At 41.8% G+C, this 72,089-nt stretch overlaps 3 protein-coding genes and 1 non-coding gene across 7 annotated transcripts; 3 read left to right on the top strand and 1 right to left on the bottom strand.

Moving 5' to 3' along the window:
* Positions 1-11,311: 11,311 nt before the first annotated feature.
* Positions 11,312-13,973, top strand: LOC110490515 (normal mucosa of esophagus-specific gene 1 protein). The gene is made up of 5 exons (XM_036944901.1): positions 11,312-11,460; positions 11,598-11,656; positions 11,923-12,011; positions 12,384-12,444; positions 13,388-13,973. The coding sequence occupies exons 1-5, from the start codon at positions 11,352-11,354 to the stop codon at positions 13,454-13,456; spliced, it is 387 nt and encodes a 128-aa protein (XP_036800796.1). The 5' UTR covers positions 11,312-11,351; the 3' UTR covers positions 13,457-13,973.
* Positions 13,974-19,127: 5,154 nt separating this feature from the next.
* Positions 19,128-21,498, top strand: LOC110490514 (normal mucosa of esophagus-specific gene 1 protein). The gene is made up of 5 exons (XM_036944900.1): positions 19,128-19,276; positions 19,418-19,476; positions 19,743-19,831; positions 20,204-20,264; positions 20,996-21,498. Exons 1-5 carry the CDS (start codon positions 19,168-19,170, stop codon positions 21,062-21,064), a joined length of 387 nt encoding a protein of 128 aa, XP_036800795.1. The 5' UTR covers positions 19,128-19,167; the 3' UTR covers positions 21,065-21,498.
* A 9,588-nt stretch (positions 21,499-31,086) lies between these two features.
* Positions 31,087-70,363, top strand: LOC100653449 (anoctamin-4). Of its 4 annotated transcripts, XM_021563939.2 has the most exons (30): positions 31,091-31,372; positions 31,474-31,549; positions 32,755-32,835; positions 37,582-37,818; positions 47,647-47,841; positions 48,109-48,245; positions 48,570-48,722; positions 49,592-49,692; positions 50,069-50,113; positions 50,223-50,354; positions 50,739-50,845; positions 51,189-51,244; positions 51,620-51,741; positions 51,997-52,131; positions 52,433-52,529; positions 53,151-53,211; positions 58,363-58,445; positions 59,676-59,816; positions 60,100-60,264; positions 62,993-63,029; positions 63,223-63,334; positions 63,441-63,498; positions 64,017-64,114; positions 64,215-64,357; positions 67,969-68,121; positions 68,438-68,585; positions 68,730-68,849; positions 68,948-69,056; positions 69,158-69,361; positions 69,707-70,363. In XM_021563939.2, the coding sequence occupies exons 1-29, from the start codon at positions 31,325-31,327 to the stop codon at positions 69,347-69,349; spliced, it is 3,342 nt and encodes a 1,113-aa protein (XP_021419614.2). In that variant the 5' UTR covers positions 31,091-31,324; the 3' UTR covers positions 69,350-69,361; positions 69,707-70,363. The 4 variants fall into 4 exon arrangements, 3 of the variants coding, with proteins under 3 accessions (XP_021419613.2, XP_021419614.2, XP_021419615.2); XM_021563938.2 differs by having other exon boundaries at positions 31,090-31,549; XR_002468710.2 differs by lacking the exon at positions 69,707-70,363 and having other exon boundaries at positions 31,087-31,549; positions 64,215-64,424; positions 69,158-69,363.
* On the bottom strand, positions 52,925-52,998 carry trnas-uga. Its single transcript has one exon. It is a non-coding gene; the product is annotated as a tRNA-Ser (tRNA).
* Positions 70,364-72,089: the final 1,726 nt, after the last annotated feature.

The raw sequence follows: 72,089 nt of genomic DNA, 5'->3' as shown, positions 1-72,089 counted from the left end.
GACAACATGACAGTACATGACACATGTAGCCTCATTTTGACCAGCTAATAACCTAACCACCAACCAAGCAACATTATGGACCAAACTTTCATATCCTGTGCTGCAGGATTATTTTGCTGTGACAGTTTAGGTCAAAGTTTAGGTCAAATTAATATCCTACCTAGGCCTACCTAACTTAACAATGAAAAACCCATATTAAGGAACCAGTGTCACGCCCTGACCTTAGTTATCCTTGTTTTCTTTATTATTTTGGTTAGGTCAGGGTGTGATGAGGGTGGTATGTGTGTTTTTGTCTTGTCTATGGTTTTTTGCACCTTTCAAACACAGGAAATAGATAGCTGAAAAAGACACATCCTCAGGTGGGTGGGGCATTCGCATTGCTACATTTCTACATCTAAATTCAAGTAGGTTCCAACTAGTTTCTCATAAATCAAATAAAACAACGTGAGAGATATTCTATAGTGCAACTTGATGTGCAACATTTAGCCTTTTACTCACAGTTCCAGATTTGGTTCGTGGAAGACATTGAATGTATTCCAAGCACAGGAGGCTGGTGAGCGGTGGAAGTCTCATAATAATGTCTGGAATGGAGTGAATGGAGTGTTATCAAACACATGGAAATGATGTGTTTGATACCACTCAATTAATTCTGTTCCAGCCATTACTATGACCCTGTCCTCCCCAATTGTGGTTCCACCAGCCACCTTTGATTCTGAGTGATAATGATGGTGAAGGTGAACAAAACAAATGGCACAAAAGTGATCCATTAAGAATGGTAAATCAAATTATACAAATTCCAAACAAAACAGTAGATAAACATGGTTGAAAACTGTGTCTCTGCTTGGCATCTATCACAGTCTCAATCAGTATCACTTTGCTAGTGCAATACAAGCAACTTACCAGGTATCACAATAAACAAATATAAGGTTTTTAAACTGTATTTTCCATACACAATTTCAGCACATTTAATTTTCTATCAAAGTGGCTATAACAAATTGTACTTAAAAGATTTATCTGCTATCGGAATGCTCAGAAAACGTATGCAAAAAATGCATGTCATTTTCACCTTGAATATTTAAAACCACAGGGGAGAGATGTGCTCAGACTGGATCATGTGCCAGCTTTACAAATCATATCACCTTTGGTCAGCTAAGAGTCTACTTCAGACAGACAGGATGCTGTGCTCACAAGCACCTTGAGGCTCTGGCAGTAACAGGTGAGACAGACAGCATGTTTTTTTTTACCTAACTAGGCAAGTCAATTAAGAACAAATTCTTATTTTCAATGATAGCCTAGGAACAGTGGGTTAACTGCCTTGTTCAGGGGCAGAGAGACAGATTTTTACCTTGTCAGCTCAGGGATTCAATCTTGCAACCTCTCGGTTACTAGTCCAATGCTCTAACCACTAGGCTACCTGTTGCCTTATAGGATACCCCTACACATATTAAGGATTTACTATACAGAATAAGAATTGATACCGCACGGACTTTGAAAAGCAAAATGAAGTTTGGATTCTTTCCTCCTATCCTAGCTAGGTTATTCCCCTCAGGAGTTTAAGGAAATTCCAAATAGAGAATTTAAGCTTTTCTTTACACAGGTTTATTTATTTATGTGAATTTCCCTTGCTTCCTGGATTGAAATAATGTACGAGGACCTTCATTCTCAAAAGGAGTTAAGACCAACCCAGTTATCCACTATAAGAAGTATAAGGTCCCCATCCTGACACCTAAATGCTTCTCTCTGATTGGCATCATGACATTCTCTGCTGCTGCAGCCACATTTGCCTCCCTCTACTTCCTATTTACAAACAATGATGTCATGTGAGATTTGATGTATTTTCTCTACATGTTTAGTGCTGGTTTCCTGGACCCCAGAAAAAGCTTAGTTTCCATTGCAGATTCTTAGTTCAGAAGAAGTTTTAATCTGGGTTTGGAAAACAGTCATATTCTACTATTTACTATTTAATGTGGATTATATTTGCTTGTCTTGCTATTTGTCTTGTTTCTAGTAATGTGAACTAGAAGTACTAACCTGACATTTTAAAATACTTTTATCTAAAGGGAATTTGCTCAACAGTCTCTGACAGGCCTGCCCGTTTCTTTTACTTTTTCGTTTGATAAAAGACAAACCCTGGCATAGCATATATTCTGTTTTAATCATTTCTTTAACTTTCTTTCAGTTTAAATAAAAGTAGAAACCCTGAACCCTGGGAGGGAGTGGACCCATCTAAACCACAGAAGGTGATTGATAACATTATAAGCACTATTTCTATGTCTATTTCTGTCCTCTATAAGTTGGCATTGGCATCAGTAGCCATTTGTGTCAGTGGTTCCTCTTCTATTCTGCTTAGTCAAACAAACCGAGCAGCGTTGCCAAGTATAACTATAACTCACTCATCGTGGGCGGGAATTATCCCATTTTAACTGTCATCTAAACGTCATTTAAACTAATCTAAACGTCTGTATTCATGGGTGATTCTCTGCATGGGCACCTATTGGTAAAGGAGGCAGGCGCAAGTAGTGTTACACGATGGGAGATTGATTGACTGTGGATGTAGTGAGAAGCTAGCAGTGTTGGGGAAGCTACTCTGAAAATATAGTTTACCAAGCTACCAATTACTTCACACTGAAAGAAGTTAAGCTACACTAAAGCTACCCCTGTGAAAAATATAGTTCACTTAACTGAAGTAACTTTGAAAATGTAGAAAAGTGAAAAATTATCATATTTAAATCTGAAAATTTGAAATTGCAAGAACAGATCACATATGTTAACAGAATAGGTCATTTAGCCTATTAAACACAAAACAATGTTTCAAGTGAGAATTAGGTAGGTCTTATTCAGAAAAATAAATTAAATGATTGCCTACTTCACCCATATTTTATTTTATTTCTGCAAAAAAAGTTGTGTGTAGCTCCAGTAGTTAGATACTCCACTACATGGTAAAGAAGTAGTGTGTAGTTCCAGTAGTTAGCTACACCACTACATGGTAAAACAGTTATCTACTTAATAAAAAAATCTAAATAAACACAGCTAATTCAAAATGTTATTAACTTAATAGTTGAACTACATGTAGTTCACTACTCGCCAACACTGGAAGCTATCAGGGTTGGTATCAATTTCAATTCAGTCAATTCAGGAAACTGCCATTCTAATCAAGCAATGAGGAGAAAAATTCATTTTGCATTGTGAATTGACCAAATGTAAATGGAATTGACCCCAACCATGGTGATTATTTGTAGTAACATGTGATCAGTAGTGGTGGTTATTGTTGTAAGTGTTGTTGTTGTGTAAGTGACTGTGTTGTTCCTATTCTGAAGCTGGTCACTATCCACCAGAAGTGGAGGCCGATTGAAGAACTGGAACAGGTGAAGTGTATGACCAAGTGATCTCGCACGTGCGGGCTCTCTCTCTCTCTCTCTCCACCCTACAGCTGACGTTAAGTGTGACCAAAGCTATTTGTTTGTGAAACAATGTACAGTGGCTTGCGAAAGTATTCATCCCCTTTGGCATTTTTCTTATTTTGTTGCCTTACAACCTGGAATTAAAATTGATCTTTTGCGGGCTTGTACCATTTGATTTACACAACATGCCTACCGCTTTGAAGATGCAACATGTTTTTATTGTGAAACAAATAAGAAATAAGACAAAACAACTGAAAACTTGAGCGTGCATACTGTAACTATTTACCCCCAACAAAGTCAATACTTTATAGAGCCACCTTTTGCAGCAATTACAGCTGCAAATCTCTTGGGGTATGTCTCTAAGTCAAGGTGTGTGAAAACTTTCTGAAGGCACTGTATTATCTTATTATAAAATAATTGTTTAAGGAAAGCCATGACCACTGATCTGACCTATGACCCCTAAAATGCCAATACTGCACGCTGCCTTTGTATGACCTTCAACAACTATATGGGTAATGCAAAAGCAAAGTGCACAAATGTGTTTATCCAACTTTCTTGGCTGTCTCATGGTGTGTGTAAGGGTGTCATGATCGGGATAGCCTGAACTCAAGGCCCATTAGATTATCAAGGCAAATCACAGTAACTTCAGTGAAAACACTAGTAACTTCATTTACTGCTATTTGCCTTGATTTTTACTTGGATTTTGTAGTTAAAGCAAATTTGACACAAGATACGCCGATACTACAAAGACTGATTTCAGTCTTAACTCAATTTTGACCAAATGTGTAGTTACTGCTGTTTTCAATTGTAATGTTTTTTTGTCCATTGTGTATTTCCGTTGGCGGAATATTTAAATAAAGCCTTGAATAAAAGAAAAAGGATACCTAGAATTAAATTGTAAAAATATTTAGCTTCTATATGTGGTAAATGGCACGTGTGTACCTGTATATAGATTGTGTATAGTCTTGTCTCCCATATCAATCTTCTCTTTGTGCCAGACCTGGTTCAAATGCCTTCTGGTTCTTTTTTTCTGTATTTATTTATCTGTCTATGTTATGTATGTATCTACAGTACCAGTCAAAAGTTTGGACACACCTACTCATTCAAGGGTTTTTCTTCATTTTTACTATTTTCTACATTGTAGAATAGTGAAGACATCCAAACTCTGAAATAACACATATGGAATCATATAGTAATCAAAAAAGGGTTAAACAAATCAAAATATATTTTTTATTTTAGATTATTCAAAGTAGCCACCCTTTACCTTGATGACAGCTTTGCACACTCTTGGAATTCTCTCAACCAGCTTCACCTGAAATGCTTTTCCAACAGTCTTGACGGAGTTCCCACATATTCTGAGCACTTGTTGGCTGTTCTTCCTTCACTCTGTAGTCCAACTCATCCCAAACCATCTCAATTGGGTTGAGGTCAGGTGATTGTGGAGGCCAGGTCATCTGATGCAGCACTCCATCACTCAATTTCTTGGTCAAATAGCCCTTACAAAGCCTGGAAGTGTGTTGGGTAATTGTCCTGTTGAAAAACAAATGATAGTCCCACTAAGCACAAACCTGATGGGATGGTGTATCGCTGCAGAATGCTGTGGTAGCCATGCTGGTTAAGTGTGCCTTGAATTCTGAATAAATCACAGACTGTCACCAGCAAAGCACCCCCACACCTTCACACCTCATCCTCCATGCATCACGGGGGGAACCACACATGTGGAGATAATGTTACGGTGCGTGAATGAGGACCCAAAAGCGAATCAACTTAAACAGAGCTTCTTTAATTACCAAACATAGGTAGGCTCAGATGGACCGGCAGATTCCGACAGGACAGGACAAGGTTACAGCAAACATGACGACAGTCTGGTTCAGGCATGAATGACACAAACAAACAAGAATCCGACAAGGACAGGAGCAGAAACAGAGAGAGATATTGGGACCTAATCAGAGGGAAAAAGGGAACAGGTGGGGAACGGGGTGAATGGGTAGTTAGAGGAGACAAGGGACAGCTGGGGGAAAGCGGGGGAGAAAAGGTAACCCAACACGACCAGCAGAGGGAGACAGGGTGAAGGGAAAGGACAGAGACAAGACAACATGACAGTACATGACAGTACCCCCCCACTCACCGAGCGCCTCCTGGCGCACTCGAGGAGGAAACCTGGCGGCAACGGAGGAAATCATCAATCAGCGCACGGTCCAGCACGTCCCGAGAGGGAACCCAACTCCTCTCCTCAGGACCGTACCCCTCCCAGTCAACTAGGTACTGATGACCACGGCCCCGAGGACGCATGTCCAAGATTTTACGGACCCTGTAGATAGGTGCGCCCTCGACAAGGATGGGGGGGGGGGGGGGGGAAGACGAGCGGGGGCGCGAAGAACGGGCTTAACACAGGAGACATGGAAGACCGGGTGGACGCGACGAAGATATCGCGGAAGAAGAAGTCGCACTGCGACAGGATTAATGACCTGAGAGATACGGAATGGACCAATGAACCGCGGGGTCAACTTGCGAGAAGCCGTCTTAAGGGGAAGGTTCTGAGTGGAGAGCCAAACTCTCTGACCGCGACAATATCTAGGGCTCTTAGTTCTACGCTTATTAGCAGCTCTCACAGTCTGCGCCCTATAACGGCAAAGTGCAGACCTGACCCTCTTCCAGGTGCGCTCGCAACGTTGGACAAAAGCCTGAGCGGAGGGGACGCTGGACTCGGCGAACTGAGATGAGAACAACGGAGGCTGGTACCCGAGGCTACTCTGAAAAGGAGATAGCCCGGTCGCAGACGAAGGAAGCGAGTTGTGGGCGTATTCTGCCCAGGGGAGCTGTTCTGACCAAGACGCAGGGTTGCGAAAAGAAAGACTGCGTAAGATGCGACCAATAGTCTGATTGGCCCGTTCTGCTTGACCGTTAGACTGGGGGTGAAAGCCGGAAGAGAGACTGACGGAAGCCCCAATCAAACGGCAAAACTCCCTCCAAAATTGAGACGTGAATTGCGGACCTCTGTCCGAAACGACGTCTGACGGAAGGCCATGAATTCTGAAAACATTCTCGATGATGATTTGTGCCGTCTCTTTAGCAGAAGGAAGCTTAGCAAGGGGAATGAAATGAGCCGCCTTAGAGAACCTATCGACAACCGTAAGAATAACAGTCTTCCCCGCTGACGAAGGCAGTCCGGTGACAAAATCTAAGGCGATGTGAGACCACGGTCGAGAGGGAATAGGAAGCGGCCTGAGACGGCCGGCAGGAGGAGAGTTACCGGACTTAGTCTGCGCGCAGACCGAACAAGCAGCCACGAAACGACGCGTGTCATGCTCCCGGGTGGGCCACCAGAAACACTGGCGAATGGAAGCAAGCGTACCCCGAACGCCAGGGTGGCCGGCTAACTTGGCAGAGTGAGCCCACTGAAGAACGGCCAGACGAGTAGGAACGGGAACGAAAAGAAGGTTCCTATGGTCAGTCCAAACGACAAAAGGAACGGTCGCCCCCTCCAACCACTGTCGCCATTCGCCTAGGGCTAACCGGATGGCGAGCAGTTCGCGGTTACCCACATCATAGTTACGTTCCGACGGCGACAGGCGATGAGAAAAATACGCGCATGGGTGGACCTTGTCGTCAGAGAGGGAGCGCTGAGAAAGGATGGCTCCCACTCCCACCTCTGACGCGTCAACCTCGACAACGAACTGTCTAGAGACGTCAGGTGTAACAAGGATAGGAGCGGATGTAAAACGATTCTTGAGGAGATCAAAAGCTCCCTGGGCGGAAACGGACCACTTAAAGCACGTCTTGACAGAAGTAAGGGCTGTGAGAGGAGCTGCCACCTGACCGAAATTACGGATGAAACGACGATAGAAGTTCGCGAAGCCGAGAAAGCGCTGCAGCTCGACGCGTGACTTAGGGACGGGCCAATCAATGACAGCTTGGACCTTAGCGGGATCCATCTTAATGCCTTCAGCGGAAATAACAGAACCGAGAAATGTGACGGAGGAGGCATGAAAAGTGCACTTCTCAGCCTTCACAAAAAGACAATTCTCTAAAAGGCGCTGGAGGACACGTCGAACGTGCTGAACATGAATCTGGAGTGATGGTGAAAAAATCAGGATATCGTCAAGGTAAACGAAAACAAAGATGTTCAGCATGTCTCTCAGGACATCATTGACTAATGCCTGAAAGACAGCTGGAGCGTTAGCGAGGCCGAAAGGAAGAACCCGGTATTCAAAGTGCCCTAACGGAGTGTTAAACGCCGTCTTCCACTCGTCCCCCTCCCTGATGCGCACGAGATGGTAAGCGTTACGAAGGTCCAACTTAGTGAAAAACCTGGCTCCCTGCAGGATCTCGAAGGCTGAAGACATAAGAGGAAGCGGATAACGATTCTTCACTGTTATGTCATTCAGCCCTCGATAATCTATGCAGGGGCGCAGAGACCCGTCCTTCTTCTTGACAAAAAAAAACCCCGCTCCGGCGGGAGAGGAGGAGGGGACTATGGTACCGGCGTCAAGAGCTACAGACAAATAATCTTCGAGAGCCTTACGTTCGGGAGCCGACAGAGAGTATAGTCTACCCCGGGGGGGGGTGGTTCCCGGAAGGAGATCAATACTACAATCATACGACCGGTGTGGAGGAAGAGAGGTGGCCCTGGACCGACTGAACACCGTGCGCAGATCGTGATATTCCTCCGGCACCCCTGTCAAATCACCAGGCTCCTCCTGTGAAGAAGAGACAGAGGAAACAGGAGGGATAGCAGACATTAAACATTTCACATGACAAGAGACGTTCCAGGAGAGGATAGAATTACTAGACCAATTAATGGAAGGATTATGACAAACTAGCCAGGGATGGCCCAAAACAACAGGTGTAAAAGGTGAACGAAAAATTAAAAAAGAAATGGTTTCACTATGATTACCAGAAACAGTGAGGGTTAAAGGTAGCGTCTCACGCTGAATCCTGGGGAGAGGACTACCATCCAGGGCGAACAAGGCCGTGGGCTCCTTTAACTGTCTGAGAGGAATGTCATGTTCCCGAGCCCAGGTCTCGTCCATAAAACAGCCCTCCGCCCCAGAGTCTATTAAGGCACTGCAGGAAGCTGACGAACCGGTCCAGCGTAGATGGACCGACAAGGTAGTGCAGGATCTTGAAGGAGAGACAGGAGTAGTAGCGCTCACCAGTAGCCCTCCGCTTACTGACGAGCTCTGGCCTTTTACTGGACATGAAGTGACAAAATGACCAGCGGAACCGCAATAGAGACAGAGGCGGTTGGTGATTCTCCGTTCCCTCTCCTCAGTCGAGATGCGGATACCTCCCAGCTGCATGGACTCAGCACCCGAGCCGGCAGAGGAAGATGGTAGTGATGCGGAGAGGGAGGCGACGGAGAGCGCGAGCTCCTTTCCACGAGCTCGGTGACGAAGATCAACCCGTCGCTCAATGCGAATAGCGAGTTCAATCAAGGAATCCACGCTGGAAGGAACCTCCCGGGAGAGAATCTCATCCTTTACCTCTGCGCGGAAACCCTCCAGAAGACGAGCGAGCAAGGCCGGCTCGTTCCAGCCACTGGAGACAGCAAGAGTGCGAAACTCAATAGAGTAGTCTGTTATGGATCGATTGCCTTGACATAGGGAAGACAGGGCCCTGGAAGCCTCCTCCCCAAAAACAGATCGATCAAAAACCCGTATCATCTCCTCCTTAAAGTCTTGATACTGGTTAGTACACTCAGCCCTTGCCTCCCAGATTGCCGTGCCCCACTCACGAGCCCGTCCAATAAGGAGAGATATGACGTAGGCGACACGAGCAGTGCTCCTGGAGTAAGTGTTGGGCTGGAGAGAAAACACAATATCACACTGGGTGAGGAACGAGCGGCATTCAGTGGGCTTCCCAGAGTAACACGGCGGGTTATTGATTCTGGGCTCCGGAGATTCGAAAGCCCTGGAAGTGGCCGGTGGATCGAGGCGGAGATGGAGAACCTGTTCTGTGATGTCGAGCAGCAGACAATTCCTGCTTGTGTCTGCCTAGCATCGCTCCCTGGATCTCGACGGCTGAGTGGAGAGGATCCGAAGTCGCTGGGTCCATTCTTGGTCGGATTCTTCTGTTACGGTGCGTGAATGAGGACCCAAAAGCGAATCAACTTAAACAGAGCTTCTTTAATTACCAAACATAGGTAGGCTCAGATGGACCGGCAGATTCCGACAGGACAGGACAAGGTTACAGCAAACATGACGACAGTCTGGTTCAGGCATGAATGACACAAACAAACAAGAATCCGACAAGGACAGGAGCAGAAACAGAGAGAGATATTGGGACCTTATTTGGGCTGCAATTTCTGAGGCTGGTAACTCTAATGAACAGATCTTCTGCAGCAGAGGTAACTCTGGGTCTTCGTTTCCTGTGGGGTTCCTCATGAGAGCCAGTTTCATCATAGCGCTTAATGGTTTTTGCAACTGCACTTGAAGAAACTTTCAAAGTAAAGAAGAACCCTGGAATGAGTAGGTGTGTATCCAGTATTTTTTTTAAACAATAGACTGTATGCATAGTAGTTGAACATTGATTGCGGTTCCGTTGGCATGCATTGGGTCGAATCCCAGAGCCAAATAGAGTACCAGTCGTGGACTTCGAAACATGCCGGTATCAAACATAACATCACTACATTGCAGTACTCAAACTGTGGTGATTACCAACTGAGAAAAACTTTTATGAGTTGATTTTACTTCTGTCTCAGTGTTTGTCTGCGCAGTGTCTTAACGTCATTCTCAGAGCTGGAAGTTTTTTTTATCTTAAAACAGGTTTTAACAGGATTCCTAAGACCTTTTCTGAGATGCTTTGTGAATATGGGCCCTGGTCTCGACTCCACTCCGCATTGGTGAAGTTCATCATAAAGTTTAGTCCGCTAGGTTTGTGAAGGCATTCAATGTATTCCAAGTTATGTGATCCTGTAAAAATGGTAAATTACATTATACAATGATACAATTTCCAAACAAAACAGTAGGATTATATTAACACAATACACATATACTGAACAAAAATATAAATGCAACATGCAACAATTTCAAAGATTTTACTGAGTTACAGTTCATATTAGGAAATCAGTCAATTAAAATAAATTCATTAGGCCCTTATCTATGTATTTCAAATGACTGGGCAGGGGTGCATCCCACTTGGGAGCCAGGCCCTGCCAATCAGAATATGTTTTTTTCCCCATGAAAGGGATTTATTACAGGCAGAAATACACCCCTCTCCCCTCTGGCAACAACTCTGGAGGACATTCCTGCAGTCAGCATTCCATTTGCACGCTCCCTCAAAACTTGAGACACCTGTGGTATTGGGTTGTGTGTCAAAACTGCACATTTTAAAGTGGCCTTTTATTGTCCCCAGCACAAGGTGCACCTGTGTAATGATCATGCTGTTTTATCAGTTTCTTGATATGCCAGACCTGTCAGGTGGATGGATTATCTTGGCAAAGGAGAAATGCTCACTAACAGGAATGTAAACACATTTGTGCACAATGTTTGAGATAAATACACTTTTTGTGTGTCTAGAACATTTCTGGGAGTTTTTATTTAAACTCATGAAACATGGGACCAACACTTTACATGTTGCGTTTATATTTCTGTTCAGTGTAGTTCAAAACGATGTGTTTGCTTGGTGTCTATCAATGACTGACGGCAACATATTAATTTGTTGGTCCAGTACAGGTAAACACCAGGTGTCACAATAAACAAAATATAAGGGTTTTTGAAACATATTTATTTTCCCTAAATAATTTCTATCGAAATGGTTCTAACAATTATATTTACTTGAAAGAGTTCTCTACTTTCAGGACGCTCAGAAAACGTGCAACAGAAATGTACTTGGCATTTTCACCTTGAACATTTGAAACCACAGGGGGGCGATGCGCTCACACTCACAGAGGAAAGTTGAACAACCGCCGGCTCAATTGAAACGCTGTGAAGGATTTCGCTAGCGCAAATGTCTACGTGCTTTACAACTCGTATCACCTCAGGTCGGATAGTAGCCTACTTCAATAGACGATCAGGATGCTCTGCTCACAAGGACCTTGGGACTCTGGCGGCAGCAGGTGAGACGGACAGCATCTATAGACCTGTTGCCTTATAGGATTAAATATTTGCTAGACAGAATAATACTTGTTACCAGATTAATATCTGACTCAATCATTTAAAATAATCCTACGTGTTTTCTTTTAAATACTTGAAGGGAATTTGAAAATAAAAATGAAGTCTGGATTTATTCAGATGCTGAGGAAGAGGAAAGAGGTGAGTTTCTCTCTATTTCTTATATGTGTTTCTATGGTTTCTGCCGAGGGTCATTCGTTCTTCCTATCCTAGCAAGGTTATTCCCTGCAAGAGTTTAAATTAAATTACAAATAAATAATTGAAGTTGTATTTATTTATGGGACTTCCATTTCCCTTGCTTCCTGAATTAAAATATGTAGAACCCAATTCTCAAATAGAGTTAGGACCAACCATGCTATCCACGTATGAGGCCCTTATCCTGACAGCTACCTGTTTCTCTCTCCCAGCTCATTCCTCTGATCGGCATTGTGGCATTGGCTGCTGTAGGAGCCACCTCTACCTCACTCTACTTCCTATTTACAAAGAAGGATGTCATGTGAGATTTGATGTATTTTATCATGTATTTGCTGTACATTGTTATGGCTTCCTGGACCCAAATAAACCTAGTACTTTACTAAAGCATTTTTAGTATTTTTAGTATATGGTAAGATTTAATCTTGTTCTGGGGAATCCGCATTTTATCTTATTTGCATGTGCATTATATTTCCTTGTGTTTCTAATGGGTACGATTAGAAACTTGAAGTACTAACCTGGTATGATCTAGTTTTAACTGTAGCCCCATGCTGATTTCATTAAGTTAATTTGTTTATCAGTCTCTGACAAGCCTGCCCCTTTAACTTTATATTTCGATAAAGACAAACCCTGGCATAGCAGTCAGAGCTATATCATTTCTCTAACTTTCTTTCAGTTTAAATAAAAGCACAAACCCTGAACCCTGGGAGAGACTGGACCCATCTAAACCACAGAAGGTGATTGATAACATTATAAACACTTTTTTTATGTCTGTCTATTTCTTACCTATCTGTTAGTATTGACATTTCTTGCTTTTTTTGGCTTAATTAGTGTGCTGTGTAAGCTTTACATTATAAACCCTCTTCATATGCCTAGTTATTTCTGATAGAGGACCACTCTAAGTTGATATTGATATTGGTATGGGTATTGAGACCACTCTGTGGGTAATGTTATGGGTATAGGTTGTGTGCCAATGCAGTGGTTCCTCCTCTATTCTGCTGAGTCACACAACAGAGCAACATAGCCAGGTTACCATAAAGGGCTGGATTCTCTGATACTTAGTGTGCGGAAACGCTTCTGCTATACTGGTGGGGTATAACTGAGCTCAATACTTTCCCCAGGACTGAGGATGTCCACAGCTGTAGTGTTACTTACATCACCAGGCTGTAAAGAGTAAAAGCTTTAGTCTTCACTGTAAACCAGCTGTCTGTCTGTCCCAGTGATGTAACTGCACTGTACTGCATTATAGCTGACTCTAAATGTGACCAAAGCTGTTTGGGACATCTCCCATTTCTACTGTCATCTAAAAGTAATTTCAACTGTTATCTAAACATCTGTACATCTTCACAGTTGATTCTTTGCAAGGGGACCTGTTGATGAAGGAGGCAGATACAGTAGAGATGATTTGATGCCCTGTGGGATTGATTGACTGTGGGTGTAGTGTGAAGCAGCAGGGTTGGTGTCAATTCCATTTCAATTTTGTCAATCCAGGAAGTTGACTGAAACTGTAATTCTAATCAAGCATTGAGGAAAACTGGAACTTAAACTTTACTTGACTTTGTCAATTGACTAAATCTAAATGGAATTGACCCCAACGCTGGTGAGTATTTGTAGTAACATTTGACCGATAGTGTTATTGTTGTTGTTGTGTAAGTGGGTGTGGTTTTCTCCCAACTGCAGCTAGTCACTATCAACCAGAAATGGAGGCCCATTGAAGAGCTGGAGCTGGTGAAGAGTATGACTAAGTGATCTCTCTATCTTTCTATTTCTCTCCATTCTCTCCCATTCCCCCCCCCCCCTCCATCCTGAATGAGAGCTGCCTCCTTGCCCTTCCTCCCCCCCTCCATCCTGAATGAGAGCTGCCTCCTTGCCCTTCCTCCCCCCCTCCATCCTGAATGAGAGCTGCCTCCTTGCCCTTCCTGCACCCTTCCCAGTCTAGCAGAATCCTTTCTGCCCAGACTAGATTCTCTGATACTTAGTGTGCGGAAACGCTTCTGCTATACTGGTGGGGTATAACTGAGCTCAATACTTTCCCCAGGACTGAGGATGTCCACAGCTGTAGTGTTACTTACATCACCAGGCTGTAAAGAGTAAAAGCTTTAGTCTTCACTGTAAACCAGCTGTCTGTCTGTCCCAGTGATGTAACTGCACTGTACTGCATTATAGCTGACTCTAAATGTGACCAAAGCTGTTTGTTTGTGAAACAAACTGTATATGTGTGAGAAATAATAATTATTGCAATAAAAATGTACCATTGCTCGTGTTATTAATGAGTTAAGTATGTCCATTCTGGTGGTTGTTTTCAAAAGCTTGTTAAGTATGTCCATTCTGGTGGTTGTTTTCAAAAGCTTGTTAAGTATGTCCATTAAGTATGTCCATTAAGTATGTCCATTCTGGTGGTTGTTTTCAAAAGCTCGTTAAGTATGTCCATTAAGTATGTCCATTCTGGTGGTTGTTTTCAAAAGCTTGTGTCCCCAACTATCATCAAGGTAACTTTATCACAGCTCTGTCTGGCTTCTCTCTGTCTCTGTCCCCAGAAGTGTGTCTGATGGAGACATTAACCTGTGTAACGAAAGCCCTTGTGCCAAACTGTCCATAAGGTGACATCATAGTTCTGTCTGGCTTCTGTCTGTGTCCCAAAATGTCAGTCTAGAATTAGTATTCAGAAAACATTATCGCCCATGCCTTGTCTTGACTGATGGAACAGTCCTAATGCACCAGACTGGGCTGCTTGGAGCCAATCCCTCTCTTAACATAATTACTGATTACAGTAATCAGGCAGAGGGAGAGCAGGATGGGGATAGAGTTACCCTCAAGACAGTGTGTGTCTGTTGTGTCTGTGTGCAGAGACAGTCCTCTTACGGATTGGTGGAGCAATAACACCTACATGTCCCTCTCATAAAGCGTTATTATTATATCACCACTTACTACATGTATACACTGAGTGTACAAAACATTAGGAACACCTGCTCTCACCATGACATAGAATGACCAGGGGAATCCAGGTGAATGACCCCTTATTGATTAACTGTTGAATCCACTTCAATCAGTGTAGATGGAGGAGACAGGTTAAAGAAGGATTTTTTATGCCTTGAGACAATTGAGACATGGATTGTGTATGTGTGCCATATAGAGGGTGAATTCGCAAGACAAAATATTTAAGTGCATTTGAACAGGTTATGGTAGTAGGTGCCAGGCGCACCGGTTTGGGTGTGTCAAGAACTGCAACGCTGTTGGGTTTTTCATGCTCAACAGTTTCCTGTGTGTATCAAGAATGGTCCACCACCTAAAGGACTCCCAGCCAACTGTGAAGAGCAACAGACGGGCTACAGTTAGTCAACTGACAGTCCAGTACAATTTTTGTACCCAAGGACCTATAAAAGAATGCACAACTAGCCATACATGAGTGGGAAGCATTGGAGTCAACATGGGCCAGTATCCCTGTGGAACGCTTTTGACACCTTGTAGAGTTAATGTTTTGTACACTCAGTGCATGTGTGGGGTACAGAGATGAGGTAGTCATTCAACAATCATGTTAGACACTATTATCGCACACAGAGTGAGTCCATGCAACTTTTTATGTGACTTGTTAAGCACATTTTTACTCCTGAAATGATTTAGGCTTACCATAACAAAGAGGTTGAATAGTTATAAACTCAAGACATTTCAGGTTTTCAATTTTAATTAAATTGTAAACATGTCCAAAAACAATTCCACTTTGACATTATGGGGTATTGTGTGTAGGCCCATGACACAAAATCTCAATTTAATCTATTTAAATTCAGGCTGTAACACAACAAAATGTGGAAAAACTCAAGGGTGTGAATGCTTTCTGAGGGCACTGTAGCTGCCATTACCACAGATGAGCATGTGTCATTTAACCACTGGGTGAGCCTGGACAGGTAGACTCCCTGTGAGGCAAAGTCTGAACTCTTGTTACCTCGCTACCCATATATCAACAGATATTTCTCTATAACCATATCAATTTGAGATCTCAAGTAAAAAAGACTGTCCATATTACCTTGAGGTAATCAATGATCTGATATGACTGGATGGGTGAAAGCTATACAACAGAACCCTTGCTTACACCCATTAGATTGTGTGAGATCTGCAGATGACTTACCTAGAGGAAAGAGGAAAGAAATTAAAGGTGCACATGTAAAGGGTTTGAATTGGGCCTGTGTGTGTACGTGACAACAGTCTCACATACCCACATCCTGCCCCTCACACTCCTGTCTTGTGATCAGGAAGTCTAGCTCATTGTGACTTAGGCGTCTGCTCCACTCCATAACAAGGGCGGAACTCTCAGAACACTGACTGTGTTTCCTCTTGGTTATTGGGATAAACTGTTCTAAACTGATCACCCAGGCCAAGAGCAGAGTGCAGTACTAAAGTTTTATGGTGCTCCAGAACAAAATGTCAGGTGGAGGTTGTAAATCTCTCATCTGTGGGAAATGTAAACAAGAAGATTGCCTAACTAACCAATAACACACTTGCTCTGTTGCCTTGAAACCAGACTAGTCACAGTGTGGTGGTTATTAGTATAGAAGGAAAACAGGCTAGTCAAATGTAGTGGTTATCAGCATGAGTGTTTGCTTCCCTTCTTCCTAACTGTAACACCTAGGCTCAAGTCTGGACAGAACACACCATACTGCTGACAACTCCGCCATCTAGTGGTGTTAGTGTAATACAACAGCACAAACAGTACCTCACCACTCTAGCCTTCCATAGAAGCAGAAGAGACCACAGACAGCACTCTTGTCCTATAATATATCAGTCAATGTCAAAACCCGGATGTATGACCTCTGTCATTACCAAATTATAACTAATCATGTTAATCTGACTCACGTCTCTCTGCCTCTTCTCACAGAGCACACACTGGTTGAATCAACGTTGTTTCCACGTCATTTCAATAAAATCACGTTGAATAAACATGGAATTGATGTTGATTTGAAATCTGTCTCTAATAAATCTCTAATAACGTATAAACTTTTTAGGTGAGTTTTCAAAATACTACATTTATTATTTCAGAATGTACTAACAGGTTCTTCATTCACATGTTTCCAGCTAACATATCTTCCAGGTGAGACAGTGACTGACAGTTATGCTGCATTGTTTAGTAAAAGAAAGCATGAGTGACTGACACAAAGACAGATCTCACTCTCTCTGTCTCAGTCTAGTGATAATTTAACTCAAGATTGATAACCAAGGCTCATTCAGACAAACTATGAAGGGATTGGGGAGCCTGGTGGAAGGAGCTATAGGAGGACGGACTCATTTTAATGGCTGGAATGGAATAAATGGAACTGAGTCAAACGTGGCGTCCATATACTGTACACTTCCATTTATTCCATTCCAGCCATTACAATGAGCCTGTCCTCCTGTAGCTCCTCCCACCAACCTCCTCTGGAAGGAGGAGGTACCACGTAGAATGCAAGCCCAATAAATAGTCTACATCCACATTTTTTATTCTAGGCGTTGGACTCTCTGTAGTTTGTGCAAGTGTGTGTAGCCCTATTCCTGTGAGTCAGGACCTGCTCAATGCAGCTGGTCAGGCTGTAGGTATGGAGCAACAGGTGTCGGGCCTAGGCCTGCACTGGCAATAGAGGGCACTAGAATCACAATACACACATTGAGAGCGTTAGGACATTGTCTGTTTCGCAATTAATCTTTCCTCGATTCCTCACATCCTCTCTCCTCTCTTGATGCCTCCTTGGCCTTTTCTCAATTGGATTTCCTCGATTCCTCACGTCCACTCCCTCCTTCCTCTCCTTGCCTCCGTTTGAAGAAGTCTAAAGATAATTGAGGAGGCGAGGAGAGGAAACATGGAAACAAATTTGCTTGCATAAAATTAGACTCCTTCTCCACTAGCGCAAATTATGTTTACATAATTGCATGCATGCTTTTCTCCTCTGAGAAAACAAGATACAATAAAATAAACTTTGACATCAACACATACACTGAGACTACAAAACATTATGAACTTGTTCTGTTATTTCCATGAAAGACTGACCAGGTGAATCCAGGTGAAAGCTATGAACCCTTTATTGATGTCCCCTGTTAAATCCACTTCAGTCAGAGTAGAAGAAGGGGAGAAGACAGATTAAAGAAGGATTTTTAAGCCTTGAGAAAATTAAGACAGGCATTGTGTGTGTGCCATTCAGAGGGTGAAGAGGCAAGAGAAAATATTTAAGTGCCTTTGAATGGGTATGGTAGTAGGTGCCATGCACACTGGTTTGAGTATAAAGAGCTGTAATGCTGCTGGGTTTTTCACGCTCAACAGTTTCCTGTGTGTATCAAAAATAGTCCACCACCTGAAGGACATCCAGCCAACTTGATACAACTGTGGGAAGTGTTGGAGTCAACATGGGCCAGCATCCCTGTGGAACGCTTTCGACACCGAGTGGAGTACATGCCTCGAAGATGTTATGTTTTGTACACTCAGTGTATAATGGTCATGGAATTAGTATAATGCATTTTAATTGACAAAAAACGTAGCCCAAAAAATGTCTGCTCACTACACAGGTAAAGTAGTGCATGAGAGCGTTTTCGAGAACACCGAACGTGATACTTTCAAGATGGTGACACGGTAGAAATGTTACAAAATTAACAGTGTTTTATAGACAAACTGAGCAAGGTAATGATTGTGTCTTAGCATGAATGTAAAAAAGCACTTTATTACAGACAGAAATATTCCCCTCTCCCCTCTGGCAACAACTCTGGTGGACCTTCCTGCAGTCAGCATTCCATTTGCACGCTCCCTCAAAACTTGAGACACCTGTGGTATTGGGTTGTGTGACAAAACTGCACATTTTAAAGTGGCCTTTTATTGTCCCCAGCACAAGGTGCACCTGTGTAATGATCATGGTGTTTAATCAGTTTCTTGATATGCCAGACCTGTCAGGTGGATGGATTATCTTGGCAAAGGAGACATGCTCACTAACATGAATGTAAACAAATTTGTGCATAACGTTTGAGATAAATAAGCTTTGTGTGTGTGTCTAGAACATTTCTGGGAGTTTTTATTTAAACTTATGAAACATGAGACCAACACTTTACATGTTGCGTTTATATTTATGTTCAGTGTAGTTCAAAACGATGTGTTTGCTTGGTGTCTATCAATGACTGACGGCAACATATTCATTTGTTGGTCCAGTACAGGTAAACACCAGGAGTCACAATAAACAAAATATAAGGGTTTTTGAAACATATTTATTTTCCCTAAATAATAGTCTCTTTACATTTCATACACAATTTAAACGCATTTTTTTCTATCGAAATGGTTCTAACAATTATTTCTCTGCTTTCAGGACGCTCAGAAAGCGTGCAACAGAAATGTACTTGGCATTTTCACCTTGAACATTTGAAACCACTGGGGGGCGATGCGCTCACACTCACAGAGGAAAGTTGAACAACCTCCAGGCTCAATTGAAACGCTGTGAAGGATTTCGCTAGCGCAAATGTCTAAGTGCTTTACAACTCGTATCACCTCTGGTCGGATAGTAGCCTACTTCAATAGACGATCAGGATGCTCTGCTCACAAGGACCTTGGGACTCTGGCGGCAGCAGGTGAGACGGACAGCATCTATAGATAGACCTGTTGCCTTATAGGATTAAATATTTGCTAGACAGAATAATACTTGTTACCAGATTAATATCTGACTCAATCATTTAAAATAATCCTACGTGTTTTCTTTTAAATACTTGAAGGGAATTTGAAAATAAAAATGAAGTCTGGATTTATTCAGATGCTGAGGAAGAGGAAAGAGGTGAGTTTCTCTCTATTTCTTATATGTGTTTCTATGGTTTCTGCCGAGGGTCATTCGTTCTTCCTATCCTAGCAAGGTTATTCCCTGCAAGAGTTTAAATTAAATTACAAATAAATAATTGAAGTTGTATTTATTTATGGGACTTCCATTTCCCTTGCTTCCTGAATTAAAATATGTAGAACCCAATTCTCAAATAGAGTTAGGACCAACCATGCTATCCACGTATGAGGCCCTTATCCTGACAGCTACCTGTTTCTCTCTCCCAGCTCATTCCTCTGATCGGCATTGTGGCATTGGCTGCTGTAGGAGCCACCTCTACCTCACTCTACTTCCTATTTACAAAGAAGGATGTCATGTGAGATTTGATGTATTTTATCATGTATTTGCTGTACATTGTTATGGCTTCCTGGACCCAAATAAACCTAGTACTTTACTAAAGCATTTTTAGTATTTTTAGTATAGGGTAAGATTTAATCTTGTTTTGGGGAATCCGCATTTTATCTTATTTGCATGTGCATTATATTTCCTTGTGTTTCTAATGGGTACGATTAGAAACTTGAAGTACTAACCTGGTATGATCTAGTTTTAACTGTAGCCCCATGCTGATTTCATTAAGTTCATTTGTTTATCAGTCTCTGACAAGCCTGCCCCTTTAACTTTATATTTCGATAAAGACAAACCCTGGCATAGCAGTCAGAGATATATAATTTCTCTAACTTTCTTTCAGTTTAAATAAAAGCACAAACCCTGAACCCTGGGAGAGACTGGACCCATCTAAACCACAGAAGGTGATTGATAACATTATAAACACTTTTTTTTATGTCTGTCTATTTCTTACCTATCTGTTAGTATTGACATTTCTTGCTTTTTTTGGCTTAATTAGTGTGCTGTGTATGATTTACATTATAAACCCTCTTCATATGCCTCGTTATTTCTGATAGAGGACCACTCTAAGTTGATATTGGTATGGGTATTGAGACCACTCTGTGGGTAATGTTATGGGTATAGGTTGTGTGCCAATGCAGTGGTTCCTCCTCTATTCTGCTGAGTCACACAACAGAGCAACATAGCCAAGTAGGACTATAACTTATCATAAAGGGCTGGGCACCCATCGGGGGGCGGGACATCTCCCATTTCTACTGTCATCTAAAAGTAATTTCAACTGTTATCTAAACATCTGTATTCACAGTTGATTCTTTGCAAGGGGACCTATTGATAAAGGAGGCAGATACAGTAGTGATGATTTGATGCCCTGTGGGATTGATTGACTGTGGATGTAGTGTGAAGCAGCAGGGTTGGTGTCAATTCCATTTCAATTTTGTCAATTCAGGAAGTTGACTGAGACTGTAATTCTAATCAAGCAATGAGGAAAACTGGAACTTAAACTTTACTTTACTTTGTCAATTGACTAAATCTAAATGGAATTGACCCCAACGCTGGTGAGTATTTGTAGCAACCTATGACCGATAGTGTTATTGTTGTTGTTGTGTAAGTGGGTGTGGTTTTCTCCCAACTGCAGCTGGTCACTATCAACCAGAAATGGAGGCCCATTGAAGAGCTGGAGCTGGTGAAGAGTATGACTAAGTGATCTCTCTATCTTTCTATTTCTCTCCATTCTCTCCCATTCCTCCCCCCCTCCATCCTGTATGAGAGCTGCCTCCTTGCCCTTCCTGCACCCCTTCCCAGTCTAGCAGAATCCTTTCTGCCCAGACTAGATTCTCTGATACTTAGTGTGCGGAAACGCTTCTGCTATACTGGTGGGGTATAACTGTGCTCAATACTGTCCCCAGGACTGAGGATGTCCACAGCTGTAGTGTTACTTACATCACCAGGCTGTAAAGAGTAAAAGCTTTTGTCTTCACTGTAAACCAGCTGTCTGTCTGTCCCAGTGATGTTACTGCACTGTACTGCACTATAGCTGACTCTAAATGTGACCACAGCTGTTTGTTTGTGAAACAAACTGTATGTGTGTGTGAAATAATAATTATTGCAATAAAAATTTACCATTGCTTGTGTTATTAATGAGGAGTTAAGTATGTCCATTCTGGTGGTTGTTTTCAAAAGCGTGTGTCCCCAACTATCATCAAGGTAACTTGATCACAGCTCTGTCTGGCTTCTCTCTGTCTCTGTCCCCAGAAGTGTGTCTGATGGAGACATTCATCTGTGTAACGAAAGCCCTTGTGCCAAACTGTTCATAAGGTGACATCATAGTTCTGTCTGGCTTCTGTCTGTGTCCCAAAATGTCAGTCTAGAATTAGTATTCAGAAATCATTATCGTCCATGCATTGTCTTGACTGATCGAACAGTCCTAATGCACCAGACAGGGCTGCTTGGAGCCAATCCCTCTCTTAACATAATTACTGATTACAGTAATCAGGCAGAGGGAGAGCAGGATGGGGATAGAGTTACCCTCAAGACAGTGTGTGTCTGTTGTGTCTGTGTGCAGAGACAGTCCTCTTACGGATTGGTGGAGCAATAACACCTACATGTCCCTCTCATAAAGCGTTATTATTATATCACCACTTACTACATGTATACACTGAGTGTACAAAACATTAGGAACACCTGCTCTCACCATGACATAGAATGACCAGGGGAATCCAGGTGAATGACCCCTTATTGATTAACTGTTGAATCCACTTCAATCAGTGTAGATGGAGGAGACAGGTTAAAGAAGGATTTTTTATGCCTTAAGACAATTGAGACATGGATTGTGTATGTGTGCCATATAGAGGTTGAATTCGCAAGACAAAATATTTAAGTGCATTTGAACAGGTTATGGTAGTAGGTGCCAGGCGCACCGGTTTGGGTGTGTCAAGAACTGCAATGCTGTTGGGTTTTCATGCTCAACAGTTTCCTGTGTGTATCAAGAATGGTCCACCACCTAAAGGACTCCCAGCCAACTGTGAAGAGCAACAGACGGGCTACAGTTAGTCAACTGACAGTCCAGTACAATATTTGTACCCAAGGACCTATAAAAGAATGCACAACTAGTCATACATGAGTGGGAAGCATTGGAGTCAACATGGGCCAGTATCCCTGTGGAACGCTTTTGACACCTTGTAGAGTTAATGAGTCCATGCAACTTTTTATGTGACTTGTTAAGCACATTTTTACTCCTGAAATTATTTAGGCTTACCATAACAAAGAGGTTAGTAGTTATTGTAGTAGTTATTAATAGTTATTGACTCAAGACATTTCAGGTTTTCAATTTTAATTAAATTGTAAACATTTCCAAAAACAATTCCACTTTGACATTATGGGGTATTGTGTGTAGGCCCATGACACAAAATCTCAATTTAATCTATTTAAATTCAGGCTGTAACACAACAAAATGTGGAAAAACTCAAGGGTGTGAATGCTTTCTGAGGGCACTGTAGTTGCCATTACCACAGATGAGCATGTGTCATTTAACCACTGGGTGAGCCTGGACAGGTAGACTCCCTGTGAGGCAAAGTCTGAACTCTTGTTACCTCGCTACCCATATATTAACGGATATTTCTCTATAACGATATCAATTTGAGATCTCAAGTAAAAAAGACTGTCCATATTACCTTGATGTAATCAATGATCTGATATGACTGGATGGGTGAAAGCTATACAACAGAACACTTGCTTACACCCATTAGATTGTGTGAGATCTGCAGATGACTTACCTAGAGGAAAGAGGAAAGAAATTAAAGGTGCACATGTAAAGGGTTTGAATTGGGCCTGTGTGTGTACGTGACAACAGTCTCACATACCCACATCCTGCCCCTCACACTCCTGTCTTGTGATCAGGAAGTCTAGCTCATTGTGACTTAGGCGTCTGCTCCACTCCATAACCAGGGCGGAACTCTCAGAACACTGACTGTGTTTCCTCTTGGTTATTGGGATAAACTGTTCTAAACTGATCACCCAGGCCAAGAGCAGAGTGCAGTACTAAAGTTTTATGGTGCTCCAGAACAAAATGTCAGGTGGAGGTTGTAAATCTCTCGTCTGAGGGAAATGTAAACAAGAAGATAGCCTAACTAACCACGAACAGACTTGCTCTGTTGCCTAGAAACCAGACTAGTCACAGTGTGGTGGTTATTAGTATAGAAGGAAAACAGGCTAGTCAAGTGTAGTGGTTATCAGCATGAGTGTTTGCTTCACTTCTTCCTAACTGTGACACCTAGGCTCAAGTCTGGACAGAACACACCATACTGCTGACAACTCCGCCATCTAGTGGTGTTAGTGTAATACAACAGCACAAACAGTACCTCACCACTCTAGCCTTCCATAGAAGCAGAAGAGACCACAGACAGCACTCTTGTCCTATAATATATCAGTCAATGTCAAAACCCGGATGTATGACCTCTGTCATTACCAAATTATAACTAATCATGTTAATCTGACTCACGTCTCTCTGCCTCTTCTCACAGAGCACACACTGGTTGAATCAACGTTGTTTCCACGTCATTTCAATAAAATCACGTTGAACAAACATGGAATTGATGTTGATTTGAAATCTGTGCCCAGTGGGGTCCTTGTATCTAATAACGTATCAACTTTTTAGGTGAGTTTTCAAAATACTATATTTATTATTTCAGAATGTACTAACAGGTTCTTCATTCACATGTTTCCAGCTAACATATCTTCCAGGTGAGACAGTGACTGACAGTTATGCTGCATTGTTTAGTAAAAGAAAGCATGAGTGACTGACACAAAGACAGATCTCACTCTCTCTGTCTCAGTCTAGTGATAATTTAACTCAAGATTGATAACCAAGGCTCATTCACAGACAAACTAACAGCTGATCATGTGATCAATGACTGGCCAGTACTGCATCCTGAGGTTATGAAGGGAATGGGGAGCCTGGTGGAAGGAGCTATAGGAGGACTGACTCATTTTAATGGCTGGAATGGAATAAATGGAGCTGAGTCTAACATGTGCTGTCCATATACTGTACACTTCCATTTATCCCATTCCAGCCATTACAATGAGCCTGTCCTCCTGTAGCTCCTCCCACCAACCTCCTCTGGAAGGTTGGAGGTACCACTTAGAATAAGTGGTACTTAGAATGCAATCCCAATAAATAGTCTGCATCCAAAAAAATGTATTCTAGGCGGTGGACTCTGCAGTTTGTGCAAGTGTGTGTAGCCCTATTCCTGTGAGTCAGGACCTGCTCGATGCAGCTGGTCAGGCTGTAGGTACGGAGCAACAGGTGTCGGGCCTAGGCCTGCACTGGCAATAGAGGGCACTAGAATCACAATACACACATAGAGAGCGTTAAGACATTGTCTGTTTCTCAATTAATCTTTCCTCGTGTAACAGTATAATTTTAAACGGTCCCCTCGCCCGGGCGCGAACTAGGGACCTTCTGCACACATCAACAACTGACACCTACGAAGCATCGCGCCACAAAAGCCGCGGCCCTTGCAGAGCAAGGGGAACTACTACTTCAAGGTCTCAGAGCAAGTGACGTCACTGATTGAAACGCTATTTAGCGCCCACGCTAACTAAGCTAGCCGTTTCACATCCGTTACACTCGATTCCTCACATCCTCTCTCCTCTCTTGATGCCTCCTTGGCCTTTTCTCAATTGGATTTCCTCGATTCCTCACGTCCACTCCCTCCTTCCTCTCCTTGCCTCCTTTTGAAGAAGTCTAAAGATAATCGAGGAGGCGAGGAGAGGAAACTTGGAAACAAATTGCTTGCATAAAATTAGACTTCTTCTCCACTAGCAAATTACAAATTATATGTACATAATTGCTTGCATGCTTTTTTCCTCTGAGAAAACAAGATGCAATAAAAAAAATGACATCAACACATACACTGAGTCTACAAAACATTATGAACTTGTTCTGTTATTTCCATGAAAGACTGACCAGGTGAATCCAGGTGAAAGCTATGATCCCTTATTGATGTCCCCTGTTAAATCCACTTCAGTCAGAGTAGAAGAAGGGGAGAAGACAGATTAAAGAAGGATTTTTAAGCCTTGAGAAAATTAAGACAGGCATTGTGTGTGTGCCATTCAGAGGGTGAAGAGGCAAGAGAAAATATTTAAGTGCCTTTGAATGGGTATGGTAGTAGGTGCCATGCACACTGGTTTGAGTATAAAGAGCTGTAATGCTGCTGGGTTTTTCACGCTCAACAGTTTCCTGTGTGTTTCAAAAATGGTCCACCACCCAAAGGACATCCAGCCAACTTGATACAACTGTGGGAAGTGTTGGAGTCAACATGGGCCAGCATCCCTGTGGAACACTTTCGACACCGAGTGGAGTACATGCCTCGAAGATGTTATGTTTTGTACACTCAGTGTATAATGGTCATGGAATTACTATAATGCATTTTAATTGACAAAAAACGTAGTCCAAAAAATGTCTGCTCACTACACAGGTAAAGTAGTGCATGAGAGCGCTTTCGAGAACACCGAACGTGATACTTTCAAGATGGTGACACGGTAGAAATGTTACAAAATGAACAGTGTTTTATAGACAAACTGAGCAAGGTAATGATTGCGTCTTAGCATGAATGTAAAAAAGCACTATTGCTAACACATACAAGTGCGAGCTCTCATCATTCAGAAATACCAATAGACCTATTCCACTCCAAGATCACTCTGCTGAATGACAATACAAGAGACACGAGTGTCATACTGTAGTACCTGGTGGTAGGCTACGTGCAAAAGCGTGTTCATAACCTATGGCACACAGCATTTACTTGCTGCAGATCCTTGGAGATCTGTTTAGTAGAAATCTGTCATGCTACAGATAGCCTTGGAGATCTGTTTAGTGGAAATCTGTCATGCTACAGATAGCCTTGGAGATCTGTTTAGTAGAAATCTGTCATGCTACAGATAGCCTTGGAGATCTGTTTAGTGGAAATCTGTCATGCTACAGATAGCCTTGGAGATCTGTTTAGTAGAAATCTGTCATGCTACAGATAGCCTTGGAGATCTGTTTAGTGGAAATCTGTCATGCTACAGATAGCCTTGGAGATCTGTTTAGTAGAAATCTGTCATGCTACAGATAGCCTTGGAGATCTGTTTAGTGGAAATCTGTCATGCTACAGATAGACTTGGAGATATGTTTAGTAGAAATCTGTCATGCTACAGATAGCATTGGAGATCTGTTTAGTGGAAATCTGTCATGCTACAGATAGCCTTGGAGATCTGTTTAATGGGAATCTGTCATGCTACAGATAGCCTTGGAGATCTGTTTAGTGGGAATCTGTCATGCTACAGATAGCCTTGGAGATCTGTTTAGTGGAAATCTGTCATGCTACAGATAGCCTTGGAGATCTGTTTATTGGGAATCTGTCATGCTACAGATAGCCTTGGAGATCTGTTTAGTGGGAATCTGTCATGCTACAGATAGCCTTGGAGATCTGTTTAGTGGGAATCTGTCATGCTACAGATAGCCTTGGAGATCTGTTTAGTGGGAATCTGTCATGCTACAGATAGCCTTGGAGATCTGTTTATTGGGAATCTGTCATGCTACAGATAGCCTTGGAGATCTGTTTAGTGGGAATCTGTCATGCTACAGATAGCCTTGGAGATCTGTTTAATGGGAATCTGTCATGCTACAGATAGCCTTGGAGATCTGTTTAGTGGGAATCTGTCATGCTACAGATAGCCTTGGAGATCTGTTTAGTGGGAATCTGTCATGCTACAGATAGCCTTGGAGATCTGTTTAGTGGGAATCTGTCATGCTACAGATAGCCTTGGAGATATGTTTAGTGGGAATCTGCCATGCTACAGATAGCCTTGGAGATCTGTTTAGTGGGAATCTGTCATGCTACAGATAGCCTTGGAGATCTGTTTAGTGGGAATCTGTCATGCTACAGATAGCCTTGGAGATCTGTTTAGTGGGAATCTGTCATGCTACAGATAGCCTTGGAGATCTGTTTAATGGGAATCTGTCATGCTACAGATAGCCTTGGAGATCTGTTTAGTGGGAATCTGTCATGCTACAGATAGCCTTGGAGATCTGTTTAGTGGGAATCTGTCATGCTACAGATAGCCTTGGAGATCTGTTTAGTGGGAATCTGTCATGCTACAGATAGCCTTGGAGATCTGTTTAGTGGGAATCTGTCATGCTACAGATAGCCTTGGAGATCTGTTTAGTGGGAATCTGTCATGCTACAGATAGCCTTGGAGATCTGTTTAGTGGGAATCTGTCATGCTACAGATAGCCTTGGAGATCTGTTTAGTGGGAATCATGCACCATGGCCTATTTATGCATCTACTCACCGGCATAACCCCACCCACCCCCTGCTGCCAGAGAGAGAGTGTGAGGAAGGAAGCCTCTGAGTCAGCACTTCGCACAGCCTTAGTGGAACAAGCCCTCAGATTGCAGACACTTGAACCCAGATAGAAAGGCAACGATGAGTCCACCTCTCTGTCTCTTCTTAGGTAACACACAGGTTCCTGCTTGATGTGTGTGGGCTACTCCATCCTAACGGATGGCTTTCACAAGTGTTGTGTTGATGTGGCTAATAAGATTCAGATTCAATTCAAACACAATAACTACAACAAAGTTTATTGTCAAAGTTTCCAACACAACAACTTGTACTACACATGTTCTGTAGCTTGACATGGTCACATGTCTTTTGTACTGTTTGGCTGAGCTAGCCAAAGAAGCTGTGACTGCTTAGTTTTCCAGCTTCAAGGATGATGGCTTCTGGGCCTCTTTCTGTATCTAGACTATACTCTTTGGCTGTAAGGAGGCACTGTAGGCTATGTGGTGAGTGAAATGAAGACCGAGCAGCTGTGTAGTGACTCCTAACACTACCCAAGCAAACAAAAGACACTGCTGTTTTCATGCAGCTGCTTGTGAAGCGACTGACATTGATCGTTTCTCACCGTGACACAAACACACACATTTAGTGTCAGGTTGCCTTTTACTGAAGCTGTACCATGGGAAGAGCCAGGTTTCCAGATATAATGTCCCTTTTCGACATAAGAGGAACCCCTAGTCTTGTTTCATTCATATCAAATGACTATGATAATGTTGTAGCTCATCAGAAAATATGATTTGTGTTTCACAGAAATTAGAGGTAAACTTATCCCACTCTTTATGGATCTGATGGTGCGACAGTGCAGCTGCTAGTGACCCCAAAAAGTATCTTCAAAATGTACTTTGAAGAGAGATAACTGTTTCGTGGTGAATAATAACATTGAATGTAATTGTGTGAGATACACTCTTAGAAAAAAGGGTTCACAATCATGTGTTCTTTGGCTGTTCCCATAGAGGAACCCTTTTCGGTTCCAGGTAGAACCATTTTTGGTTCTAAGAGCGTAGACACTGATATGTGAAGTACTGACTGAATTCAGCATAAGAGAAGCAAAGCATGTGGCAGCATAATCTGCCAAACATTAAAGGATGGTTTTCCAGCCAAAGATTTAGACTACTAGTCCTGAATTTAAAAAAAGACTTTACTTGGAGATTCTCCATTGAGCACGCTTTAAGTCCAGGACTAGGTTTAATCTGGGTCAGGGAGACCATCCCTCAACCCTTAAAGGCCCAATACAGCAGGATATGTTACCTGAAAACTAGCTGTTATTGGCAGAGAGGTTTGGAACTTTGTTTGTTATTGGTCTATTAACTTTACCACCTGGAGGAAAGTCAAAACTCCACCCATGCAAAACCTGCTGAAATTTCAGGCGGCCTTTTCAAAAAAGCTCTTACACTAAAAGGGCATTATCATAATTTTCACAATCTCACAGTATTATTTCAACCTCATAGTGTAGAAATAGCATATAAACACAGGTAAATCAGGTTTTTGACTGCACTGGCCCTTTAAAACAGCCCAGCTCTAACTTTTCTATATTTTTCACCCTTTTACATTGAAAGATGTGAAGGTAAAGCGAGGGATACTTGCAGAAGTTCCCTGCAAAGGCGAAACCCTAACTTCAAGTCCCCAGGTCCTTCATCTTGTGTTTGTGAATGTAGAACACGGCATTGAGGATATCGGCCTATGAGTAATGACCTGACGGATCTGGGCTATTTCCCCTGGGCCAGAGGGCCTTCCTCCACAGTGCTGTGCTTTGCCGAGGAGCTTTTCCACCCAAAGTTGATAAACACGCACACAAAAAAATGATTAAACATGCTCCACATTTTTCCTGTTTTAAGATGTTGCAATGCAAACTGTGTGCTATAAATTCGTTTTTTATGCCCAAGCTGAAAATATATTTTAGATACCTCCATGTTTGTTTTAGACATTGATTTAGCTGAGATTCCACTTCACAGCATCTGAGCAAGCAGATAATGTATAGAACACATACTTTTCATCCGCTGCATGGAAAAGTTTCATCCTAGTTTTTAAAGGACTCTTTCAGTGCAAGTGACCAACCATTTTTTTTGCAAACTTTAACAAACTTTAACAAACTCTGTACTACATGAAACTGAATGGTGGAGCAGAAACATGGAAACAACATTTGTCTTCTTGACCCAAAATACCTTGCTTGACCTTAGCCTAGATGCCATAAGTAGATTTGCTCATTAACCTCTTATTACAAATGAAATTCACATGGACATTTTAGGATATGGATTGGTTGTGGATCATATCAAACTCACAAGCATTTCACTACACCCGCAATAACATCTGGTAAACATGTGTATGTGACCAATACAATTTGGTTTGATCACGACATGTGTGTTGTAGATATCCTGTTGAACACCAAAGATCAGTTCCTGGTGAGCCAGGATTATACCATTTTGATGACACCACTCCACAGGTCGATAAACACGGGTATTCCTCGTTGGTAGAATCATCTGAGAATTTGATTGCATAAGTGTTTTGGAACAGTTGCATAATAAACAGCTTCCTCCAATGTGAAATCCTGACTAAAATATTGAGACTTGAGGTTATAGCACAATCTGACAGTGCTGAAAGATGCTGTGGACCAGCTCTGCACCTAGGTGTTTATCTGTGTTAATGATAAAAGCCATCTGTACTCACTGTACCATGCAAACCATCCACAATTTAGAGTTGATGCATAATGCATTAATCTACTTATATTTGACTGCTGATTCATTCATACATTTTTATCTAGACATTTTGTGCAGGATAATACCCTCTTTGAGAGAGTCCGTAATTGCATGTAACCACAGATCTACAACAATAACAATTTGGTGGGTGCTTATAATTATTTGTCCTATTTTTTTGTGCATTTCCCAAGTCCACCTGAGACACCCTCGGAGTGATATCACGGGTTACGCTATCCCTATCCCAACCGTATCATTTCGGGTGAAAACTCAAACACTGGTATTAGAACTAGTGAAATTAAAATAGGCTACTTAATGCCGCCATATTGTTTTAGAATAGCATTATACACACAATGTGCTATATGCTACATAATGTGTTATTTGATGTCAGTCAAATGTAGGCTACTTTTCAATAAAAGGTTGTGTGCTTAATCAGAAAATGCCTCCTAGGTTCAAATATATCTAATGAGCTTAGGCTACAGCAATATGCTACACTCATGGTTAACTTATAAAGATGCATATTTTGTAAGTCTCTAGCTGTAGGAACACGTCCATCTATTGATCTGCAGCCTATGATCACTCAGGAGAGTGTGGCAGGGTGCCACCTGGATGACGTGCATGAAAACCACGCCTGTCCCAAACTCCTCGCCCACTGCTAAATCCATAGACCGTATTCTTCCCAAGCTTTCTGGAAGGACGAAGTCAGGGTGGACGATACCAGACTGGCAAACTAAATTATACATAATAACACGTTATATATCCTGAGTAGTTGTAGGCTAGGTTCTGTATTTATTTATAGTCATTCAAATATTGCCTACACGTGTGCTCGAGATATGTAGGCTGGCTAACATATCCCAGGCTTTGAATTGAACTTGCTGGTGATGATGCTCGTGGATCATGACTGTTCTGGGACTGATGTTCGGTTGGTTCGTCAGCTCAACAAGGGTATGAGGATTCAACCAGGGATATGCAACGGGGGGACCGAGCAGCAACGGGCATGTAAAACTGGAGACGTCAATGAACATATTGTTTGTCTGCAATCTCAGGATGAAACGGGACGGGTGTGTCCTGGAAGCCCAGCACTGGCAACAGACACGCGGCTATCCTCCTGTTCCACAGCAGGTAAAGTCCAAAGACATCATTGTATATTTTTTTCTGTAAGGTTTTCAAAGTAGCCGACAATAGATTAATGAAAACAAACGAATACCCCTTTACACAGGAGCGCTTATATCTGATTCTGTAGATAAGTGTTGGTGCATGGGTGGTGATACAATGTAGCAAAATGTACAGTGTACTACAATTTACACTAACATTCCACACTAACTTTAAATTAACAATTTAAGAGCAGCCATAAGCAAGAACACAGAGGCTTAATATAAATCATGTATAGTCCTGATGAAGCCTAAATGTGATTGTTTTTCTATAGGCCAACTCTTAGAGTTAATAAAACGTTAACATTTTCATTTCCCTTGATGACCCAGATTTAATTGGTTATTTCTCAGCTCATCAGCCATAGGTTTCAGGGTTAATGTTTTATTTGACTGGGTGACCCTCATAATCGTAGCCAGCAAAACTGCTCCCTATTCGCATTCATCCATTATCGAGTCATTGACATGCATGCACACCCGTATTCCAATGTGACACCAAGTGTGGAAATACAAGATGTGAGTCTTTTTAAACCTTTTGCATCATGTTATCTGAAGTAGGCCTAAGTCATTTTTTGTAAATGTTGGCACCCTTTCCCCTCAATATAATTAGTAACGTTTCCAAAATGTTAATGGCTTTTTGGCTAATGAATGACCATTGCATCTTTTGAGGAGTCTGACTCGACATAGGTCTTGTAGTGGACGTGGAGACAGTATTGCAATTTAGGACCTATTTAGTGTGCCTTTACTTGAAATGCACATTGCATAGTTAGGCAAAAATGTTTTCAGTCCATTTTCAGTGGCAACAACAAACATCCCCCTGAATTAAAGAAATCATGTATCTCTGAGTAGAGTATTGATTATATTGCAGCACTTGCCCCATTCCAGACACAAAAGTCCATCCAAAAACAGACGTTATTTATTTAGTACGTTTCAGCAGCCTCTGGCAAGATTTAGCTCCTCCATAAAAGCTAATCGAACCAATGGGGGCGTTTTTGTCTTCTGTTCTAAAACACAAAAATGTTCTCCAAGAAAGTCCAAAGCAGTAAATCGACTACTGTGTGTGACCTTGCATGGGATAAATCCAGGTTATCTGGGGAAAATAAACATGTTCTTGAAGGTTGAGTGTGATGTGAGAGTGGCTCTGATCAAGGGCAACCAATGATGATGTTGTCTTTCCAGACCGTGAACCAAGCAGTGGCAGTTACAACGTCTCCACTGGAACGGGAACCTTTTACAGCTGCGTCAGTCAGATCACCATCGGTAATTGTACTTTACAGAATGTCTTACTCTATATCCAAAAGAGACCGCAAGGGGAGGCCAGATTTGGTTTGGCGGGAAAAAGTCACGCTGAAACTTTCAGAAATGTTTGGAAAATAGACCCTGTGTGAAAACACTGACCACACCAAGAAATCAGACTTAAAAAAAAATATGTCTATCCTTTCAGGTAGAAGTAGACCAGATCCAATATCATGTATCTTTCACACCTGCACATTATCAATTCCTCAGGTGCTGTATGTGGAGTTCTTGACAAATGAAATTGATATAGAGTAGCCTAGATAAAAAGCTAATGTTTAATGGATGCATGGATGAGTTTTTGACCAGGCACAAGTCATCCACAGATTGATCATTCTAAATGTAGCCCACATGCTTTACCTTGAGCCTCCTCTAGTCTTCATAAAATGACAAATCAATAGCCTTTCTCAATAAACTGCCTTCAGAGGAGTCAATATACCCCCTGGATGAGTGTGATTTTAAAATCTTTCCCCATTGTTTGGCCAGGATAGGGTACTCTGCATCACTATGGGTCCCCTAAAGTGCTAATCGACAATCAGTTCCCCCTTAATTCAACTTTATTGGTTCGTTGTAGTCTTTACTCTAGTAAGGGCTGTTGATTATTGGAAATGAATACGCGTATTATAGCCATGGACAATTCCTGGATTACAAGCAAATGGTGTTCTAAAGTGATGAGTTACATCTAATCAAATGTATTGAATTGATTAATTGATGCAGAATATTCGCCTGGTCAAACATACTGACTGCTGCACTCACCATTGTTTTGAATTCACTTATTGACCAGGCCAGCTGATCACAGCCCATGATGAATCTATTTTACTGTAAACAAATTGACAAGACTTTCAGCCTGCTTATAGGGAAGGACGTTCAACAAGCACTTGCACAAATGACTGACGATTGGCTGAGAGAAATTGATAATAAAAAGATTGTGGGAGCTGTTTTGTTAGACTTCAGTGCTGCGTTTGACATTATCTATCATAGTCTGCTTCCGGAAAAACGTATGTGTAATGGCTTTACACCCCCTGCTATATTGTGGATAAAGAGTTACCTGTCTAACAGAACACAGATGCTTCATCTCCAACATAATTCCCAGGGCAGCTGTCTAGGCCCCTTCTTTTTCAATCTTTGCTACTGATATGCAGTTGAGGTGACTAAACTGCTTGGAGTAGCCCTGGATTGTAAACTGTCATGGTCAAAACATGTAGATACAACAGTAGCTAAGATGGGGATAAGTCTGTCCATAATAAAGCGCTGCTCTGCCTTTTTAACAACACTATCAACAAGGTAGGTCCTACAGGCCCTAATTATGTCGCTCTTGCACTGCTGTTCAGTCGTGTGGTCAGTTGCCACAAAGAGGGACGTCAGAAAATTACAATTGGCTCAGAACAGGGCCCTTAAATGTACACAGAGAGCTAACAATAATAATATCCATGACATGCTGAATGCACCGAGGTGTCTGTTTAAACTACTAGCACACAGCTCAGACACCCATGCATACCCCAAAAGACATGCCACCAGAGGTCTCTTCACAGTCCCCAAGTCAAGAACAGACTATGGGAGGTGCACAGTACTATGTAGAGCCATGGCTACATGGAACTCTATTCCACATCAGGTACAGTGCATTCGGAAAGTATTCAGACCACTTGACTTTTTCCACTCAAGGTACAGCCTTATTCTGAACTGGATTAAATAGTTTTCCCCCCTATCAATTTACACAAATTACCCCATAATGACAAAGGAAAAACTGTTTTTAGGTTTAGGTCCAAGAGGCTCCTAAATAGCTTCTGCCCCCAAGCCATAAGACTCCTGAACAGCAAATCAAATGGATTCCCAGACTATTTACTCCCCCCTCCCTCTGGAACAATGCTGCTACTCTGTTATTATCTATGCATAGTCATTTTAATAACTCTACGCACATGCATATTACCTCAATTAACTCGACACCGGTGCCCCCGCACATTAACTCTGTACGGGTACCCCCTCTATATAGCCCCGCTATTGTTGTTTACTGCTGCTCTTTAATCATTTGTTATTCTTATCTCTTACTTTTTGGGTTATTTTCTTAAAACTGCATGGTTGGTTAAGGGCTTGTAAGTAAGTATTTCATTGTAAGGTTGTATTCGGTGCATGTGAAAAATACAAATACAAATTGGATTTATTTTCTTTTCTTGGGGACCTTCAATGTTTTGTTACCCTTCCCCAGATCTGTGCTTCAACACAATCCTGTCTGGGAGCTCCATGGATAATTCCTTCCACCTCATAACTTGCTTTTTGCTCTGACATGCACTGTCAACTGTGGGATCTTATATAGACAGGTGTGTGCCTTTCCAAATGATGTCCAATCAATTGAATTGACCACAGGTGGACTCCAATCAAGTTGTAGAAACATCTCAAGGATGATCAATGGAAACATGATGCACCTGAGCACAATTTTGACTCTCATAGCAAAGGGTCTGAGTATTTCTGCTATTTTTTTTGTGTGATATATATATATATATATTTATATTTAAGTTGTTAGTACTTTTTACCCCTTTTTCTCCCCAATTTAATGATATCAAATTGGTAGTTACAGTCTTGTCCCATCGCTGCTACTCCAGTACGGACTCAGGAGAGGCATATTGGGCTACAATGTGTAGATTGATGAGGAAAACATTACATTTAATCCATTTCAGAATAACAAAGTGTATAAAAAGGGAAGGGGTCTGAATACTTTCCGAATGCACTGTAACTGATGATTTAAAAAACAGACAATAATACACCTTATGGAACAGCAGGGATTGTGAAGAGACACACACACACACGCCTACACATGATAATACACCCACTCTACACACACATGGATTCTGTATTGTAGATTTGTGGTAGTAGAGTAGAGTAGAGCCTGAGGTAACATACTTAATGTGTTGTGAAAAGTGTTATGAAATGTAATGTCATGTATATGTTGCCTCAATGCAACTTGTTTTTATACTTTGAGATTTGTGTATTGTTGTGAATTGTTAGATACTACTGCACTGTTGGAGCTAGGAACACTTGCATTTCGCTACACCCGCAGTAACATCTGCTAAATATGTTTATGATGCCAATACAATTTAATTTAATTTATTGTTGCTGGACTCCAGAAAGAGTAGCTGCTGCCTAGTGGGGATCCTTAATAAATACAACATAATACAAATCTAGCCCAATTCTAGGCACCTGCATTGTAGTGTACCTTGGTCCCTCTAAGAGGCAGGAAGTGCTGGCAGTGGTGATCTGGGCCTGACGTTCCTCAGAGAGCTAGGCAGGGCATTTCTTTTTATGATGACTGCGACAGAGATGTTGCTTAGAACACACTGTATCATTCAAACAGCTCATTGCATGGATGGTTTTAGAGGGCACCCTGAAGCACACACAGGTGTGGATTACCTTGTATGCTATAGCATTTCAAGTAGCATACAGTTGCAATGGAGGTTGAGATTTCCCGGGGATCCACTACATTTGCAATGATAGGAATAAAGATTTATGTTAATGAATAAATAGTAGTAATATAGTTGCCACCCGAAGAGGCAATACATTTTTTTCCTACATTCTTAATTTCATTTTAGTGCTTGCTTCAGTGTAATGTATAGCCTAATAAAAAATGCAATGAATTATGCATTACTGCCTACTGATGCTTTACACAGCATTAATAAGAAGGCTACTAGCTCTTCAGTATGGGCCATTCTACTGTCAATGTTTGTCTATGGAGATTGCCAGCAACGGTTGTGGCTGAAATAGCCAAATCCATTCATTTGAAGTGTATATTATAATGCGCTAGGGTTGTGTTTCCAGAAAAGCTAAAGAAGGCTCTCTTTGCTCTTTGGTGTGATGCCCGTTGAGCGTGGACAGAGACATTTGAGTTCATACAATGCCTTTAGGATTGTTGGCAACTTTCATGTGGCATGCTTCAAAAGGAAAGTCAAATGCATAAAGTAAACTCTGTTAAATCAATTCAAGTTAAATGTACACTATGCAGCATGCTATCAATGTTACCATATTTTTCTTATTTAATTCTATAGAATTGACAGACTTCCACAAAGGTGCTTGCAGGTGGAAATGTTTCACAACATACCTTTTTAATAAAGATTTAGTTGTCAACTGTCAAAACATACTTTTTGTCATAAGTAGCCTCCTCATACTTAGTTATGATACTTCCCAAGATGTATGTGTAAGTAGACCACTGACAAACGAGAAACAAAGATGGACTCATCAAACAAGGGAAAGGACAGTCATGGAGCAACATCAACCACTAGAGAGCAGCATTGTTATGGACATAGCACCCACATTTTTTATTTTGATCTGGGAGAGCGAAATATGTCAGCATTTTGCTAAATTGGTTCAACTAGGGAAGCGGAACCCTGAATTTCTGAGATATGGGAAATGTAATCGTAAGTGGAAACTCAATTCTCCAGAGAGCAACAACCTTAGTTTCATTATGAAACAGGAAATTATTTGAATAATATCACTAATTTCCCTTTTCAAGGAATGGGATTTTTCTGCAATGTCTGCCTTTCTGGGATCTATTCAATATCAAGGATTTTCAAAGAACCATGACATTGCTGTAAGACAAATAGACTAAGTATGCAAGTTGCAAGGACAAGTGTTCACATTCATATGCTTTCCAGGGTTATGTGTTATAGGAAGGGAGTCAATGTTTTGAGAAACTCTTTCAGTCTGAGATATTAATATTCCCTACAGGGTTTGATCTCGGGGGCCAAGTGGCCATTGGTATCTCTCATTGGAACAGCCCATTCCCTCCCAGAGGTCACCCCCTGTGTGACAGTCCTGATGGGGTTCGCTCCGAGGCCTCCGCTGCCGCAGCCCCGCAACTCCCTGAGTACCAAGAGCCAGTGTCCTGTCCTGCCTCCCTGTCAATCAACCCTATATCATCCCACTGCAGCGCCAGCCAGGAGACCATCAGCGATAGCAGCACAAGTAAGGTTTCACCTTTCAACTTTGAACCCTGACTTCATTCTAATCTCAGCTCTGTGGTTTGGTCACGAAAAAATCCCGTCTAGAAACGGCTTATCCTGCCCAAGCTCAGAACCTTTGGCGTGACTGTAATCGGTGTAGATGGCAGTAGTGTGAGCCATCAGGAGATTTATACTGAACAAAAATATAAATGCAACAATTTCAATGATTTTATTGAGTTATTAATTTGAAATCAATTCATTAGGCCCTAATCTATGGATTTCACATGACTGGGCAGGGGTGCAGCCATGGTTGGGCCTGGGAGGGCATAGGCCCACCCGCTTGGGAGCCAGGCCCACCCACTGGGGAGCGAGGTCCAGCCAATCAGAATTTGTTTTTTCCCCACAAAAGGGCTATATTATAGACAGAAATACTCCTCAGTTTCATCAGCTGTCCAGGTGGCTGGTTTGATGATCCCGCAGGTGAAGAAGCCGGATGTGGAGGTCCTGGGCTAGTGTGGTTACACGTGGTCTGCGGTTGAGAGGCCAGTTGGACGTACTGCCATATTCTCAGCAATGTTGGAGGCGGTTTATGGTAGAGAACTGAACAGCTTTGGTGCACATTCCTGCTGTCAGCATGCCAATTGCACGCTCCCTCAAACCTTGAGACATCTGTGGCATTCTGTTGTGAGACAAAACTGCACATTTTAGAGTGGCCTTTTCCCAGCACAAGGTGAACCTGTGTAATGATCATGCTGTTTAATCAGCTTCTTGATATGCCACACCTGTCACGTGGATTAATTATCTTGGCAAAGGAGAAATGCTCACTAATAGGGATGTAAACAAATTTGTGCACAACATTTGAGAGAAATAATATTTTTGTGTGTATGGAAAATTCCGGGTATCTTTTATTTCAGCTCATGAAACATCGGATCAACACTTGACATGTTATGTTTATATATTTGTTCAGGATAGATGTGCTGATTCAAGTGATAATGCGAGAGTAGTGTCTGTGCTTTTTGGAGTTAGGCCAGTACAGTGTTTATCAGTGCCAATGGTGATGAGTTATATCGAGTCATTCTGTTGGTTCTGAGATTCACAGAAGAGAGTATCCTGGAATCACATTATAGTATGAACACACCTGGATCGTTCCATGTCATTTCAGCAAGCCATGACACCCACTATCTCAGATTGTTCTGAAATTATTTCTGTAGTTAGAAACAGATCAAATGTCCTGCCACATTATTTTGTTGAAATATACTTTGTTGAAATAGAATTTGATCTCTGAGAAATTAAGCTAATTGATTGCACCCAAATTGGCCATTTTTAATTTATAGGATTCATATAATACTCAAATAAATTGGCGTGGGGTGTTGGTGGTCCGTGAGTGGCTTTTGACAATTTCTCTGGATCCCTCATGTCTAACTCATTGTTAGAAAAATGTTTGGTCCAAATTGGATGTTTGGCACTATATTTATTGAATATTATATGAATCCTATACATTTAAAATGGCCAATTTGGGTGAAATCAATTAGCTTAATATATCAACAAAATAATGTTGCAGGAATGCTAATTTTGTGTTTCTAACAACAGAAAGGATTTCAGAACAATCTGAGATGGTGGGTGTAAATCCTCTTTCTTGTGCTTTTTGAGGTGGAACAACCAACCACTGACCTTTTGAAATAATATGTGGATGCTTTCCACCTTATTGGTTGACTGTGAATGCAATATTTGAAAAACCATACCATACTGTACATCACAAAACCTAACCAAACACATACACAGTGTATTTCTGGTTAGCACCAGTGGTGGAAAAAGTACCCAATTGTGATACTTAAATAAAAGTATAGATACCTTAATAGGAAGTTACTCAAGTATAGGTTAGTCACCCAGTAAAATACTACTTGAGTAAAAGTCAAAGAATATTTAATTCTAAAAATACTTAACTTCTTATGGCTGCAGGGGCAGTATTGAGTAGTTTGGATCAAAGGTGACCAGAGTAAACTGCCTGCTCATCAGTCCCAGTTGCTAATATATGCATATTGTTATTTGTATTGGATAGAAACACTCGGAAGTTTCTAAAACTGTTTGAATTATATCTGTGAGTCTAACAGAACTCATAGGGCAGGCAAAAACCTGAGAAGAAATCCAAACAGGAAGTGGGAAATCTGAGGTTGGTCGATTTTCAACCCAGCCCCTATTGAATAAACAGTGTGATAATGGTTATGTTGCACTTCCTAAGGCTTCCACTAGATGTCAACCATCTTTAGAAACTTGTTTGAGGATTCTACTGTGAGGTGGGACCGAATGAGAGAGGAATGAGTCAGAGGTCTGCCAGCAGTCACGCGCTGGTCACACGCATTTCACATGAGGTAGCTGCGTTCCTTTGCTTTTCTGAAGACAAAGAAATTCTCCGGTTGGAATATTATTGAAGTTTTATGTTAAAAACATCCTAAAGATTGATTCTACGATGTTTCTACGAACAGTAACGGAACTTCTTGACATTTCGTCTGCAACTAGGGAACAGGCTTCATGACTTTGGATTTGTTTACCAAACGTGCTAACAAAAGTAGCTCTTTGGACAAAAATGATGGACATTATCGAACAAATCAAACATTTAATGTGGAACTGGGATTCCTAGGAGTGCATTCTGATGAAGATCATCAAAGGTAAGTGAATATTTATAATGTTATTTCTGATTTATGTTGACTCCAACATGGCGGATTTCTCTATTTGTTTTCTGAGCGCCATTCTCAGATTATTGCATGGTTTGCTTTTTCCGTAAAGCTTTTTTGAAATCTGACACAGTGGTTGCATTAAGGAGAAGTGTATCTATATTTCCATCTCTAACAATTATATTTTCATCAACATTTATAATGAGTATTTCTGTAAAATGATGTGGCTCTATGCAATATCACCGGATGTTTTTGGAATTAGTGAACATAACGCGCAAATATATACTGAGATTTTTTGATATGCACTTTATCGAACAAAACATACATGTATTGTGTAACATGAAGACCTAAGACTGTCATCTGATGAAGATCATCAAAGGTTAGTGATTAATTGTATCTCTATTTGTGCTTTTTGTGACTCCTCTCTTTGGCTGGAAAATGGCTGTGTTTTTCTGTGGCTTGGCTCTGACCTAACATAATCGTTTGTGCTGCTTTCGCTGTAAAGCCTATTTGAAATCGGACACTTTGGTGGTATTAACAGCAAGATTACCTTTAAAATGGTATAAGATACATGTATGTTTGAGGAATTTTAATTATGAGATTTCTGTTGTTTGAATTTGGCGCCCTGCACTTTCACTGGCTGTTGTCATATCAATCCCGTTGACGGGATTGCAGCCCTAAGAAGTCTTTATATCACAAGTAAATGTAATTGCTAAAATATGCTTAAGTATCAAAAGTAAAAGTATAAATCTCTTCAAATTCCTTATATTAAGCAAACCAGACAGCACCATTTTGTTTTACAAATGTACAGATAGCCGGGGGCACCCTCCAACACAGACATTACTTACAAATTATGCACTTTGTGTTTATTGAGTCTGCCAGGCAGTAGGGATGACCTCATGTTCTCTTGATAAGTGTGTGAATTTGACAATTTTCCTGTCCTGCTAAGCATTCAAAATGTAACGAGTACTTTGGGTATCAGGGAAAATGTATGGAGTAAAAAGTACATTATTTTCATTAGGAATGTAGTGAAGTAAAAGTAGAAGTTGACAAAAAATAAATAGTAAATTGCAGATACCCCAAAAAAAGTCTTAAGTAGAACTTTAAAGTATTTTTAATTAAGTACTTTACTCCACTGATTAGCAGACTGTGTTCCAGTTGGATCCTGCCTGAAAACAAATAGTTAAAATAGTGTTACTAACATGGTAAAGCGTACAACAGACTTGAAAACACACTTTTGGAAAGCAGCCAGCTATTATATATGTAGGGTTTGTTTCATTTGCAGTAGCGTGACACTAGCTCTGAGTGTTGCATGCAAGTAGGGTAACTAATGGTATAATTTTCTAAGGGATTGCTCCTTTAAAATATACACACTACACAACAATTATGTATTTGTGTGTGTGTGTGTGTGCGTGCATGTGTGTGAGGTGCTGGCTTTAAAAAACACATTAACACCCAGAGCAGCAGCAACTGTCATTCCTTTGGTCAACAACCACACTGATAGAGCCAGCCCTGCTCCGATTGGCTACCCTCAAAGCTCCTCTCCCACGGATTGGCTGATGGGGATAACTGATTAAGAATACGGATTGTCTGCAGCGCTCTTGCTCTCACCCTCGCTCTCTCCCTCCCTCTGCATAAACATTCTGCTTGTATTTTTCCCTGAGAGAGGATCTAAGCTGGTCTGCATCTGTTTCTTCCTGAGCTGTGCCTCGTGCCGGCTGGACAGAGGTTTATATAATCTGAAGGATGTTTTGGGGATGAGCAGAGTGTTTGTGTCTGTATGTGAGGGAGCTCAGAAGCTAGAGCAGAGCACCGCGGTGCTCGGGAGTGGAGGTAAACATGGGGAATGCAGCTGATTGCCTCTGCAGAAGGTCCTTTTCCATTTCCCCCTGCGGGGAGTAGGGGAGCCAAGTTTAGCTAGTGTAGCGCTTGCGGAGCCTCCACTGGGTCGGCCCCCGAGCTGTGTCGTCCTCTCCTCCTGTTACCCTTTGAGAGGTTGAAGCTCTCTCCCTCTCCACCTCGCATGGTGAGTGCTGCAGGCAACTTGTTTTAGACCCACAGCAGTGTCCCCCCCCCCCCCCCCTCTGTAGTGGTTTTGCTGCAGTAATCTCTCTCTCTCTCTCTCTGTCGCTCTCGCCCCCCCCCCCCCCCCCCCCCCCTCTGTTTCGATCTCTCTCTTTCTCTGTCCCTCACTCATATGCTATGACCCACATGTACTCTTCTTTTACTGTCTATCAACTCTGTTCTCTTTTCACACTGTTGTGTTCCTGAACCGTACAGTCATTTGACCTTCACACGCGCATACACTCACACACTCTCTCCCTCTTTCTCCCATCTCTCCTTAGCTCCCGTTCCCCCCTTCTCTCTCTTTCTCCCTCTCTCTCTCCCGTATCGCCCTCCCTCCCACACAGTTTCACTCCGAGGGTTGTGAATGAGCTGTGTGTCCTAGGTGTAACACTCCTCCATTATGCATGGTTCAGGGAAGGAGATGTGGGTCAGAGCTCTGTTGCCCATCTGGCAGGCGTGAAACAGCCATTGTGTTGCCCCGGGGCCTGACGGAGCTGGAGGTCTGTTGTCCCCTGACTGTGCTGGTGTAGTGGTCCAGAACCCTCCTCTGTCTTCCTGATACCTGGTCCCGAGGGCAACTCCTCCCCCCTTTTTATTTTCCGCTCACTTACCCAACCAGCTAGCCTACTGTGAGCTGTCATGCTAAGGCAAGGTTATGTCATATGAACTGAGGAGGCGCTAGCGATCTCATTGGAGAATAATTTTTCGCACTGACAATCATCAGTGGTTGAGATTCAGGGTTACAAATCAACTAGCAATACTGTTATACTGTAGAATTTTTCATTCAATTCAAAAGTAATTTTCGCAGCATAACTAGCAGTTCATGCACTTTGTTGCAAAACATCTTAATATTCAACAAAAGTTTTATTGTACCCAATAACTATTTCCACTAACTAGCTATTTGAAAGGCAACTGAAACTACATTGCTTCTAACTTTGACTATTGACTTGAACCCTACTTCTGATTTTAAATATTCTCATGTCGCCTAGATTGTTGGTTAATCGGTGTGTCTGACTGGGTATCATGCAACATTTGCTGTTGTCTGTCCTGTTCAACAGTTTTAGATTGCTTGTAGATTCCATGATGAATATATTGTGTAGGTGGTCTAGTTTTATACGAGTTCACCATTTCCAGACATTCAGATCCAAAATTGGGCGTCCATCCCAAAATATCTCGGTGCTCTGTCTGTTTTCCTCTGCTGCCAAGGCTGAGGTGACCTCACCAGTAGCTTATGTTACAAATGAGTGCCGATTCCATATGAAACCAGGACAAAGAAATGCCATGATTTTGGGGGGATTTTCACCATTTTATTCATTTAATTTTTGGGAGGGGGGCATTGTTGACATATTTGACATTTGTATCAAAGTGTAATTGAGAAATAATTCATTAGAGTTGGCATATTTATTGCATTTTGTCCTGGTTTCGTATGGAATCACTCAAATGCAGGTGTGACAGAGAGTCTTATAATGATACAGATCTAATGAGTGCCGACTGTTTAAGCCATAGAATTACATACAGAATCAATGTGAAAGAAATATTCTGAATCAATACTAACAATCTCTTTTTCATCTTGTAAAAGGTGACATTTATGTGAATGAGGGAAAAATTATTTGACTCTTGACAGCATTATTATTTTGTAGGAAACACTATTGTTGTGAATTGTTAGATATTACTGCACAGTTGGAGCCAGGAACACAAGCATTTCGCTACACCCAAAATAACATCTGCTAAATATGTGTAGGTGACCAATACAATTTGCTGTGAATTGTGAGCCATGCTAAATCATGTTAGCTAAACAGTGGCGATTTTAGCATGTAAATCTCGGTGGGGCAAACAAACAAAATGTGGGATGCAGCCAGCAATGCCACTACACAACACAACGCTAAATAATACATTAATTGCACTATAACGGTGACAAACGGTGCCCACAAACTGTTAGGGTTAAAGCTGTCCCAACACCTTACCACTGCTACACCTGGCTGTCAGCTGAGCCTTGTCTGGCAGCGAAGAAAGTTAACTCAGCCTCATTTACTGCCATTTAAAAAAACATAGCTGATATGGATGACTTGCTTAAACAAATGTGGTTGCTACTGACAATTGAGATGTACAAACGATGGCATAAGAGGACGACAAGCAGATAAGAGGCAATCCGTAATTTCGATTAAGACATTAATGAGCGAGCAACGACAGACGTAGTCAATATAACTATTTGTTCAGCACTTTTGAAATGTACAGCGACAGAATTCAGAACATGGGCCGTTCTTACAGTGTACTCCCTGTACAACAAGTCAGAACCGTAGGATAAATAAAGGGGGCACATAAACAGACAATGAAAGCTCTTACAATATTCAATTATTACATTTCTCTAAAACAGGTTATAGGCTACCTGTGCACCACCAAGTTAGAACAGTAGGCAAAATTAAGAGGTGAAAATAGACCAAATTATTAGGGTGAACGTTGTTTGGGTATTTGCGTGTCAAAAAATATACACGTCATATAACACTATTTGACGCAATAAATAAGCTTTTAATTTGACACGTTAAATAACACAATTCCATTACAGAATGTTGTCTGTCCTGAATTTGCATGTGCAAGCCAAGCGCCACCACTACTATCAGTAGCACTGTCAAAACTGTTCAAAAAAAGTTAGCAAGTAACCACACACCTGCCACAAATGATGTGTTTACAATGCCACGTTGGTGAAAATTAACCAAGTGATTAGGCTGAGGCACATGGGCTACTAACAGCTTACTACACAACATACACTTAGTATTACATTCTTAGCTACAGTATACATATCGCCCTGGCATATTACATCATTTATGCAGCAGATATGCTCATTGACTCTGCTCTGTGACTGTCTGACTCTGTGTAAATCAGTTTGGGTTTTGTGCATTCAGTGTCTCTAAACAAGTTGTGTGTGCATGTGTGCGTGCGTGTGGCTCACTTGGTGGAGCTTGGCGCTTGCAACGCCAGGGTTGTGGTTTTGATTCCCAGGGGGGACCAGTATTGGAAAAGTATGAAAATATATGCTCTAACTACTGTATGTTTTTCTGGATAAGAGCATCTACTAAATGACTAAAATGTGTGTGTGCTGCTGCCCAGTGGTCACTCAGAGGCAACAAAAACACTGTTGTTAATTATTGATTGGCTTTATGTTTCTCTATGGACACCTAGGCTTCTATGCTTATATCATATCTTATCATCCAACATAAATCAACCTAATGGTCTATTAGTAGGCCAGTCATCTTGTCATGTTCAATATTTATAATTTTCCAGGGTCTAATCTACTGACTAGTTAATATAAATCATGTAAAGTATATCTTAAATGTAAAGTGGTTTTCTCAATGTTGTGATTTATGCTTAATCTTGAATTTAGAGGGTACTGTGGTAGGCGTGGTAACAGCACGATATAGACCTTGTGTTTGGAAGTAGCAGGTCATTTGGATTTTGATTGGCACAGATGGAATTTTAAAGTGTGCAAATGATATGCTTTGATGTGTGAATTCAGACAGGCAGAGCTGCGTTAGACAACTCTTTCAAATGTGATGGAATCATTCGATTTCTATAGTGCCCTAGCTTTTATCACTCACATCTCCTCTGGGGCTGCAGTAACCTCTACTCACACTATAAAATACCTCCTAGCAGCTGATGGCTGAGTGAAACGTTTATTACAACTGAAGTCATTGAGGGAACCCGCCCATCGATTTCATCCAGGAAGAAAGAGTTTGTGGTGGTTTTATTACCTGCTGTTATTTCAATACCTCAGCCACTGCGGGAAGGGTGTGAGCGTTGAGCGTTCTCCCTCGCACTCCTTCTCTGTATGTCTGGGGCTCAGCAGAAATTCTGCTGAGTCGCGGAGCTGTCACAAAGGGAAATTCAGCGTTCAGACCAGCGACGACCTTCCCCAGAGCCCAGGCTCGTCAGATGGAAGAGTGGGTCGCAGACCTCTTCAGAGGGGTTGTTGTTAGCCTACTCACTAGGCCATGTTAGATAATGGCTCCTCAGCGGGCGCACAGGATCACTTCAGGAAACACAATTTATTTGTCTAATCAATTGCATTAGTATCAACAACAAAAATTCGCAAACAATATACCTCAGTGTTTGTATTGTTTATTTTATACAGTATTTTTCGCTCATCTTTATTAAGGGTGTCAATCATCTCAGACACGACTGCATAGCCATAGATATATCTCTACATCTTGTTTGTGGCCACTGTAAAGCTTACTCATGATTTGCATGTCTGTATATTAGTGATTGGGGGGGGGGGGGGGGGTGCATTATTTTGGGACAATATTATATCAATATTTGACAAAAAGTTTTTTTTTTAAATGTTGCTACTATAGGTAGCGTTAGCTAGCGCTATCGGCTGTGACGCCAACCTGCGCCAAAACTCAGGTATTTACATCCTATATCTTGTTCTCCGTCTTCTTTTTAAATAGTAAGCCAACATGGTTTCAGCACTTTTATTTCCCTGACTGATGAAAACTAGTTTTGTCATGGCTGGCGCTCGTCTCTCTGCAGCGGACATGAGCAATATGTTTGAAACATCGAATCACAATCAAATCACAGTATCGAATCGCATATAGAATCACCATACATATAGAATCGTGAGATTCACCATACATTATAATGTCGGAACCTAAGTATCGAGATGATAACATCGTATCGTGAACTCCCTGGCATTTCCCAAGCACTACTATATAAGGCTCTGAATTCACCTATCTCCCATTTCCTAACCAACAGAAGATGTCTCCTGAAGGTTTGATAAGGTCTCAAACGTTACAACGTAAATGTTCCAGCTCCCTTACTGTTAGGTTATTTTTAATTTAAAGAACCTTTATTTAACTATGTGGGTTTTATTTGACTTTATTTCCTGAGCTCTGATAATAATACCTTTCACCCTCTTTTCTGTCATCTCTGTTTTTCACTAAATGTGGGGCCTCAGACTTTACTGATGGTTGATTATATGATGAATTCTCTCCCTCTCCTCTCTGTCTCTCACTGTCTTTCTCCGACTGTCTCTGTCTCTCTCTCTCTCACTGTCTCGCTCTCACGGTCTCTTTTTCTCTCTCACTCGGTCTCTCTCTCTCTCTCTCTCTATGTCCCAGGTGTGAGTATCTCTCTACATGGGGCTGAGCTCCAGTGGCAGAGCCCCCACAGACGCAGAGTTCTGCGGGCCCCGGCCCCTGGGGTTGAGGCTGCGGATTTCTCCTTCCCCCCCAACAGGTCACCAGTCAGAATGGAGGTGTCCTTGGCTGGGGCTCCTGATTCCCCCAGCACACAGGACAACGTGCCACCCCACGGTAAGCCATTTGGCACCTCCTTAGTTAGGGGTACCTCAACCAAATAACATTACCATAATGTAACTGTTGTGCAGCATCTTTTTAAAAAGCAACTTTTATGAGACAAAAAAACTTTTGTGAAGTTGAATTCTGAGTGGTAGTCATGCACTTCAGTAAATGTTTTTGTTAGATTAAGTGAGTTAGGAAGTAATCTAGGTGTTCACAGAATCAACAACATATTGTGGGTTTGATAAGTGACACTGGGTTTTCTGCTGATATTCTATCCAGTTTTGAAGGATGTGAAGTTGTTAATGGAGAGTTTGGAGGGGCTGAGCACTCCGTCCAAAGATGGCGACTCAACCCTGCTTGACCCCGAGACCAGTAGCATCCTGGACGACAACACCAGGACTGACCCGGCACCAGAGGTGAGAGGTCAATTACAGGTTTGTCCATAAAGCACGTATGGTCATTGTGGGTTGGAGCTGGCTGCTGTCAGTGTTATTCTTATCCTCCTTGGGGGATCTGTAAAGACGTTTAGTCTTCTTAAGGTGAGTTCATTGGTTTCTTACTACGGTAGTGTGATATATAACCCTTGGAAAAGCATATTTAGATCTTGTGCTTATGTGCAAAGCACTTTAGCTCAACCGCCTCTGTAAATGTTAAGCAGTGCTAATGGTAAAATATATTAAAGTCACTTTGGGTCAAACAACCTTATAGTGGTTACTCCCTCCCTCTGTTTCTCTCCCCAGGTAGGGAGAAGTAGGTCCAGTGGCTTGTGCTTCAGCGATGGCAAGTGCCACATTGACTACATCCTGGTTTACAGGAAGTCTGGTCCACAGTCGGAGAAGAGGGAAATATTTGAGCGCAACATCCGGGCCGAGGGCTTGCAGATGGAGAAGGAGGCGAGTACTACTGAGTATTACAGTATATTATAGTATTACAGTAACATAGTATTACAGGAACACCATATTATAGTATGACAGTATTACTGAAGCTCTGCCTGTCACTCATAAACCAACACAAATGTGCTGATGGCAAGTTTCACCCTCAATCCTGTTTAGAAGGAGCAGGGAAGCAATTGTGCTGAGTGTGTGCGTGTGTGTGTGCTTTTGCATGTGTCTGAGTGGCTGACGCCTAGTGTGCTGATGCAGTAACATCAAGGTCATCATGTGGAGCATTCAAAGAGACTATGCCTCTTCTTCTCTCTTTTAACATCATTGTTTGCTTTTCTCCTGCACGGAGATGCTTTGTTATTTTTAGGTCCTGTGAGGGTAGCTTTTTCTTTTACCTACTGTATAGTCAGACTGCTTATGATGACAGCAAGATGCAAGGTAGAATTCTTCTGGAAATTATCAGAGAATGCAGTACTGACTATATAACTGTGCTACTGGGATTTTGAAGAAATCAAACTCACATAGTTTGGTATCTTTTAAAGATCCTAGTAAAAACTATTCCGCGGCCATGACAGCGAATGTCTGTTAACTGTTCTGAGATCAGTCACAGGAAATTGATGTCACAGGAAATGATGAGAGAGAAAAGAAAATCAATATTTCAACTGTCCCTTTCCTCTTTACGTCCAATTATGAAGTCCATAAACCTCTCTACTGAAGCTGGATACATGTGTGGCAACATGATTTAGAATAGAAACATTTTTATTTAAAACATTAGATTTTATATTATTCAAATGTTTTTATGTGCTAAGAAACTCTTCTAAGAAATAGTATCAACAGGACATAATACTTCTAATGCTGGGTCTTTTCCCCTTAAACAGTTGTCTGTGTGCAACAGTGATGTGATCTTCCTGAAGCTGCATGCTCCCTGGGAGGTGCTGTGTCGCTACGCAGAGCTTATGAACATTCGGATGCCGTTCAGGTGGGGAGACGAACACACAGCCTCTGTAGTTCCGGACACTCACACACATAAATCACATCGACAGACAGGTTCCCACCACACACACATTGCCTGCCTGTCTCTCTCTCTCTCTCTCACTGATTCTCTCTCGATCTGTCTCTCTCTCTCTCAATCTCTGTCTCTCTCTCATACTATGAATCTACAGTTATTTGCAATGCACTTTTATTAGGTAGAATGGTGAGGCCTCTAGAGGGGTCAGATTCTAACACGAGCACCAGTACATGTGTTCCCGAGGCATAAGTGACCTAGACTGCTAGACCGCCCAGGCCACTGCAATGCATTAATGCACTGAGATTTTTTATAGTTTAATAGTTGATCATGTTGTGGGGGTTTTTAGGAGGAAAATCTATTACATGCATCGACGGTACAAGTTCATGAGTAGGTGAGTGCTAATTGATTTATTGATTGCATTTTGGGGCACAACACTAATGTTAATGCTCTCCGGCTGTGTGTGATGTGTGATTTTTGGAGGTCTTTCTGTCACCATCCAGGATGGAGAAGAGAATCAACAGATTTCGAGGATGGCTGCCTCGCAAACCCATGAAGTTTGACAACAACACCCTCCCTGACCTGGAGGAGAACGAGAGCTTTACCGCCCCCTTCAGTCGCTCCAGAATACATCAGTGAGTGTGTGTGTGTGTGTGTGTGTGTGTGTGTGTGTGTGTGTGTGTGTGTGTGCGTGTGCACCACCAGTCTGGTATATGTTTTTTCCTTACTAACACAAAAGGTGAAGATGAATCAATGTCTTCCATCTTTAAACCACAATTCTTAGTTTTAGAGTACCACATTTTTGCAATGTAAACAAATGAACTAAATTTCCTTGTGGGTGAGGTCTAATTTTAGAGCCCTTTATGGGGGCCTCACAAGCGCCCTTCGAGGCAAAATTATATAGAATGCACTGAGATGACATCAGGCCAAAATGGTGTGCTTTTCAAAAGCTCAATCAATGGAACGATCTAGAAGAAATATGATCTAGGAACCTTTTCTGTATCTATATTATGTTCCAGTTTCACCATTCACAACAAAGACACGTTCTTCAACAACGCCACCAGGAGTCGCATCGTCCATCATATCTTGCAAAGGGTCAAATATGAGGAGGGCAAAGACAAAATGGGTGAGATTGTCATCATCATCATCTAACAGTTACAAATGGCCTCTGGTTAATACATTTACATTGTAGTCATTTAGCAGACGCTCTTATCCAGAGAGACTTGCAGGAGCAATTAGGGTTAAGTGCCTTGCTCAAGGTTACATTGACAGATTTTTCACCTAGTCGGCTCAGGGATTCGAATCAGCAACCTTTCAATTACTGGACCAACAATCCTAACCGCTAGGCTACCTGGCACCTCTCCAAGTAGTAGAAGTTCACTGCTAGATGTGTCCCACGTTTGAGATACAGCATGTCTCTGGTGTGTAAAGTTATTGACGGTGTCTTCATGTTCTTGTTCATGCTCCAGGGCTGAATCGTCTTTTGAGCAATAGTTCATACGAAGCAGCTTTTCCCCTTCATGAGGTAATGCACTGACACTTCACACATTGGCTTGGCAGAGAAATATCACGTGTAGGGTCTTCATTTGAGCCAGTTCGCTATAGCAGGAAAATGATCCTGCGGCAACCGGGAATGTGAATTATGTGGTTTATAATTAATTGACATTTTTGTAGGGGTTGATACATTTTTCGTTAGGGTAAATCAAGTCTGATATTTCAAAGTGGAAATGATAAACTTTAGAAGCATTTTTAAAACTCAAATACACTACAAGTTTGCATTTCCTGTCAGCAACAAAGAGTGATCAAATTAAGATCCTACATCTGTAGTTATGATGGTACATTACGTGTGTGTGTGTGTGTGTGTGTGTGTGTGTGTGTGTGTGTGTGTGTGTTTTAACAGGGGAGCTACAGAAGTAAGAACTCCATCCGGACACATGGGGCAGAGAACCACAGACACTTGCTGTATGAATGCTGGGCCTGGTGGGGTGTGTGGTACAAGTACCAGCCACTGGACCTCATAAGGTACAACAGTGTTAACACTCCTGCTCTAGAAGGACATCACGGGTCTAATACAATGTATTATCTGCACCTTGCAGGTTGTCCCTAGATCCTGCAAGCAATACAACTTCACCAGCCACATGTATTAAAGCCACATGAATTAATCAACAAAGGAGTGAATTTACTAGATCATTAAAAACGTATGAAGCCACAACATCATTGCAATGGTGGTACATAATGACCTGTTTGTTGATGTTTGTCTCCTGGCGGTGTTGTCAGGCGATACTTCGGGGAGAAAATTGGTCTCTATTTTGCCTGGCTGGGTTGGTACACTGGGATGCTGTTCCCTGCGGCGCTGGTTGGGCTCATGGTTTTTCTCTACGGCTGGTTCACCCTAGACCACTGCCAGGTCAGGTAATGTGAGCTCACCTAATACTCATTGGTCTTCTTTAATTAGGTTTTCCCTCATTGTTTTATCTTAGTATTTTATACATATTTTATCCTTCACTATGTTTGGTCTTGTGTTCTTCCACTAGAAAAAATACCAAACGGACGCATGCTTTACACTGGTGTAAATTTGGCCTTAGTCTGGTAGAAGTCTATTACCAATGCTATCAATGCCTTAGTCGTGTGGCAGCACTGACACAGGCTGATAAATGCATTAAGAATTGATGAGTGTATGGAACCAGGCTAAAGGTTGTCTGTGATTCTCCAGTAAAGAAATCTGCCAGGCCACTGACATCATCATGTGCCCCATATGTGACGAGTACTGCCCCTACCTGAGACTCTCAGACAGCTGCATCTATGCCAAGGTGACTTCCGTACTACCATGTTAAACGTTTGCCCCAGACTGAGCACTGCTGACAAACATCAGGGCAGTTGTGGCTAATTCCGATCCTGGAGAGCCACTGGGTGTGATTCAAATGATTAACTAATAATGGTCATAAATTTAGACCACAATTATTTTGCGTTAGAGCTGGGCTGAAACAAAAGCCTGCATACACTGCAGCTCTCCAGGAACAGTGATTTTGTCATACTTTTTAGAAAAATATTGCATTTTTTGACAAACATTTACTCCAGAGCTATGCCACAGTAACATAAGTTTAACACATTTAGCAAGGTAACCGTTTTACTTCACATTTTTGTCATTTAGCAGACGCTCTTATCCAGAGCGACTTGCAGTAGTGAATGCATACATTTTCATACTGGTCCCTCATGGGAATTGAACCCACAACCCTGGCGTTTCAAACGTCATGCTCTACCAACTGAGCTACACGGGACTACTTTGTGAGCTTGCTCTGGAAAATGTCTAACGAGCAGCCCTCCTTTGTAATCTTTATATACAAATGTGACTACTGTATGTTTGTACTGAATTCATGTTTTCAGAAATCATTTCTCTAAGCAATTGCTATTGATCTGTTTCTTGGCTTTAGGTCACCCATCTTTTTGACAACGGAGCAACAGTTTTCTTTGCTGTATTCATGGCTGTGTGGGGTGAGTTTTTATCATTTAGTAGAAATATTATAGGTTCAATTTAAAACATCTAATTTTATTGTAAAATAAAGTTTAAGAATTAACTCACTTAACAGTTTAATGGGTCAGGATTCCATGCTCACTATATTGAAGTGTCAGTATTTACAGTGAAGTGTTACAGGGTCCTCCTCAGCATTGCACAAGATCCCAGGGAAAGGGTGTATAGGGAGAGTTAGTGCAGGGCCCGGCCTCCTCATCGTCATAGCAGCAGGGTCTAGGCAGGGAGGATTCAGCCACTTCTACGTCATAACGACAGTAAGCCGGTGGTTTCACACTCTTCAAGTCCTCTGGAAGTTGAATGATGGAGGAAGGGACTGAAACATATGGAATACAGGTCTTATTAACATTGCCTCCTGTTTAGTCGAATGAAAGGTCGCATTTCAACCTGCTTAACTTTTGATTTCGGAATGTAGTGAGATCGAAAGTGCTCAGTGGTTTTGATAAAAGATAAATGAAAGTTTTTGTCAAACTACATATTTGCCTTGGTCAGTTCATTGATCACTGCACTGTCAAGGCAACATCCCTGGAATAGACCTACCTGTTGTGAGGAGCTTCCCCGTAGAGGGCAGGTTTTTAAGAGCCTGCTTTAGCCTCGTGTCAAAACTCCAGCACTTCAGCAGGCAGAACACAGCTAGGTAGAACTGCAGGCCAAAGGCCAACAGAAGCACCAGCCAAATGAAGACCTGGGCGGCTGTGTGAGAAGACAGGTGGGGAAAAAGAGTTAGGGAGAGAAAGAGTGAGTGAGATAAAGGAAGAGAGCAAAGCTGGTAGACTGACATGGAGGAAGGGATGATCAAATGTCTACAGTTTATCCAAAATGTCCCTGGGGAAATGGACCCAGATTAGACCAAGCACCTCTGGACAAGTGCTCTTAATGGCCAGGGCCAAGCCCTTTGCAACGTATAGCATAGTAACCATACAGAAGTTGTAGACTGTAACCAGTGTGGTGGAAAAAGGCAGTCCGATCTCAATATAAAAAGCTTTATTACGAGCATGCATGCAAGGGAAAACCAATTTGACTCGCTATTTGTTCTCCACAGACATTTTATACAGACCAAGGATGGGCGGGGTGTTTCACATGCACTTCAAATGAGTCCGGTACTTCTACTTATCACCACTGATAGTAGACCTTGAGAAAGACCAATCATATCAAGGACATATCCACTCCCCCATACATCCTTGGATAACAAGAACCATGAAATATTGACATGAAATTAGAACAGGGAAGTTTAGAAACAGTTCTAAAACAGACTGGTTATATTACATATCAGGGAACAGAACAACCTTAAAGACAAGACGAAGAACAGGATGACCTGTGTCTAACAGGTCATATAAGATTACAAATGTAATTTACTCTTCCACACCAGTCCTCTTCCATCTGTATTCCAGAAATGTACACAATTGAACAATAGGCATGAACTATCGCTTTAATACACTGTAGATACCGGACTGTAAACTGCCCAAACACTAATCCATATTACCGGTCCTCTCTATTTTCCAGATAGTTCAAATGAGAAATACATGTGTCTTCTATTCTTCTCAGAGAGCTTGGTAACTTCCAAATCTCAGGCGGTGAGCGCTGCCAGACTGTGACTCATTAAAATAGCTGTAGTTCTTAGTTTTTCAATTATTGATTGCACTGCAAATTCAGACATTGTCTTCAGGGCTAATGGAAACCACTCTAATAAATGTCCCTGTCGTTCATCTTTTATGGTGAGCAATTTATGGTATAGAGGGATTTAACTTCAACATACATTGGATCGGGTATTCATTAAACACTACATATAATACTGTACTGTAAGTCAACTATTTAGATTCAGTTTAACCAAGAAGAATGAATTAACCAACACACACAATGGAGCAATAGTCCAAGGTGCATTCTAGGCCATTTTCACGTGGAAATATAGCACTTGATTTATATGAGTGTGTCACCACAACGAATGTGATTCACTCACCCGCCATTGGCTTAGGTTCATTGTCCCAGATCCAGACGTCTGGCTGGGAAAGGTCCAGAGAGAAGCTGTCATTCTGGGGATGGCCCATCGATCACCTCCTTTACACAGGACCAGGGCCTATCTAGACAAGATGGAGACATTAGCATGTAGTGTTAACCACAGATTGCTTTAGATAACATTTTGGACTTGACAGAGGCTGTCATAATTCTTTCATAAGAGTTTGTGACAGTAGGGTATGCATGTTTCTTCAGTGTAAGTTAGTACCTATGGTTACTGATTGCATACTTCTTCATGAGTCATGATTTTGTCATACTGTTTAAAATCGTCACGTGTTGATCAGTGGTCGTTTGTGATGGCTTTACGTAGGCTTCATGTGGTCGTTGGTGATGGCTTTACGTAGGCTTCATGTGGTCGTTGGTGATGGCTTTACGTAGGCTTCATGTGGTCGTTGGTGATGGCTTTACGTAGGCTTCATGTGGTCGTTGGTGATGGCTTTACGTAGGCTTCATGTGGTCGTTGGTGATGGCTTTACGTAGGCTTCATGTGGTCGTTGGTGATGGCTTTACGTAGGCTTCATGTGGTCGTTGGTGATGGCTTTACGTAGGCTTCATGTGGTCGTTGGTGATGGCTTTACGTAGGCTTCATGTGGTCGTTGGTGATGGCTTTACGTAGGCTTCATGTGGTCGTTGGTGATGGCTTTACGTAGGCTTCATGTGTACTTAAAGCTGGACTCCAGCGGTGAAACTGCCACATCCATTTGCGATATTACAACAAAGACGTTACTTCAAACAACTAATTGTTTTTCCCTCGGATATCATTGCACACGCCAGAGAACTGCAGAGTATGTACTACGATGTACTTTTACCACGATGCTGGATTTTCATTTCCTCAAAACAATAACAAATGCGGGTGGGGTGTCCAGTGATGCCGTTTCACCTATCGCGGATCACTTCCCTAATGTGTTATCTAACTTGTTATCTAATGTGTTAGCGAGGCTCATGTATAGGTTAATGTGGTCAAATGCAGGCCATTGTTACACTAAATCTCCACAAATCATTCTCTTGAGTGCAATGTCTACTAAAAGTATTTGTTTTATCTAACCCTGCCTTTAATCAGTCACAAATTGGCAATGTTATCTCCTTGCTACAAAGGTACAGTACTTCAAAGGTCAAATTTATTGCGTGAACTGTGCTTCACTCAAATGCATACAACAAAGTAGATCAGCTGAAAATGTTAAACAGTTGTTGCTAGAGCAAATTATGGAAAATCTACAAGTGATAAACAACCTAACTGCATTCAGTGCTCATTAAACTGGTAGATTCGAAGAATTTTCTGTAGTGCAATTACATTCACGTTTACATTTGAGTATTTTATCTGACACTATCCAGACACACTGATAATCATGTAGGTGCATACCAGTGGAACCACAGCTATAAAATTATGACAATAAAGCAAAACATTTAAAATACATTTGGGATTAATCGAGGCTAAATAACTGCATAGGTCCTAAGATACTTACTACTGCATAGTCCCCCAACTGGTGGCCTGTGTACCAAATTTGACCCGCGGGTGGATTTATTTGGCCCGCAAAGTTCTGAGCAAAACAATGTTGGGGGCGATTTTGTTGGACAGAAAAGACTGTAAAAAAAAGTTAATCAGCTATAAGTTTTTTTACATTTAAGGAATCTGTTCCCAAGTATTCCCACGCATTATAGAGAGACACGACTTGATCATATACTAATGCAAGCAAGGTTTTAAATTATTATGTTTTAGTCAAACATCTGTTTGGACTGTCTTTTTGCAGTCTACAATTTATTTCTAATTATGTTCTGATCCCCTGACGAACCACTAAAGAAAAAAATTGGCCCAAGGCTGAATCTAGTTGAGGAATCCTGCAATACAGTATCGTTGGACTGCCAGTAAATAAGTATACAACTCAACCTACCTGGGTTTGTCTGGAGAGCAGGGGATCTTGCTGCAGGGCCTTGCTGTTGTCCAACACTGACTATTTCTTGGCATTCACCTACAGTAGAATACCCATTGAAATCACTTCATTAACATTCCTCTGAAGTGTGCTCCCCTGAAGTGTGCTCCCCTGCTGCTATCTCTGCAGAAACATGCCTTTCCACCAAAAGAGCCCGCTAGTCACTGGCCGGCCTCATGGAACTGTCTGGAACTACTAAAACGTGCCTTTCCATTCAGAGCTACTAGTTAAACTGATCTTAGTCCAGCCTCTGCTCTGATTGTCAAGTGACACACTGGTAAACAGATTTGGATGGGTTACCCATTGCCAAGGACTTTGTTCAGGAGAACCTACCCTCTCTCTCCAGTGCTTTAAAGGCAGCAGAGGCTTGTTGGTGAAATGACCTATTGCACAGTGTCTGTCCTAAATAGCTAAAATAGTGAATTATTTTAGACAACTGTAACAGTATGAATCCTGGCACCCAACAACTGTGCTGCAAAATAATTGTATTATCTGTGTAGTGAATACTCAGGGAGAAAAAGGTGTAGATTTACTCGGAGTGCGGTAGGTGTTTATTTCACCTTTGCAGAAGGCAGGAATCATGGTCACACACAGGTAAAGGCAAACAGGCAAGTAAATCAAAACTAGGACTGAAGGCTATAACTAGTTCTCACAAACGACCTAGGGAAAGGCTTCGTAGAGTCAAAACAAACAATACCTCACAAAGCCACAAACAGAATGAACTGAACTAAATAAGGAGCTGATGAGACCAGGTGAGTAACTAACACAGGTGAAATCAATGAACAAAAATGAAAGACAGGGCTACGTTCAAGAACCCAAAGAAACAGGGCTACGTTCAAGAACACAACAAAACAGAACACAAGGTTGACTAAGAAAATAAATACAGAACCTTACAATCTGAATGTGGAGAACTACATGAAGTGATAATTGAATCATTTTGAGTCATGCAAAACAACCTTCCTTCAACTAAGAAAGCGATGGTTGAATTTAAATGGTTCCTGTTTTTGGCAGCAATGCAAGAGATGGTTGAATTTCAATTATTCTGTTTGTAACACATTGCCAACATTGTTTTATAGCTTGAACACAAGTGTACATATTTGTCCCACATTCAATATGACACATACTCACCAAGCCATAACAACCCTCAAACACTAACCTGGTTGTGTATTTTAGCAACCGTGTTTCTCGAGTTCTGGAAGAGGCGGCGAGCGGTCCTTGCATATGACTGGGACCTAATTGACTGGGAGGAAGAGGAGGTAAATATACTTTCATTATGATCAGCATCATCAAATTAGAAATAATCTCCCAGGCATAACATGTGTTTGTGTTGCAAGAAGATCTTTTCAGATAAAAAAAAAATAACATTTCTTAAAAGATTTTAACAATCATGCCATGAAGGTCCTAGGGACATTCCACTTTGCCATATTACAAAAGGAAGCATTGCCTTGAGATTCCCATTCGGGTTATGATTCCCATTCGGGTTATGATTCCCATTCGGGTTATGATTCCCATTCGGTTTATGATTCCCATTCGGTTTATGATTCCCATTCGGGTTACGATTCCCATTCGGTTTATGATTCCCATTAGGTTTACGATTCCCATTCGGGTTACGATTCCCATTCGGTTTATGATTCCCATTCGGGTTATGATTCCCATTCGGTTTTGTGATATGCCATGTCTAAATCTTCTCTATGCTATCGCATATCTGCACGATCAATCAACAACGCTCACGTTGGGGACAGACAGCCCGTCTCAGTATGGAGCACAGAACTTTGTATTTTTGTATTTATTTTTAATGTTGAGGTACGTTGAAATCATATTTTTTTTATAAACACCCCCTTTCTAAAATGTGGGCTTTAATTGATTAACAATAATATATACATTCTGCCCACTTATTTTCCTTCCAAATGTGTTTGCCAGTTTTGCACATATCTAAATCTTACCCAAGCGAGGAGATACGCTAATACACATGTCGCACAACATTACGGGAAATATTATGAAAGGTGTATACATAGGTGTAAGTAAGTCTACTAATTCATGTAAAATAGGCCTTACTACATAAAAAAATTATCAAATTCACTTGCCTATAATTGTAGCTTTGTAGGCCGCATGACCTGCACCAGCATAACAGCTTCTCTCCCAGCTTCATGGTTTGAGCAATGTCCATATAAAACAGTGACACAGTCCACACTCCAAAAATGAAACACTTTAGAACGACACTTCCAGTTTTGGCATGAAATACCGGGTTACCCGGGAGAAAAGTGGTTTTATTCTTGGGATGGAACATTTGTAAAATACCAGGAATATATTCAACCTTGGTTATGGACACCGTGCTGTGTTCTTGAAATACCCACAGTTATGTGTTCTACAGCTGTTTCAAGAAAGCCAAGGAGATGTGTCATGATCACGTTCCTAGAACATTTTGCAGACGTTTGCAGAACATTCTGGGAGCGTTTGTGGCTCAGCCAGCTTTCTGTGTGCTGCAGGAGGAAATCCGTCCCCAGTTTGAGGCCAAATATTCAAAAAAGGAGAGGATGAACCCCATATCTGGAAAGCCTGAGCCGTACCAGGCCTTTACAGACAAGTACAGCCGACTCATCGTCTCAGCTTCTGGAATCTTCTTTATGGTAAGTCCCTGGAGTAGGTATAGTGAATATTTCATAATAAATTAATTTGAGTAGGGACAGATTCATTAAAATGGTTTGCATGTTGCCTCATGATTGCTGCTTGTCAAACCAGTTTCCCACTGGTTTTTGTTTGAATTTATTCAAATCTTCAGTAAGTGGCCCATGCAGGAATCAAACCCATAACTGTGATATTGCAAGAAAGCCAACTCAAGCCAGTGAGCTATCAATCAGATTTGCCTTGTTGCTATCAGTGTGTCTGACCAGAATGTTTTATTGACCACAGATCCTGGTGGTGATCGCTGCCGTCTTCGGCATCGTGATTTACCGCGTGATCACAGTCAGCACTTTTGCCGCCTTCGGCTGGGCTCTCATCAGGAATAACTCTCAGGTGGCCACCACCGGCACAGCCGTGTGCATCAACTTCTGCATCATCATGCTCCTCAATGTGGTAAGGGCTTTGTTTAGAAATGCATTTAGGATTATGAGATAAAAAAAGTGGCATATATAGGGTTGAAGTCGGAAGTTTACATACACCTTAGCCAAATACATTTAAACTCAAAAATTCATGACATTTAATCCTAGTAAAAACTTCCCTGTCTTAGGTCAGTTAGGATCACCACTTTATTTTAAGAGTGTGAAATGTCAGAATAATAGTAGAGAGTGATTTATTTCAGCTTTTATTTCTTTCATCACATTCCCAGTGGATCATAAGTTTACATACACTCAATTAGTATTTGGTAGCATTGCCTTTAAATTGATTAACTTGGGTCAAACGGTAGCCTTCCACAAGCATCCCACAATAAGTTGGGGGAATTTTGGCCCATTCCTCTTGACAGAGCTGGTTTAACTGAGTCAGGTTTGTAGGCCTCCTTGCTCGCACACTCTTTTTCAGTTCTGCCCACAAATTTTCTATGGGATTGAGGTCAGGGCTTTGTGATGGCCACTCCAATACCTTGACTTTGTTGTCCTTAAGCCATTTTGCCACAACTTTGGAAATATGCTTGGGGTCATTGTCCATTTGGAAGACCCATTTGCAACCAAGCTTTAACTTCCTGACTGATGTCTTAAGAAGTTGCTTCAATATATCCACATAATTTTCCTCCCTCGTGATAACATCTATTTTGTGAAGTGCACCAGTCCCTCCTGCAGCAATGCACCCCCACAATGATGTTGCCACCCCCGTGCTTCACGGTTGGGATGGTTTTCTTCGGCTTGCAAGCCTCCCCCTTTTTCCTCCAAACATAAGACTGGTCATTATGGCCAAACAGTTCCATTTTTGTTTCATCAGACCAGAGGACATTTCTCCAAAAAGTATGATCTTTGTCCCCATGTGCAGTTTCAAACCGTAGTCTGGCTTTTTATGGCGGTTTTGGAGCAGGGGCTTCTTCCTTGCTGAGAGGCCTTTCAGGTTATGTTGATATAGGACTCGTTTTACTGTGGATATAGATACTTTTGTACCTGTTCCCTCCAGCATCTTCTGTTGTTCTGGGATTGATTTGCACTTTTCGCACCAAAGTACGTTCATCTCTAGGAGACAGAACACGTCTCCTTCCTGAGCGGTATGACGGCTGCGTGGTCCCATGGTGTTTATACTTGCGTACTATTGTTTGTACAGATGAACGTGGTACCTTTGGAAATTGCTCCCAAGGATGAACCAGACTTGTGGAGGTCTACAATTTTTTTCCTGAGGTCTTGGCTGATTTCTTTTGATTTTCCCATGATGTCAAGAGGCACTGAGTGTGAAGGTAGGCCTTGAAAGACATCCCCAGGTACACCTCCAATTGACTCAAATGATGTAAATTAGCCTATCAGAAGCTTTAAAGCCATGGCATAATTTTTGGGAATTTTCCAAGCTGTTTAAAGACACAGTCAACTTAGTGTATGTAAACTTCTGACCCACTGGATTTGTGATACAGTGAATTATAAGTCAAATAATCTGTCTGTAAACAATTGTTGGAAAAATGACATGTGTCATGCACAAAGTAGATGTCCTAACAGACTTGCCAAAACTATAGTTTGTTAACAAGAAATGTGTGGAGTGGGTGAAAAACAAGTTTAAATGACTCCAACCTTAGTGTATGTAAACTTCCGACTTCAAATGTATAAATATACACACACACTGAGTGTACACAACATTAGAAACACCTGCTCCACCCAAAGGACATCCAGCCACCAGCAGGCCAGCGGTTAAAACGGGTCATTGATGAAAGGGGACAAAGAATTGTGCAGAGCAACAGACGGGCTACAGTTAGTCAACTGGCAGTCCAGTACAACATTGGTGCCCAAAAACCCATAAAAGAATGCACTCATCGTACCTTGACACGAATAGGGTATGGCAGCCGACAACCTTACAGAGTTCCACTTCTTTCATTAAAAACAAGAATCTGTGGTTGCAGTGGGCTAAGCAACGAAGACACTGTAGAATTGGAAAAGCATTGCCTGGTCTGATGAATCCTGGTTCCTGCTGTTTCACACTGATGTGTGGTGGTGTGATGGTGTGGGGTGTGTTTTCATGGCACACATTAGGCCCCTTGATAGAAGTGGAGCAACATTTGAATGCCAAAGGATATCTGAACATCATTGACCAATCAGGTGCATCCCTTCATGGCAGCAGTGTATCTGTCTGTGAATAGATTTTTAACAGCAGGATAATGCCCCATGACACAAGGCTAGGATTGTCCAGAAATGGTTCCACGAACATGAATGAATTCAGCTTACTGCAGTGGCCTGCCCAGTCACCAGATCTCAATCCAATTGAGCATATGTGGGATGAGATGGAACAAGCTATTTGGAGTAGAGATCCACTACCAACAATTCATGGGGGAATCATTGGAGTCAACATGAGCCAGCATTCCTGTGGAATGCTTTCGACACCTTGTCCATGACCCAATGAATTGAGGCTGTTCTGAGGGCATAGGGGGGTGCAACTCAATATTAGGAAGGTGTTCTTAATGTTTTGTACACTCAATGTATATTAATGTCTTATCAGTTGTGAAACCCTAATGTCATGTGGCGCTTTTTGATATAGTTAAATACAGTTGCGCTCAAAATGTTGATAAAAATGAATCCTAACGCCCTTCAATGCCATGGCGTATCGCGTTTTAGGTACAACAGCATGAGAATCAAGAGAATCATGGAAAACAAACCCTATTAACTGGTAACCTTGTTTTTTTCAGTTATATGAAAAAGTTGCCCTTCTGCTCACCAATTTAGGTAAGCTACAACTGTCCTCATGCTGTAACATGCCATCCTCAGAGGTGATTACAGTCAATATAATGCAGGGGCTGTCGTTTTATACACATCCTCTCTCTTTCTGTCGCCCTCTCTTTATTCTTCTTTCTCTCTTATTCTCTATTTTCTCTCTCTTTCTGTTTCTCTGTCTCTCCCTCTGGCTCTGTATCCACAGAGCAGCCGAGGACTGAGTCCGAGTGGGAGAACAGCTTCACCCTGAAGATGTTCCTGTTTCAGTTTGTCAATCTCAACAGCTCTACCTTCTACATAGCTTTTTTTCTGGGCAGGTGAGGAAACGTCTCTACTTCATGGTTTAAATCATAATTCCCGGCTATATCTCACACTATATTTCATAGAGATTAGTTAGTAAAATGATGTGACCACCTTTGTCAGGTTCACTGGCCGGCCAGGAGCCTATATCCGCCTCATTAACCGCTGGAAATTGGAAGAGGTGAGTGAACTTTCATGAGGCTTTTCAAATGTGTTGAACGTGGAACATTTCTAGTGAAAAGTACTCTCGTGGACAGATGCACGTAACATAAATGGATGTAGCATCTGTCGACCGACTGTGGGATGCCACAACGAATTAGGAACTTTGTTCCAGTACGTAGATTTCTCATCGCTGATCACATCACAATTTCGCAGGTGCAAATCTAGGAAGTGGAGGGGACATTTTGTCCCGTAGACTTGCCAGAAACTGTCTGAGAGTTTCAGTTTAGAGGGGTGGAGACTTCAGTAGTCTCTTTAGTATATTTCCTAACACGTCTCCACCCAGAACTGAATTGAGTCTATGCAGCAAATACCCAACATTTTAGTTCTGGGTGTCCCAGATTAAGTGGAACGTAGCTTGGAACACTGTATTCTCACTCTAACCTCTGTGTTATGAACCAGAAAACTAGGGTTACTGGATAGTTAGTTGAGGAGTTATGATTGAATAAAGTGTCGGTGCTGTTTCCCCTTTCTGTGTAGTGCCATCCCAGTGGTTGTTTGATAGATCTCTGCATGCAGATGGGTATCATCATGGTGCTCAAGCAGACCTGGAACAACTTCATGGAGCTGGGCTACCCGTGAGTATGGCCTGGCTTAGCCAATTAGACGCAACTAGTGCCTAGTGTGTCATCTCCACCAGTCACCCCCCGTGACTCTTTATAATTGGTTGTTTGTCAGGCTGATCCAGAACTGGTGGACACGGCGAAGGCTGAGGCAGGAGCACGGCCCCAACGCCAAGGCCAGCTTCCCGCAGTGGGAGAGGGACTACAACCTGCAGCCCATGAATGCCTACGGACTGTTTGACGAATACTTGGAGATGAGTATGTGCCCTTTGACCCTGAGGCCACGTTTAAAGCAACTGTCCAATGGAAATCTCACTTTTAAAACGTAATATTATGTTAACTCATACCCTAATAATGTTGTTGATTCATCCTATACTTGTATTTGTGGCCAAAGCATACATTGAGAAAATGAGAAAAAAAAAACACCTCAAATAGACTGTTTAGAAAATGCTTGCTATTTCCACATAGAGGATGATGTCATCCTCCTGAGAAGGAGGAGCTGGCGAATCAGTGGTTTACTCATATAAAACTTTTTTTTTTACCAGTGTACACCCACACCTTTCTGTTGTTGGGCTACACCGTTCCAATACGGAAAGGCTGCTTTTTAACTTAATTTTCATTTTCTGGAAGGAAAAATATTTTCTCATATTGTAATTAATTATAAGTTATATTCCATAGAAATCTGGAACACTGGACAGTTACTTTAAACCGCAAATAATTTCTATCTCACTATCAATCAATTGACCAATCAGAAGAAACCAGTGTGGCCCGAGCCATATAGACCTGTGTGAGACCTGAGTGAGCAACCAAGTAAGCCACTGCTCTGCATTGAGAGCACTGAGAATCATTGCCGACATTACCTTGTACACAGTTAATACATAAATGCAGAAAACATAGCTCTCATAGCTCCTCTGTGTAAGATGGGTGTAAAAATGTGTTGGTGTTGTCATCGATAGATCCCCTTTCTGTTTGTCCCATTCCCATCAGTGGTGCTTACACTGTTCTGTTTGTTATGTTCACACGCTCAATTGTAGACACTTTGGAATGATTTGGACATGAAATACTAAACATGCCAATATTGGGGATATTGAGTTACATTGGTTTTTGGACAAAAATACTACAATGTTAGCATTTGGAAATTGTGGCCACTGGCCAGGTATATAAAACCAAAGGATGGATTGATGTCTAACCTTTTCTCCAGACTTCTTACAGCGTAAGGAATACAATGTGTAAATTGGCTGAACCATTTCCTTAAACAATTTGGGTAACACTTTACATGGGGTTCGTATTACTGTGTAATTATTCCTGTGAGTACAGTGTAATTATTCCTGTGAGTACAGTGTAATTGTTCCTGTGAGTACAGTGTAATTGTTCCTGTGAGTACAGTGTAATTGTTCCTGTGAGCACAGTGTAATTATTCCTGTGAGTACAGTGTAATTATTCCTGTGAGTACAGTGTAATTATTCCTGTGAGTACAGTGTAATTGTTCCTGTGAGCACAGTGTAATTGTTCCTGTGAGTACAGTGTAATTGTTCCTGTGAGTACAGTGTAGTTATTCCTGTGAGTACAGTGTAGTTATTCCTGTGAGTACAGTGTAATTATTCCTGTGCGTACAGTGTAATTATTCCTGTGAGTACAGTGTAATTATTCCTGTGAGTACAGTGTTAGTGTTACAAGTATTTGAATTACTGATTGTTACACTCCAACTTACAGCAGCACAACTAACCCTAGCAGCACCTAGACGTAACCATTAGTTACGCTAACAGTAAGTACAGTGTAGCAATGACTAATTACAATTATTTTTGCACTGCTTACAAAAGTAATTAAACAGTAATAAGAGTAGTGTAATGTAAATTGTTAATAAGTTGAGAGAACCTATTGGTCAGATGTGGGACACCAACTCCGTTGTCATTTTTCCCTGATTGCCTGATTGCTTGCAGTGAACATGAAAGGTACTGTAGAAAAAAATGTTGTTTACTAGTTAGGTCATGAATGCATGTGCCAAATATGTTTATTGCGCTCCTTGCCATCATATTCTGCTTTGCCAGGCAAACTGCACATGGAGAGGAGAGAGGCCATGAATATTAGCTAAGGATCTAATTACTTCTATAGAAAACCGATTTCCACTGGGCAAAACAGTGTCCTATGAGGGGCTGTGGGTGGTTCTGCAGTGGGCAAAGGGATGGTGTTAGTGGCAACTTTTTCTCCAGGCTGCCAAGACAATAACACACCTGACAACAGTCTATTGATGACTATAGATCACCTCAGAGGGTGTTGATTAACCTAGATAGTTTCTGGGTGGTGGAAATGACCTTTCTGTCTGAGAGATTCCAGACTGAAATACAGCCTACTTGAATAAGTGGCCAGTTCATAGATTAAACGTCACAGGACCCACATAAGGCTGAAAACACCTGTCATAAGAATACAGAATTTCTAACAATATATACCAGTATTACAAATGACTCGAGAATGTAATTTACCAAGTAAAGACTGGTGTAAGAATGAGTGGTTATAACTGAAGTATAATGCTATGCAATTCTCCATGTGAAATATCCATATCAATCTGTAAGCTCTTCACCTTTACAGGAATGACATCCTCTAAAACGGCATGCAGCCTCTGCCAACTTCACTAACTAGGAGAGATCATTATTGAAACGTCAATTTCAATATTTCACTATTTTATAATCCTCTAATACAGTCTAATATTTAAGAACTGTTGAATAAAAACCGGAACTTGTTTAGACAGTAAGGACTCTAACCTGCTGTTGTTACATTCCAGAATAAGTTGATCTACATGACTGATTTATCCTCTTTGCCCCCCTGGGGAGCTGGAGGTCGAAGGTCAACCATAAACTAGCATTCGTACTGTGTTTGCTCATGTAAACCATTATATACATGCCATGTACTGTATATATCATGTTTACATTTATTTACCAGCAATGTTAATCATTAATGTCTACATAGATTTTCCACATGCATATTGAAGGAAAAGTCTGCCCCAAAACTATCTTTTGGTATTTGTTTAATTAGTCCATTGTTGACATAGTCCCAAAATGTTTTGCTTGTCAGCACTCAAGTTTTCAAGATACGTAACTTTCAAAATACAGAAATCATCCCCGTATGATGCATTTTGCATTAAATGATGCTGCGTTTTGCATCATACGGGGATGATTTCTGTGTTTTGAAAGTTACATATCTTGAAAACTTGAGTCCTGACAAGCAAAACCGTTTGGAACTATGTCAACAATGGACTAATTTAACAAATACCAAAAGATAGTTTTTGGGGTGGAGTTGTCCTTTAAGTATGATTATGTGAGGTACATAAAGCAGACACATGCCATGTATTAATCACACAATGGTTCGTTGAAGCATTTCTCCTACATGTGTTTGGTGTAGACAGATTTATGTGTGACAATGTCAGATGACCGTGACATTTATGACAGTGACAGATCAGTGCAACGCTTAGGCTAGGATTCCGTGGTTTCACACAGCATGCAGCTATGTCCACATGCATGTGTCACTGTTTATTTGAACCCATCATGCTGCATAGCTCCATTATGTGGTGTCTCTGTAGGCTTTTTGAATGCTCATTTGTAATTACGCTCGATGTACTACCATCTGTGACTTCCTTGGCGAGGCTCTTCACGAAGCACAAAATCTAATGGCTAACTTTGCCCTGTGCAATGCCCACACGCACTGACATACAGTAACAATTGTGACATTGAATGGTATAACCTCAAATCATATTGGCCTTTCTGAGTGAATATGGCTTTGGGGTGGCCATCTGTATAAAATGTAATGGGGTTTTTGAATGGGGTTTTGAATAGGACTACTGTTGACGCTTTACTCCCTGTGTCTGTGTGTTTCAGTCTTACAGTTTGGCTTCACCACCATATTTGTGGCAGCTTTCCCCCTGGCCCCGCTCCTGGCCCTCCTCAACAACATCATCGAGATCCGCCTGGACGCCTACAAGTTTGTCACCCAGTGGCGGAGACCCCTGCCCTCTCAAGCCAAAGACATAGGTTAGGCTCAACTTCTGGTCTGACAATCACCAGGGCCATTTTCAAAGGAACGCAAAACATGCCAAATAGACGTAATTGTTCTACGCCAACAACCAACACCGTGCCTCAATTATTTTCACTCAATGGAACCCTATTTCATTAGTTTCAGCACAGACAGACGATTTTAGCCGACCAGTCTGTTATGCTTTATACTTTTGGAATCATTCTCAAACCCCTTTATAAGTATTCTTTGAAGAAGTCCTGACAGGCTGCTTGCTGGTGAACTGTAATAAATAATTTGCATCGGAGCAAGAACATCATTTTATTTTCTCTCCAGGGATCTGGTACGGCATCCTGGAGGGCATCGGTATCTTGTCCGTCATCACCAACGCCTTTGTCATCGCCGTCACCTCCGACTTCATCCCACGCCTTGTCTACGCATACAAGTACGGCCCGTGTGCCGGGCAGGGCCGGGCCGGGGAGAGGTGAGCGAGCCTGACCACAGTGACCACACAGGCAAAGTATCTACTTTTGACATTATTATGGCTAGTAATAGAGGGCAGCGGCATTGTCCTGCATCACAATGTCAAAGCACTGACATTTCATTATTTCCTGTTTATTGTTTCCAGGTGCATGATGGGATATGTAAACGCCAGTCTATCGATGTTCAGAGTGTCTGATTTTGAGAACACTTCGGTGCCCAGGACAGATGGATCGGATATGTTTGGAGAAGCAGTGAAGTACTGCAGGTAGGTTTGGTGACCAAAGAGAGTCTTGGTATGGTTGTGCTTGTTTGAACACAAAAGTTATAGCCTTTGACCTTTCGACCCTGTGTTTGACCCCCCAGGTACCGTGACTACAGAGAGTCCCCGGACTCGCCCGGTGAACCATACTCCTACACGCTACAGTTCTGGCATGTCCTGGCCGCACGGCTGGCCTTCATCATAGTCTTCGAGGTTAGTTTGTACAATTCATTCCATTCAACAAAACCGTAACACAATATTCAGCCGAGATGTTTCTGTAATTACTGTACTATTGGTGTTGTGTTCTTTTGTAGCACATGGTTTTCACCATCAAGAACCTGATCGCCTACCTGATCCCAGACCTGCCCAAGGACCTGCGTGACCGCATGCGGAGGGAGAAGTACCTGATCCAGGAGATGATGTACGAGGCCGAGCTAGAGAGACTGCAGAAGGAGAAGAACGAGAAGAAGAAGAATTACAGGGCCCATCATAACGCATTGCCCTGAATGCACAAGCAGGTGATAAATAACTACACTGCACTGAAGGGACCAGCACGGAATACAGACAGACAATCTATAACAGTTTGTTGGCTGCAGAGTGTGGCGCATAGGAATTACATTTATACTGTATATAGGAAGGATAACTCGCCTGCATGACCAATGTGTTGCACCACTCATCTGGGTGAAGCACAGCTGTCATTTTATGCTCAACACACATCAGCTATCGAAGTAAGATTTGCCAATTGAACCAAGGGACCAGGTTGGGCAAGGAAGTGAAATAAGTAATGTCCCTTTTGTTCCTGTTGTCTAGAGGTTCCACTACTGTTGTGATTATCTACTGACACTCTCTCTATGACTCCACAGGTCATACTGGGGTCCATTTTTGCTCGGTGGTGTTGTGAGTGGGAATGACAGAGAATTGGCTGCATGCACGCCAGGGACTGTCCTGCCTGTCTGCGTCTCCCACTGGACCAGGTGAGCGCCCCCAAGAGGACCGTCAGCATGCTCCTCGCCATGGTGTTCAAACGTACTGTACGTCATTCTGAATCCGAGAGGCCAGTGGGTGAGGGGGAAAAAAGAGGACATACATTGGAACATTTTACAATGGGTTTACTACTTTTTTTCCAGATTGCTCCTTCTACTTTGGACTCACAACTATACATTTCTTCAAAACCTGAATGTAGATTTCAAAGAAACACAAAAACAATCTTTTGCAGTTCTATTGTCACAACTTAAAAAAATATTCTGTCATCCGTGCGGTTGAATGACAAACCCTGTTTACAATCCTAGCCTTTTTATTTTGAGGACAAAACTCATGAGAAATCATGATCAATTGCTTTCACAAGGTTGTGAACCTTCAGCCATGTTCTCTGCTTACATTGTGTGCTGCAATAAGATGTTATTTTGAAACGATGTTCCATCAGATCTGTGTTAGTGGACACAGACTGCTCAAACATCCAATGCCTTCCTTTACAATGGATACTAACAACAAGACTAATAAAAATTCATATTTATTACAAACCGGTTTTGTAATTGTCCCATGTGCACTTTGATGTCATTTTAAAACCATCTCAACATGTTTCCATCTGACAGAATGTGCCACTACGAGAATCTCCATGGCGGTTAGCACATCCTTAGCGGGTAGGTCAGGTTGTCAGAGCACAGTATGCATCACTAACACTGATGTCTCCTCCAGCTCGTTTAGAGGCTGCCCACCAAGTAACTGTAGCTACTGTCTGCCTCTAGTGTCTAGTGTGGTAACACCTGATTCCCCTCTACAGTTCCCTACTTGGCCACCAAGGGGTGCCAATACACCTATCTTCTGATGCAGCCACAGGCCTCAAAACAATGAGAGAGAGAGAGCGAGAGAGAGAGAGAGAGAGGGGGGAATAGGTGTACAGTTAGTTCTCAAAATTTTTTGTCAGGTGTCCAAAGATAAACACAGTCATGTTCTGATACTTTGAAGCTGAGAAGTATCTTCATTTATGTTTATTTTAGGGGAAATACAATGATGACGGTGACATTGTAGAGTGTTTTTGTGCTCCTGGTGGAATTCTTGTTTGGTTTACACCATTATTGGTATAAAATATCTGTAAAATACTTAAAGCTTGGCAGCTTTCTCCTGTACATTTATATAATATTAATACACATTTTGCCAAGGGCAACAGTTGGTTCCCCAAGCACCGCCTCAATATCAACCACTTTCTTTCATATCCGTAGGATTTTTTTTATTTTGTATTCACCTTTATTTAACCAGGTAGGCTAGTTGAGAACAAGTTCTAATTTGCAACTGCGACCTGGCCAAGATAAAGCGTAGCAATTCGACACATACAACAACACAGAGTTACACATGGAATAAACAAATACAACAGCCTATCAAGGTGAACTAGCTTGTTATCCCTTTCTGTGATAGGTAACACTTACATTGAGGATAAGATGTAATTTAACTGAGGATAATTGAGGATAAGATGTAATTTATTCATGATTGAGGTTGAGGGGTCTAATAAGACAAAACAAGAAGATGGCTGAAGTGGCCAGTCAAGGTCGTGTTGGCAACCAGAGCACACTGAAAGGCCTTTTTCAGCAGCAACCACAGGGCTAGATTCAAGCAGAAATCGCACGTTCCTGTTTGAGCACAAAATACACGATAAATGTTGGGGGGAAATGTCTTGGCTGAATGTCATTGAAGAGAGACAGCATTTTGGTTGGAAGTTGATTGTCTTGACAATGGAATCACACCCATCTTGCAACTGTCTTGACCCTGGAAGCCTGAGAAAAGGGCTTTGTAATGCCACTGGGAAGTTCCAAACCATTCTGTATGTTATATGAAAACCACTTTTACAGTATGTTGTCTATGGTCATATTGTGTGAGCATTATAAAGCCATTCTGAGGTTACATAAAGTATCCCTTCTTAGTCTAACTGTCTGACCTTGACTGGAACTGATACATGTGGAGCTGGAAGCTGTTGGAAATCACATCAGCACCTGAGTCAGAGATGTAGCTTACTTAATAATACATGGATGTACTAATCATCTAATAACCACCGTTTCCAGAAGGGTGTCTTTCTACATTGTTTTTAGCTTTATAACTTTTCCATATTATTCCATTTTCTATATTCAAAATGCTTAATCCTCCTGACCCTTGCAAAATGCTTGTAATCTGCTGTGCAGATGTAAAAACTAAATGCTTGTACATGATGCACATCACTACAAATTGGAGGCTATAAATTCTATGTAGTCCAGTGCC

The sequence above is a fragment of the Oncorhynchus mykiss genome, chromosome 15 (genome assembly GCF_013265735.2).
Source record: "Oncorhynchus mykiss isolate Arlee chromosome 15, USDA_OmykA_1.1, whole genome shotgun sequence".
In the NCBI taxonomy this organism is placed as follows: Eukaryota; Metazoa; Chordata; class Actinopteri; order Salmoniformes; family Salmonidae; genus Oncorhynchus; species Oncorhynchus mykiss.
The sequence above is the reverse complement of the archived record's forward strand: the minus strand, read 5'-3'. Positions and strand labels throughout refer to the sequence as shown.

Excerpts from the sequence above, each read along its gene's own strand:
- LOC110490514 (XM_036944900.1), top strand. The coding sequence starts at position 19,168 with ATGTCTAAGTGCTTTACAACTCGTATCACCTCTGGTCGGATAGTAGCC. Across the intron at positions 19,277-19,417 it reads TGGGACTCTGGCGGCAGCAG|GGAATTTGAAAATAAAAATG; the intron begins GTGAGACGGACA and ends AAATACTTGAAG. Across the intron at positions 20,265-20,995 it reads ACCCATCTAAACCACAGAAG|CTGGTCACTATCAACCAGAA; the intron begins GTGATTGATAAC and ends TCCCAACTGCAG.
- LOC110490515 (XM_036944901.1), top strand. The coding sequence starts at position 11,352 with ATGTCTACGTGCTTTACAACTCGTATCACCTCAGGTCGGATAGTAGCC. Across the intron at positions 11,461-11,597 it reads TGGGACTCTGGCGGCAGCAG|GGAATTTGAAAATAAAAATG; the intron begins GTGAGACGGACA and ends AAATACTTGAAG. Across the intron at positions 12,445-13,387 it reads ACCCATCTAAACCACAGAAG|CTAGTCACTATCAACCAGAA; the intron begins GTGATTGATAAC and ends TCCCAACTGCAG.
- LOC100653449 (XM_021563938.2), top strand. The coding sequence starts at position 31,309 with ATGATGCTCGTGGATCATGACTGTTCTGGGACTGATGTTCGGTTGGTT. Across the intron at positions 47,842-48,108 it reads GGACAACGTGCCACCCCACG|TTTTGAAGGATGTGAAGTTG; the intron begins GTAAGCCATTTG and ends TATTCTATCCAG. Across the intron at positions 59,817-60,099 it reads CTTCTGGAATCTTCTTTATG|ATCCTGGTGGTGATCGCTGC; the intron begins GTAAGTCCCTGG and ends TATTGACCACAG.